The sequence below is a fragment of the Amblyomma americanum genome, chromosome 2, assembly GCF_052857255.1.
Source record: "Amblyomma americanum isolate KBUSLIRL-KWMA chromosome 2, ASM5285725v1, whole genome shotgun sequence".
Taxonomy (NCBI): Eukaryota; Metazoa; Arthropoda; class Arachnida; order Ixodida; family Ixodidae; genus Amblyomma; species Amblyomma americanum.
This window is the reverse complement of record NC_135498.1, coordinates 43,954,827-44,026,915: the sequence shown is the minus strand read 5'-3', so window position 1 is coordinate 44,026,915 and position 72,089 is coordinate 43,954,827. Positions and strand designations below refer to the sequence as shown.

General features: G+C 48.2%; 1 protein-coding gene across 1 annotated transcript; it reads left to right on the top strand.

Moving 5' to 3' along the window:
• Positions 1-17,203: 17,203 nt before the first annotated feature.
• LOC144119661 (uncharacterized) lies at positions 17,204-54,034 on the top strand. Its single transcript, XM_077652228.1, has 8 exons — positions 17,204-17,273; positions 18,406-18,463; positions 19,179-19,270; positions 21,149-21,175; positions 46,631-46,735; positions 47,340-47,387; positions 49,972-50,025; positions 53,882-54,034. The coding sequence occupies exons 1-8, from the start codon at positions 17,226-17,228 to the stop codon at positions 54,032-54,034; spliced, it is 585 nt and encodes a 194-aa protein (XP_077508354.1). The 5' UTR covers positions 17,204-17,225.
• The last annotated feature ends 18,055 nt before the right edge of the window (positions 54,035-72,089 follow it).

The window sequence follows — 72,089 nt, the reverse complement described above, 5'->3', positions numbered from 1 at the left end:
GAAATCTGGAGAGAGCGAAAGGAATTTTAACGAGAGGAAAGGTGGAGAGGTCGGCCGGTGGAAACATGACCCTGGCCTGCTACTCCATACTGGGGAAAGGGGAAGGGGAGGAAAGGGAAAGAACGAATGAAGGTTGGTGATGGCACAATACAATGAGTTTCATGGGGCGATGTTTACACACACACACACACACACTGGCTGGCACTCACATCACGATGAGTATACGCCCGTGAAATTCATGTCTTGAACACACACCGACGCATGTCATTAACACGTACTGGAGTAGGGGCTCCATGAAAACACAAATGTGCACACTCACACATGATGTCACAGCTGTCACTGCGTATGCTCTAAAGCGGTACGCTGTGTAAACCGTGTAAGCAGTGCACAGGCGGTCTCAGACGGGTGTCCAGGCATGTTTCACTTAAAAACTTGAGCACGGCCTGTATCAAATCTGGAGTTATAAGGAATGCATCCGTGGTGTTTTATTGCTACAGAGCCTCTGGCACGAAGAAGCTCGTACCAGAGCAAGATTATGAACTCGCTCTTGTGAAGAAGATCTGGAGCGCGTTGCTCCTCATGAACACTTGTGTTGGGCCTAGTTGGTGCATGATTATAATACAGATGATCGATGTGCGCAAAATATTAGAGAGTCTCACATGACTTGAGTTTTTTTGTTCGCTTGCGCAGGTGTGGCAAAAGGTATATATCCGTTGGTTTAAGAAGAATAAACTAGTTGTTAGTTTGCGCCATCCCTTGTGTTTCTTTTGTGTACGTGGTTCGTCTAATGTTTTTCGCACATCGGTCATCTGTATTATCATGTTGCTCCTCATATCCGACCGAGGTCATATGCTCGTATACAGCCTCTCCCTTCGTTTCCTCAGGACCTTGTCTTCCTTCTCACAACGTTGAGCACAACCGAGATACCGCAACTTTTGCCCCATTTTTTCCCCATGGACTGTTCTACGTCGCTCTAACAACTTAGGCTGCAAAATGGTGACACCGTGTTCAATGCTAATTAAGCACGAGAGAGAGAACAACAAAGTCTGTGGACGGGACGGACGCTAAACATTAAAAGGCGTCAAATACTTGAAAAAAATGGCAGGGGTCAAAATTTTATGCAAATATTACAAGCACCAAGTTAATCACCACTGCATTTGACCATCCAAAAATATAATTTCACTATCGCGTAATAAAATGAGACGCGTGCTAACCGACTTCTCGGCATTTCTATGAAAATATGCCTAAAGGACATCGCGCTGTCTTTTACGTTTTGGAGAGCGCGAAGTCACTGAAGCATATTTTAGTCTAAAAGTCGGGAAAAATGTGCGTTAGCACGTCTTCCGTTTTATTACTCCGGAGTAAGTTTGGTTACCTGAATGTTTGAGGCTTGTAAGATCAGCATGCCGCTCTTACGTTGGCAAATGTTTTGGTTCCTCTATTGTTTGTTTCCTTTTTTAGTGGGTAGCGGCCGTCTTGTCTAGCCCTGTGTCTTTGTCCACCTCTTTCTAGCATTGTTTTCCCGTCGAATATGAGCTAAACGAACTTTCTTGTATCGTAGACCAAGCTTTTATTGCATCCGACGAGGCCCGCAGAGCAAACGGAGCCAGGTTGAATAGGCAATTTGCTTCTCTTAAATATTTATTAATTCGCAGTCCGCCATAACACAGCGGTCGGAAACGTTCGCAGTAGCTTGGGAAACAAAGACAATTTTCTTTATATCTCACACTTAATATGCGCAACTTCAAACGTGTTTACCTAGTTGGTTGTGGTTGTGCAATTATTTTTTACAACCGCCACTTCAATAACACATCAATCACTCTAGTCATGTTCCTAGTACCGAAATCTTGTGAAAAAGAAATGTAATGTTGCTTTCTAAGCTGCGGCATCCACATTTTTTGGAAAACCGAGAAAGTAGGTCTAGAAAGAAAAATATGTCTAACGTAGTGTGATCAGATACGCCGAGTGGAAGCCTTCTTTCGCTGTATTCCTCACTGCCTGGATTGCCGTCACCCCTGCGTGACAATATCACTTCCCCCCCCCCCCTCCCCCTCTCCCCGGATTTGAAATTCGTCGTTCGACAATTTGCACCCTAACGAGCAGTCGCTGTGGGTTGCAAACCTTGTCTGCGCACCGTAGTTCACGACTAGATGGAAGTGCGCCTTGTTCAAGAACTGATTCGTGAACGTGGCTTCCACTTTCTGTCTTTGGCTATCCACTGCGATTCCGCCGTTTATACGCTCCACTCAGCGAAAGCAACAAGGTTTTACCACCAGCCGAACGTCGTATATGGCATCGCAGAATGCTGCTCCAGAAAGCCGCCTCGCAGAATGCTGCTCCAGAAAGCCGATGTGCTGCTCCAGAAAGCCGACGTCGTCGGGGGATGCGAGAGTCGGTAAGTGTGAATGAATGAGTGAGAGAAGAGACCCACTTGCGCGATGCCCTCATCACTCCTTGCGCCAAAAGAGAACACCCCCGCCCAAACTGAACAAGCAAAGGGAATAACGACACGTTAAAAAAGCAGCCCTCCGCGTTTCAGAGAGCTCCATGCTTTGACCGGAAGCGCTGATTGATCGTTATGGATAAAAGGCCGCGTCCCCTCTTCAAGAGGCGCTTCTTCCCTTTTAGCCCCTCGGACATTTTGCTACAGGATGTTGTCAGCTGCGCCGCCTCTTGGAAGACGAAGGCACTCAGGGCGCCATTCAGTTTGCTCGAAGCATCAACAAGCGAATAAGTAGAGGTTTTAAGTCAAGGGGGCTTTTGCAGGGGCGTCTTCACGCTTCGTCTTGCTTGGCTTCTTAAATCTCCTCCTTGCCGAGGTTCTTTCTGGCTACTGGAGGAACTGAAATTTTAATTTGGTACAATCCCTCTTCAGCAGCGATAATCGAACCAAGTGTCAGATAGAGACCGTCACCATTCGTCCGTGTGACGAAGGTGCTGCGCCTCTGCTCGGTCAAGAAGCTGGAGGCATTAATGTGTGCATTCTCGGCTATCTTGCACCACTATCCTAATCTGCCATTATCCACAGACCTAACACTATTCTATCTACTATCCTAACTACTATACCAATTGCATCGCCGCTTCAGTTCTTTTAGAGCCTCTCGATCATGACGCTGAATGGGTTCACCCTGATAACAGCTCTCGTCTCTGCAATTTCGTCATAGCAATGAGAGTGAAGCAGGCCAAAAACTGGGCGGAGAATATAAGAAGCACCGAAAACGACAAATAATTTATTGAGAGTGAGGTTTCGCGTCTGGCGGTGTGAGAAGAGCATTTTGAGCATATTTGACCCACATGGGTACAATGAATGAAAGCACTTACTTAGCCATGTCGAAATGAACTTTCTAAGTCCATTAGGTATTTATTTATTTGTGTAAAGTAAATAAGAGGACGCTGGAGGCCCGCAGAAAAAAACGCTATCATACCGTGAGTACAATACGTGTCATACTTAAATTGAACTCGAGAAATGGTTAAACGGGCTCTTAACACGAACTGGAAAAAAAATGGCGCAGGGAGGTCTAGAACAGGAGCTTCACTGAAGCCGCGCTTCTTCTTTTTTTTTTGCGGTGAAACCTACTTTTATTCGCGTTGGGAGCCGTTTTAACCGTTTCTCGTGTTCAATTTAACTATGACACATACTGTACAGACAAAAACAACGATTAAAAATCAAGCGAGAATGTGCTGCGTTATAGACAAGCGCGAAAACATTTGAGGAGAATGCTGCTAAAGACTAATAAAGAGGCTCGTGTAAAGAGTGAAATTCATGAAGGTAAACAACACCGAGCGTGTGCCGCTTTGTCTTTTTGCTCTCGGACATATCTGCTGCTTCCACTCAACCGTGTCTTGAAAGAGCTTCGATTGGCACGGTGTAAGATTACAGGTGTGGGAACGAGGATGAGAGAAACCTGCCTCTCGTATCCCAAAAGGAATCTATACCAAGAACAGGACTTAGCAGCAAGTACTATCACCCCGTATCAGTTGCGTACACATGCAGAAGTTTGATCGAAGGCAGTATCACAATCACATAAGGTTGTTTTTTGCTCTGAGCTGCAACGTCATAATAAAACGCCGAGCTAACAGAAGCTGACTGAAAGGGGAGCCTTTGTTTGAAATTAAACTCACGCAAGACCTTTGACGCTGGTGTTATGTGCCCGGGCCCGCCTTTGTGCTGCTGCTATTAGCATGTAAAGAGCTTAGCAGTTGGAACGGCTGGCATCGCCCCAATGTAAACGTGAAAATAACGGGAGTAATCGAAATAAAGAAGCGCGATCTAACCACTTTGTTCTGCGCCTCTTCTCTTTTCTGTTTTATTTTGTAGTGCAACGTCAGGGACCTTTCCTACGTCTGTTGGCCGTTGGTGTGCGCGTTTTGTCCGCGTGGTGGCCGCAAGCTGTCCGCATGGCTTTCGCGTATTGTCTTTGTGTTGTCTTCTTGATGCCCGCGTGACGTCCATTGTCCGCGCAGTACGTTGTAGTCAGAAACTGCGAGAACTATCCCGTTGGCCAACAAGGATGTGACACAGGTGTCTGATGACGTGGGCGCCGTGGGGTAGAATTGTAACTTTCGCATCTTCCCCCAACCGGAGGGCAAAAGTTTGTTTCTTGCTTAAAATTTGGTAGCGCTCTCTAGTTATATTCCGAACACCAGAACAAGCCTAGTAGCGAAATCAGCAAATGAAAGACTTCTCTTCTAATGCTAGGTCTCTACAAAGTTGATTAATAAGGAAGTGTCAAGAATTCTGTTACTTAGGTCCTCTCAAGCACTCCTGGTGAGGGCTATGGCAAGTAAGTGGCTTTAGCTTAATTAATTCAATCATTGTAATTAATTATGAAATGTTAAGGCGATCTTGTTCTCTACACGAGAGAGATAAAACTTTCGCCGCGCCTTCCGAAGCTTAAAAAAAACATGGGCCAGATTGAGTAACCTACTTGTTTTGATTCGATTTATGTTTGTTCTGTAATGGCCACTGCCTGCTCTGTTGCCGTTGAAGACTGGAAAACACGCAAACGCCAAGATAGCCAACCGTTGGACCGATTCTGTCGACGAACAACTTTCATAACCCATCCCTATACTTTCGTGACGTCTTGTGTGCATCGTTCGTAGACGAAAGACAGATCCGTACAGCCAACAGAAAGGCTAAGCCAATATCCTAATTAATTAGCAAAGGAACGACGAATGCATGGTCACAACGTCGCACTATGAAACGAACTATGGGTAGCTCTCCTCTCAAACAAAAATCCTGCCTTTCGTTTTAGTTTGATTTGGAGAACCGGTCCAACGGTTGGCTACTTTGGATTTTGCGTGTTTTACAGTCTTCAACGGCAACAGTGCAGGCAACGGCCATTACAGAACAAACAAAACAAAAGAACAAAAAAAATTGGCCTACGTTTCTTAGCTTCGGAAAGCGGGGTGAGAGTTTTATCTCTGTCGGGAAGAGAAGCCGATTGCCTCTCACCCGAAGTGGTGGCTCAGTGGTTAGGGCGCTCGGCTACTCATCCGGAGTACCCGGGTTCGAAACCGACCGCGGCGGCCGCGTTTCGATGGAGGCGAAACGCAAAGGCGCCCGTGTGCTGTGCGATGTCAATGCACGTTAAAGGTCCCCAGGTGATCAATATTATTCCGAAGCCCTCCACTACGGCACCTCATTTTTCCTTTCTTCTCTGAGTCCTTCCTTTATTTCTTCTCTTACGGCGCGGTCCCGGTGTCCGCCGAGATGTGTGAGACAGATACTGCGCTGTTTCCTTTTCCCAAAAATCAATTTAATTTTTTTCTCGTAACTATTATAAACAAAAAGAAATTGAGATCACCGCCATTCTTGAACTTCAGGCAGGCACGTTTCCTTGCGGTTTTAAATAACGTTCCGCGAGTTCCAGTAACTTATGCCCAGCTTTCCGGAACATCAACTGCTTGCGCCATCTACCGGCAGTCGCGGTGTCAGGGTGCTCAACTGATTGGGATGGGGTACAAAAAAAAATCGTAAAAGGTGAACAAAAGCACCTACAAAAAATGCTTCCGGGATTTGTATAATATGCACTTAGCTGAGGAATGTGCCGAAGTTTCAGTTCCGTGCTATTGATACAGGAGCTTCCCAGAGCGTTTGAATATTATACTATGCTGCCTACGGGAGGGGGCCAAATTTTGCCACTTTTCCAGACTTTGAAACTGTATAGCGCCGTAACACGGATAGATATCGAAAATGCTTCCCGGTTTTAGGTACCTTAATATATGCTGCTTAAAATGGTGTGCGACGATCTAGCATAGCTTTGATCAAGCAGCTTCCTGAAATATCAAAGATGGCACCTGGTATCGAGCTACGCGGCAGATATGGTTCGGACTGATGAGGTTGCGTCCATTTTGATGCTTACCTTTTTTATCGGGTGACTTTTGCCTTGTAGACAAGAACACATGTCAGATCTCAAACCCAGTGTCTCGACCGGCGTTTTAAATATAGAAGGTTGTTACGATGACCATGCATTAACGCGGCTACGTGAAGTACTCGTGGCTGTTCATAAATATGCTTGTCGTGGAGCAACTTTGAAAATTGTCAGCCCTGTACAATTCTTCAAAAAGTTTATTTGCGCGCGTGATCATGATATATTAGGATATGAGAGCTAGCTCATCTGAATTTTAGCTATTCTTGTCACTTTGAAAGAGCGTAGCGGCATTCAAACGGCCGGCATCAAAAAGTAATCGCGGATACAAGTGTTTCAGTTTATTATATTTAAAACTTATTTAAGAAAATTTGATATAGCTTTGCTCAGAAACATTCTGAAGCTGTTCAGCTGTCGTCGCGCATAACATAGAATTTGGAGTCTAGAAGCAGATAGCGTCTAGATAGACGTTCAGGTTGTTACTGTCACGTTCACCTGTAAGGCTTTCAAATGAGTGACTCTAGCGTTGTCCGAATATGGTGACTGAAGTTTGCACTTAGGGTTCTAACCTGGGTTCAAAACCTTTTTTTTTGTAACCTGATTTTAATAAAAGTGCTCGTTTCAATAGAAAATATATTAGTATGAATGTGCGAATGAAAAGTTTAACGCATGATCACGATTCATACTTTTATTGCTACAGCTATTGTCGACTTTTTTTTGCTGTCCTTTAATTCAGACTTCTGTAATATGCATGCATGATGTATTGCCGGGATCCAATCTGTGGAACACGACTGCAGAAATGAGGCTTCGCTTTTGAGGTACGAAACTTCGCTTTTAAAGATACCACAAGATACCACCAACTTCTTTCTATTTTTGCAAATAATTTGGTGAATTCAATTTTGTCCACTTCTGTCCTACAAAAAGCGTTGTTAAATGCATGTCGTCAAGAATGAATTTCTTAACTATATATATAAATGGTAAATATGGTGGCTGTCGCATTATGCGACGCTGCCAGCCGCTACGCTGCCAGTCGCTGCTACGCTGCTGCGTCGGCCGTCTGTCATGATATCGCAGTTAATTCTCCCGCACCTCCCAGAGTGGCATCGCAAGGGGGCGTCAGGTGCAAGAGGATTAACCACGGATTAACAGGGTTAGCCGCGATGTCATATCAACCGGCTGACGCCACTGGCTTGAGCGCCTCCTTTGAGGAACGTTTGCATCTGTCCTGTGAGGCTGGGCTGTAATCACTTTAGGGAATAAATTTTTCTATTTAACCAGTATAAGAGATGAGTTGCGTTATCGCAAGCAGCTTGCTTTTAAGATTCATCTTATTCTTCAAAATGCTATGAAAACGTGTAAAAAATTAGTCGCCAGAAGCAAGATCAAAGGATGTTAAGTGATAGAAATTTGAGGGGGCAGAAAAATAAAGAGAAACTAAGTGTCGTGCCCACGCCAGTACAAATGCTACATTGATACTGTTAAAAGAATGAAAACTAGAAGTGCTCCCCGTTAGGACGGGAAATAAAAATCAAAGAGAAACTCCCCCACAAATACAGTCAAAGAGAGAGAGGAAGAGGCGGGGGGGGGGGGGGGGGGGCAAAGTCTTGCATAGGGTGCCGAGTGATGTAAGGCCGGCTCAGAATCCAGCCGCTATGCCCACATTCAGCGGACGCGAAATGCAACAACGCCCCGGCTATTTACCCTACGGGGTCGAATTAGTTTGAAGCGCTCCAATGCGTTGTCCCTCATAGCCCGTAATCGAACGAATTGTGTATTTTTTCATTGTAGCCTTTCCCAGTTCTCAGGTTATTCTGCCTGCAGCAGCTTTGATCAATGTGGCCGCGTGAAAAACTAATTATACTGCACTGAACAATACTATCGCTTACTTTGGAAGCAGCAGCGTTTGGTGAATCAAACCAAATACAATTGTAAGAGAGAGGTAGAGCGCAACAAAAATAACCAGACGCTAAAAAGGAATGTATACCAATAAAAACAGTCACGAATGACATTGCATGTTATAAAGTTAATGAGAATATCAAATAGGCAGGGAGGTAATTATAGCACGTAGCGTAAAGCACAATGTCAGCAAATTATCATGATGAAGGGGGAGCCTTCGTAACGATGACACTCATGTGAAGTGACCTGTTACATTTACAGTAATGTTCGAAGCACTGAAGATTATTATTTTTTTCTCGTTTGCCCCTTCTAGGAGGAAATCGAACAAATTTAATAGGTCTATTTTCATAGCGTCGCTGTCAACAAACTTGCACTTGTCACACTATCTGATAGCCGATGCGGAAGGGGTTATAACTTCGCCGCAAAAAGGCAATGACAAGGGCTATAGTGCCGACATAAAATGTTTTATTATACATTTTTATAGAACATTTGGAAAGAAAATCTGTACAGTCCGAATCACATAGCGTCATTACCTTGTGTTCATGTTGCATGTACAACCAGACTCCAAACGTCCGGAATATGAATATAACTAAACACACTTCACAGCAAAATGGCATAGAAAAGAAGCAAAAGTTTGCGAAAAGAAAAAAGAAGAAGCCAATCTTTCAAACGGTTGCCAAACAAAATCAGTCAGCAAAGAAGGACGTACAAATGAACATAAATGGTGGCATGGAATGTAGTACTGCGGTCGTCACTTTTATCGAGCCTGTTTATCAGATGAGTATCAGATGATCTACGCCCGATACGCCAGATCAGTTTTCTTAAATTCGGTGCAATATTTTTTCCTGCTGCACCGCAGAACTTAAACGCCTATGTGCATGTTCATTTTCAACGCCCCCCCCCCCCCCACCCCCCCCCCCCCCCCTTCCCGGGGTATATTTTCTAGCTGTACTGATTGCATTATAAATCGCTTCCCCATGCTTTGATTAGATAAAATAATTTTCTTACGCAAAGACAAGTCAAAAGATCATTTTAATATTGACGATGGCAATACTTACAAAACACACACATCACGTTTATATTACACCAAAAATTGGTCAGCGCATATATGGCGGGTAAAAACTCACATAATACAAATACACTATTTTTAGTACACACCGAACACTCCTTTAAGGTCAGGTTACATAAGAAATCGGGAACAGTACTCTTCATCTTCAAGCAGTGATGAACTTTCTAAACCAAAGGTACAACACAGCACTATAAATGAAGGAGAAAACACGCAAAACTAAAAGGCACCTCTCAAAATATAACTGCTATCTCCTCCTACGGCTACAATCATTGCTGTTCTCTTTCTTTTCTTACAAGATTGCGCAGTTTTTCAATTGATTTGACTTTCGTCGACATTCCCATAGCCCGAAGCTCCGTGCGCAATTCTCCTGCATCCATGTCGTCCACATTTTGTAGACAGTTTCCTTCGCTCACTTTTTCTTCTGCACAGCGTGGCCTCTTCGCCCGTGTCTCTTGAATAAGTCCCTCAAACCAGTGCTCTTGGTCCCGCTTTTTATTCTGGCAATCTCACTCACTTCAAGCCTTTTCGCCAGCTTGAGAGCGTCAGCGGCTGCATTCCACTTGTTCGACTTTCCATGGTGTAGATGCTTTAGCACGTAGTTTTTTTTTCTGTAACCCTTGGCTTAAAAACCAACCAAGGCACTTGAACTTTTCGTGCTTTGCGGAAGCGTGGTGCGTGAGAATATGAATATACAGCGTAACTCTATCGCCACCATAGTCTTTAGAACCTTGCGCTCCTGATTCTAACAACGTGTGAAAGAATTCTGAGGTTTCACTTTCTATGCTACGACCTTCAACATCATTTTCCAGGTGGTGCAAAAGTTTTCGCAGAAGCTTTCAAAGGAGCGAAGTTTTTTTCCTCTGTTTGAGGGGGCAATTTTCCGGCCAATTTTTCAGGCAAAGCCTTTAGCAGGCGCTCACAACCCCCCCCCCCCCCCCCCCCCGATACCGACGTTAATGTTTTTTCCATGTTTCCTTCATTGGCTTCCCAGACTTGAAATTTAATCCCACAGTTATTTATGGCGTCAACGATGTCCTGAACGTGTATGGTCATACAACGGGGGTTGCGGACCTTTTAGCGGTAATCTCTGTCTTCTGCTTCTGAAAGCAATCAGTCTACAAGGCGGTTAGCTGTTCTTAACTTCATGTGCAATACATCAGGAATAATTAAATCAGAGTCGAAGTTGAACAAAGGCACGTTTTTCATCCCGTTCACCTCTGTGCAGCATTCAGCTTTCATGTTCTCAAGAGTACAGATCAAAGGAGGTTCATTAAAGCTCCTGTTACTTGTCAGAACTGAGCACCTCGTCTGTGGGTTCGCTCGACAAAATGGACAAGGATAGAGTGATGCAGCAGACTGCAGACCCTGAACAACAAGCAAACATTTCAAATCTGACCCTAGACAGATGCGAATCAGAATCTCGTGGCCCCCTACAGATATGCTACCCCTTTGTGCGACAAGATTAATTTCTTTTATCAAATCCCGAAAACCTTTTCTTATTAAAAAAAAAAAAACCCTCCGAGATCTCCGCAACACCGAGAAGGCGATTGAGGTTATGGCTTTGTAGCTGCCGCGTTTTGCAAATGATGACGAATGATAATGTTGTCCAGGTCGTGCATCTTCTCACAACACAGCCTCTATTTTTACAAGGAGTGCCTCGGTGGAGATCTGTCATACTCATGCCTACATCTTTAGATAGCTCTTGCGCAGCTAACACCAAGTCTTCCTCAAATGAAACCTGAGCGCCAGGTGAGGTAGCTGGTGTCTTGAATACAGTTATTCTGCTATCTAGGTGCTCTCTGTAAGAATTTATTAGCCTTACGGTAGGAAGATTAGGGACGCTCGCGGAGAGGTGCTCTCAGAAAACGTTACTGACAAAATGTACGTCCAAGATGGCTGCAACATCTCGCAAGCTTTTTTTGTTTGGAGAAGAAAGGACACTGCAGTTAACGTGACCATTGCTGCAGAAATCTCTTTTTACATCGCAATTACAAATAATTTCTCCATTTTTATTGAATGTTACTTTCTGCAGCAGGCCCTTTAGGTCAGTTACGAGAAGCTGGCATACATTTAGGCCGTAGCTCTCCAGTACAACTTCAAGAGCTTGCGTGATGGAATATCCAGCGGCATTAAGCTTCCTTCGGTCTTCCCCCCCGCCCAGAGCAGGCGCTGTGCTTGGCAGGTGGTGTGACGTCAGCTCTCTTCGTTGCTATGACGACGCGTGACGTCAGCTTGCTCCCCGCCGCAGCTAGAAGGGAGCCGCTCGTCGCGGGTGCCGTGGCCCCCGAGCAGGCGCCGCTCCTGGTCTCTCCGTTGATATGACGACCTCCTCGCCTTGCGCTCGCTCCGTGGCGGCTTCACTGGGATGTATAGCGGTGCGCTACGCGTTGGTTGATCAGTCTCGCCGTGGAAGTTACCGACGAAGAGTCTATATCTGAATCTAGTTGCTCTACTGCTTCGGAACAGTTAAATTCTAAGGCGAAAGCTAAGCAAGCTAGGAAGAATGAGAGAAGGAGGTTGCAACGTGCCCAGAAAACAGAGGAACAACGAGAAGAACGATTGCGAAAACGACGAAAAGTCGAAACAGCTTAGCGAGCTTTCGCAATTTAACAAGGTTTTACCAGAGCTAAACCACGGCCATTTTTTTTTTAGCCGAGCAATCCTCTACTCAGCAGCAGAAATTCTGTTTTGTGCCAGAGCGCAGCAAATTCTGACGTAAGGCTTAAAATGCGCTGAAACATGCACCATTACTTGGCCAGCCATCCATGCGTAACGCTATCTCTGTTGCCTCACTTTCCGACTTATTTGACGAGTTCTCGAACTTCCAAACGTATTGTACACAATCCTTTCTATGGAAACCGCCCTGAGTAAAAAGTACGTCGTCTTCTCGCGATATGGGGGTTGCGCTCCGCCTTTAGAAATCGCTTCCTATAAAGCAGCCACCACTCGTAGCGAGAAAAAGCGCATTGTAACCACCGGTATACGGCGATTACAGAATATTTTTCCTCTCAGCGAAGATATAGTGAACTAGAGCGAAGATATAAGTTTTGTTAAACCTCCATATTTGGCATGCCTGAAAGCTAACCTATCATTCTATAGATTTAAGTGCATGGTGCTTTTAAGCAGGGGGCCAAACGCACAAAACCCGCCGCAGATATGGTCGCGGTCGTCGGTGACTGACCGGAACCCCTGATATTGTGTGGTTGGCCTTTGTGATTATCGGCACCAAGGCATCCACTAATTACGAACTGTGTGTGAAAATAAATCTATACATGTACCCAGACTTCGTTTAAAAACTGGTCAGTTCCAGTTTCCACTTAGCCTAAAGTAAAAAGTACGTGTATGGGACCGTTATCTTTGGCTGTCGTCAATGTGGCCTCTCTGCCGTCCACTGCACTTTTCTAACCTAAACAGGCACATAGTCTCCCAGTCTGCGCTGCGAAAATAACGCTGCCAGTTTTATTTCACTGCTGGTTGTGAATGCCGCTTCGAATAATGTGTGAAATAAATGAAGTTGGTGACCTGAATTAACCTCTCTTCCTTTCTCTTTTTTTCTTTTGCTTTAGTACACGGGCACGACGCAGACGGCATTACCCTGAGACAGCAGGTAAGCACAGAGATAAGCTTCTAGCTTAACATCATTTGCGACGCGTCCCTTGCTGTCTCTGCTGCAATGTAAACTTCTCGATCTATACTGGCGAAGGCTATGGGCAAACATACTAAGATCGCATACCTTTCCCATGTGCAGCTGAAGATTGTTGTCTTCTGGGCGCCTTGGATCATCCTATCCGCACACTGGAAGGTAAGCAAATTTCATTCCACATGAAAACTAAAAATGAAGTAAGTCTGCTTATTCAGGCAGCAAAATGAGCGCCATGCAGGTCGGCGGCTTGACGGACCTGGGCCAATTTTTCCTCCTGTGCAGGAGGGTCCAGCCATGCACGCCAAGAGACAGGGGGAGGGTGGAGGTAATGGGCGGATTCGATACAGCGGGACAAAAGAAAAGGCAGTGGTCTACGTCTGCACAGTGGAAGGGCTAGTTGGGCCAAGGTGGTTAGAAACGAATGTGGTAGAGGTAGATTGTGCCCGGGTGGTGAGGGCGTTGGATTAAGCGTCACGAGAGATGTGTGATTGGGAGACGGAAGAGGAGGAATGCGGCGCAGAAATACGGGTGTGGTCATCGAGAAGATCCTTGTAGTAGCCTTTAAAGTTGCGTTTGTATGCATGCCCTTCGTCACTCATCGGTGGGCTGACCTAGGTCATTGCCCGGCCCGATTGTGAAAATCGCGGACAAGTTGATGAACTAGTTCTTTACATGCAACCCCTGAATGTCCACGGTATCCGCTTCAGGGCGACTACGGCTGGACGTAATGAGAAGAGGGCATCTTCGCGCTCATCTTAGAGGTCGAGGGGGGTGGTACGAGTTTGGATGGAATGGAAGGTTGTCTTAAAGTCTGTATTTGGTATAGCTTGCGCGCAGGAGTTGTGTAAAGGTCTGTTTGGCGTGCAAGATGGGGTTGATCTCAAGTGAGGTGGTATTTAGGGAGTTGCGGAAAAGTCTACACATCTGACGAATGGTCGCTGGATATCGCAAAAGGCGGGAATCCCACCCATAGGTCCTATACCCGTCCGCATCCCTTCCCAACCTCATCGCTTGCACCTCTGCATCACACCGACCCCCCGAAAGGACTCCAGAACGGTCCCTGTCAAGCCAAGACTGCTTACCACGAACCTCCCCTCTATACACCCACACAATTGCACGCACTGATGCTTGGTGACTTCACAGTACGAGCACAGGGGCGTGTGTTTTCTGCTGTCCTCATTTCCAGGATCCATGTCCCGAGATGTGAGGATCCTTCCGCAACCCACTAAAGGAATGACTGTCGCGGAGGAAAGAAGAAAAAGTCACATGTCACGAGCAGGAGCAGATGTTTCTGGCGATCGCTCTGTGCGCTCAATCCTCTTGCTGAACAGATATGTCCTTACAGTTTATCGCGCAATTCATTTACTGGCAAAATAGTTTTATGAGACCATTGTAAGCGCCCTGATAGTGAAGTTACGACTGATACTGTATACGGGGACAAAAATGGCCGGCTTAGTTCAGGTGGATCATGTTATCTAACCACATGGGCTGCAAATAAGGCCATATATTTCTGCTTTTTCTACGTATTTTCAACTAAAGCAAGCTCTCGAACACTGGCGAAACACTTATTGAGCTTCATAAAGGTTATGCTGTGACATAATGATATAACCGGTTTATTTAGCTCTCCTCGAACAACGTCGATTAATGCGTCACCCCATTTGCCAGTGGACACTGACACGCCTGTGTGTGCACGCTCAAAATGTTTCCCTAGCTGTACTATATGACCCCCCCGTACGAGTTTTACAAGATCTACGAGGCAACCGATGGCAAGGCATTCGACGAAGAAAACCTCGTCCACCTGATGGTTGGTGATGACGCGATGACCGCTGTTCCACTCTCCTTGCGACCGACTACCTACGCCCTGACGCCCTTCGGACTAAGGCCCGTCATCGCGTCACCGGCCATTGACCCGGCCATCTTCAATGATCCGACGCCCATCTTCGGCCGAACATCAATTAGCGGTATCTCTCCGGACGTGCTGTCACCCGGCAGGCCCTGGCCCCCAGTCTTGACGCCCGTAACACTGGCCCGCACCCCACCGCCACAGCCATCGGGACCGAGCCCCCGGCCAGACAGCAACCTTGCGCCCGTCAGCGCCATGGCCGCCTGTCCGGCTTCGATCAGCACATCACCCGGGCCACGCGGACAAGGCGTCCAACCTCAAGCAGCGCCCCGCCGCCCAGCGTGCAAACGACGCCCGGAGGACTGACGCCCAACACCACGACGACGACCGCCTGCTCGGCGTCCAGCGCGCCATGTGGGTCCAGGCGTCGCGGGCACCGACGCCCGCCTTCGGAAGCGCAGGACGCGGTCAGCATGACGTCTGGAAGCGTGACGTCTCGCCAGACGACCCCCTGCGATCTGACGCCCAGGGAGTAGAGGGCAGTGTCGACCCCGCTTCTGCAAGCAGGGTCAGGCCTGAGCGTATGCAGCGAGCCAGAGGGCCCAGCTTCGCGCGTCCTCAAGGCCAGGCGGCCGAAGCCACCGAAGCCCGGAGGACGCAAGAAGCAGCGATGACCCGCAGTGCGTGAGCAGGCGATGTGACAGCAACGTTCGCGCCTACCACGGCAGCCCGCCAGGCGGCGAGCTGTGGGCGGATGCCTTCTTATGAACTGCCCTGTCGACCTACGGACATCGAACGCCGATTTGCTACGATATGACATCAGGCTAGCGGTGCATGATGAACTGAAATACTTAAAGAGCGACAATTTTTTGCCGTAATAAATATTAAAGAGGAGTGCAGCCGTTCTCGTCCGGAGAGAGCCAATCAATAAGGTAACCGAAGTAGGCACTATTCAGTAGCTTCGAGCACTGTAACTGTCCGAAATTACACCAGAAATAGTTCTTGGACCCAAACAGTGGTCGCAAGGTGCGCAACAGCCTTAGTATCACATGACAAAAAAATATACGATTACGATATTCGGTAATGCTAAACTTGAGCGCACCTCTTCACACGCCACCTGTCAGCGGTGGCAGGTGGCGTGTTATGCTGCTAGCCACGCTTGCCGTGCCAGCCACTTTCCACGGCCTCCTCCTCCTCCTCCTCCTCCTCCTCCTCCTCCTCCTCCTCCTCCTCCTCCTCCTCCTCCTCCTCCCCCCAGGATAACTAAGACGCGAAACCCGCGAACGTGCGCTTAAGAGCTACGTTTTAAAATAATGTGGGCAATTTAGTGGACTGCGTGTCCTTCCGAAACAGCTCCTTGCGCAGGAAGAAGCGAGATATTGAGGTCGGTTTTCAAGAGCTCGTGATCGACGACTAGAGGAAGCTGTACCTGCGAGTGACAGGTGTGCCAGACGGTAACCGCCTGTTTGATTTCGTACCAGCACGGGGAACCACGACGTAAGCCTATGAGCACCGCAAATTAGACACCTATCCCACCGATCTCACTGAAGCAAGCCGAAGCCAGCCTTTTAGTAGAAGTTTCGACTAATTCACGCGCGAGTGTGTCCTTGCTCCTGCCTAAAATTCTTATTGGTGTCAATTTTGGTTGGGTTCGGCTGGGCTAGGATGGGTTCGGCTGGGTTCGGCTTGCATCAGTGACTTCTCGGTCGAAAGTTGCCTGCTAAGTTAGATTAGATAGGGCTGTCCTAAAATATGGGTCAGATGCTTGCCGGCTGTGTGAAGGTGTTCGACAATTTTGACGCATGCACAGAAACTCTCGTTCTTTCCTGTTTCAAAGAAATGAAACCAGTTGGATATCAGCGCCCGTCCTGTCCTTGACTTCTCTGTGCTCGTCTTTTTCAGCGCTGTGGAACTTCCCCTTTATTCAGTATACAGCAACTAGCACAGCAGTTTGTTTTACTTGGCGAACGTAAGCTGCGTTCAGACCAATTAAGTGTAAGCAAGCGTTATCACGTCTGCAAAACCAACGCGGCACGAAAAAGCCGTAGTTAGGATCACGACTGATAAGAGACACATCTTTTCGCTGCATTTTACGCTGCAAACGTAACGCAACAGCAACACATCCTTGATCCATTGGAGCCCATTATTGTTGTAGTAGTTGCTTCTGAAGCAATGGCACACAACCACAACGCCGGCATCGAGAGGCGTGGATGACTTTCTTCCTCTTCGAGCGCGTGCCACGTTAGCAGCCGAAGTAGAAGAAGCTCCACGACCGGAGGCTATGGGGTGAAGAAGAAGAAGAAGAAGAAGAAGAAGAAGAAGAAGAAGAAGAAGAAGAAGAAGAAGAAGAAGAAGAAGAAGAAGAAGAAGAATAAGAAGAAGAAGAGGAGGCTGAGGGATGCCATGGGCTTCTCCAGAGAGACCGTTGTCTGCATCCTCATTTTCTGCACGGTACGTGCTCTTGCACAGCGAGGGCTGCTTGCGAAGCGAAACCAGCCAGCGAGCGTATATTTAACAAAGCAACTGATGCAACGCTTTGTCGACCTCGTTTAACATGGCTACCTGACTGAACCGCCAGGACTATATATACCCGGGAGCTCCTACGATGTTTATCGCAGAAAAAGAAACTGGAAGAGAGTATTTCCAAGAAAGAGGCATCTGAAAGGCACGTGTCGAGCGTATGCAGCTTGAGATTATACACGTCTCGGACATCCCGCGCATGAGTAAGTCATCAATATGTTCAAGGGGCATCCACGTTTGAGAACAGGTAACGAAGCCCCTGAGAAGTATAATACAGTGTTTACGCCAAACGCATAGATTTCGTGCTATGAAAGACAATGTGCGCAGCATGTGATACTCCAATTTTGACTTTCTGCCGTGCTGCAACGTTAACTCCCACGACGTCGCGCAAGCGGTTTTCCATACCACATCAGTACTGAATGTTTAAGAATTGGCTTCATCAGTCACATAGTGCGTTCTTAAGAGTTAGTGCAAGCTATGAACAAATGTTCAGTCAGGCCGGAATGAAACGCGAATAGAGCCTGCGCACAAAATTAAGTATTTTATCTCTGTACTATCAGTTCCTATGTACAACTAGACCAATTTATATTAATGGGTAAATGGTCTACCAAAGTATATACATGCGTCAAACGGTTGTGAAGGAGTATATCTCTGCAGAGTAGAAATGTACAGTGTGTGAGGAGGAGGAGGAGGAGGAGGAGGAGGAGGAGGAGGAGGAAAGGCAGGGAGGTTAACCGAAAGAATAAACCCATGTTCCAGTTTCATTCCAGCCTGACTGTACATCCTTTGTGACAACTAAAGTGCCCAGAAGGGTGGCTTCTAAGTCGTGTAGCGTGGCTCTTGTATCATCCGTATATAAGTCCTAAACTTCGGAGGGCTGAAGGGGTGTTTTTCTCTTTCCTTCAAGAGGTTTGGAACGATGGCGTTGCATGTCAAGCCACAGAGCATGGCCCATAGGGAGGACCATGTTGTAGGAGGCTCTAGATTTTTGAATAAGGCTGCTGTAATTCCTTCGCGCTAAACGCATTTATTTAATTCTTGCTTTCTTTCAACGTCTTTACAGGCCTCCAACTTCTTCTCCATCACCACGTACGTGATTGGCAACTACAGACAACTGGGGAGTGAGTTTTTCCTTGCGGCGCAGAAAATGACGTGCTTTCTTTTCCTCATAGTATTTTTCCATGTTTTACAGGCTTTGTTGTTATCTTTTTTTAATGTCGCTAAGCCCAAGTACAGAAGGCTAAATGAAAAGAAAGACATGTACACATTTCTATACCGAAATAAATAACTCCCTATGGTCTACCAAGCATATAGTAGCTCTGGTCATTCTTGTTCGCGTGCGCTTTTTTTTATCACGCATTTGTACGTCAGCTGACTCTCATTGACCACATTGGAAACATGATGGTGTGTAGCTCTTAGCGCAGCGTCAGTTTTGTGCGTTCCGAACATTACAATTTTTTAGAATTTCCGGTTTTACAGCTCATAGAATCGCATCTTGCGGTATCGTAATAAGTTCAGCGAACGGAAAGAGAAGGGGGTGATCTCTTATGCAAAGCTTATAAAATTGTAGAAGAACCGGGTCAATTGGAGATATGTGTGAGAGGCCTTTGCCCTGCAGTGGACGTAGTCAGGCTGCTGCTCATGATGTTTGTTTTTCAATATAAATTTTAAAGGACGTTAAGCGGCGGTGTCCAAAAAGCACTGCTTAGATTCATGACGATACCTCCCTACATTCGCGCGTCGGCGGAAACTGCTGAATTTGTTAATTATTCCTCGCCCCGTTGTTGCCCTATATTGACTCGTCTTGCACTCCTTGCCACTCGCGAATCAACGCAGGCGATGGCCTCATCTACGACATACTGCTCGGCATGGAGACGGGCGTCAACGTGGTTTCCGACCTGGCGCTGCTCAACGTGCTCCATGTTTCGGTAGAGCATTCAACCATTTGAACCCGAACATTAGACTTAAACGATCGCCTGTCAGGAGGAAGATATCTTGTGCACGTCTTGAAGTCTTATACTAACCTATAGCGGATGAAAAACCCAACTCAAAGGTTACGTAAATAAAAAACAACGCGTGTCGCTGAATGATGTCGGCGTGAGCTTCCATTAATCATTGCACCTTGATAACGCGCATGTCCCATCGATAACAATAACGTGTCTATGGTGATATCGATGTATAAACGATAGCTTAACTTCCGGATAATGCACGTGAGTGCCTTGTTAGCGACAGTCTCTCCATTCTCGCTGACAAAAGAAGTTTGGGCTGACCCATGTTTGCTTTGGAGGAGATGTTTTATTCTTTAAGAATTTAACATTTTATTTCTCCTTTAAAATTTCTCTCTTCCTCCCAGCACACTTGTTGTCTTAAGGAATGCTCCAGCACGTTTCTTTTAGCACAGGTACATTTTCTATTTGATTATGAAACCGACAAGAAATCTTGTCAGACAACTTCGCGAATTGTCATCACCAATAAAAAAAAGATCACGTTTTTGATACGCTGTGTTGCGACAAACCTGCGTTAGCACTATTAGTTGTGCCTTTCTATTTTGGGTGAGAGGGTGTGTGGGTGGAGGCTCGGGGGCGTTATTAGGCACCTTTAGCATACCGTGTACCACGTTACCGTTACCGCTACCGGAGTACCGGGCGCCCGCCCACCGCTACTGAGCACGCGCTGATTGGCCCCGATTCTGCAGGCGCACGCGCAGCAGCCCGGTACCTGGGGCCATCTGGCGCCGGCAAGGCAATTTGCGCATGCGCATTGGCTGTGCGCGAGCTCCCGGTACTCTGGTAACGGTAACGATATACACATTTAGCATACCGTGTACCGTGTTACCGTTGCCGTGACCGGAGTACTGGAATCCCGCTCACCGACAGCAAGCATGCACTGAATGGCCCCGATACGGGAAGCTTGCGCGTGGCTTCCGGGTACCTGGCGCCATCTGGCGGCCTCTAGGCGATCTCCGCATGCGCAGTGACGGCGCGCGGGCTCCTGGTATTCCGGTCACGGTAACGGTAACACAGTACACGGTATGCAAAAGGTGTCTGATAACACGGTACACAGTATGCTAACGATGTCTATTTGCATTTTTATCGATGGAGTGGGCTTCCCCACGAAGGTGCTTGAGACAATGTAGGCTCCACGCGTACACACACAGACGACGTATTTTAGAGAGAAAGAGGACTTTACTGGTAACGCAGTAAAAAAAAAAAAGCCACTAAGGTGGTGCTCTGGACTGTCTGGCGTGACACAGCGAAGTGGTGCAATGCGGGAGCGTTGGGACACAGGTCTCCCACGAAGTCCTGTTTATCCCACTCTGTAATCACTGCGCTAAAAGCAAGTCCTAACTCTAGAGCGACGAGCAAATGGGCTAGCTGCTTGCCACTAGATCATGGGCCTTTGCAATAAATTGAAAACTCGGGGTGTGACACAGATGGCGACAAGACAACCGATCGACCCTCCCCGTGGCTTTTGTGAAAATCTTTGCCACACGCACCCAAACTTTTTTTCGTAGGCGCATCAACCACCTGTCGCAAGTCGGCAAATCTGCTAATTAATTACGACAATCCGCTAATGACGTTTTCTCTTGCTTACTTCGCGCGAGTGTTTGATGTCAGTCGTCATCTCGCTTCCATGAAGTGCTGGGCAAAATATTTTTTGTATCTGATGAAAAACTACCGCTTGAGCCAGATACGCAAATTCAGCGGAGTTCGTAGTTTTGGCGAGGCCAGATAGAAATGCCTTGCGTGCGCTGAGTGGCAGAATTTGATTTCAGCATCGATCCATATATGTTCTGAATTTCGCAGGGCAACCCACTTACGGCATATCCACATGTAAGTACAGATAACGCCGTCATGTAGTACGTGGTACTATGATTCTTATTGAGTGTTCTAGCACAGCAGAACCTAGAACCAGCTGCTGCAGTAAATTTTTGATTTTTGGGGAAAGGAAATGGCGCAGTATCTGTCTCATATCGTTGGACACCTGAACCGCGTAGTAAGAGGTGTGTTAAAGAAGGGAATGAAAGAAGAAAATAAGAAAGAGGTGCCGTAGTGGAGGGCTCCGGAATAGTTTCGACCACCTGAGGAGCTTTAACGTACACTGACATCGCACAGCACACGGACGCCTTTTTCGTTTCGCCTCCATCGAACCGCGGCCGCCGCGGTCGGGTTCGAGCCCGGGTACCCCGGATCAGTAGCCGAGCGCCCTAACTACTTAGCCACAGCGGCAGGCGTGCTGCAGTGCAAGTCTAGGCTAGAATGTGTCCACTCTAAGCCTCTATATTTTGTGTGTGGGTGTGTGTGTGTGGGGGGCCTTTTCGGAGCGCATATATAGGAGACACCAACCTTAGACTGAAGAATTTATTTGAGGACTTCTTAATAACGTCAGCCTTGGAGCAGGCGTCTTCAAAAAGTCCCGTATTCATCACCTGGTCAATCATAATATTATTGTTTTATTGTAGGCACACCTTTTTGATAACACCGCTTTAAACCCCCCATACATCCCGTATGTATTGAAACCAGGAGGTCTGACTGGGCCAAAACTTGCAGAGTCGAAGGCAGTAACGCCACTTGCGGCGCCTAGACGAACTTCTCAGTGCTGCTCTTAACAGTAACACATCAGAGAAATAGGATTTGCTGGACGCCACCGAACCCGCCGCGTTGGCTCAGTGGTTAAGGCGCTGGGCTACTGATCCGGAGTACCCGGGTTCGAACCCGACCGCGGCGACCATGTTTCGATGGAGGCAAAACGCTAGGGCGCCCGTGTGCCTGCGATGTCAGTGCACCTTAAAGGTCCCCAGGGGGTTCCAAGTTATTCCAGGGTCCTCCACTACGGCACCTCTTTCTTCTCTTAGTCCCTCCTTTACCCCTTCCCTTACGGCGCGGTTCAGGTGTCCGCCGACATGTGAGACAGATACTGCACCATTTACATTGCCCAAAGAACAATTTAATATTATTATTTACGCCACCGGTGACAGAAATCTCAGCTCGTAGGCTCCCCCACCAGCTTCTAACCGTCGCCTAAGTAATCGTGACAACGTTGCCCGCCGCAAAGCGACCACAGGTGTTAGCAGTGTTTCGAAGCGGAATTTTGTAACTCGTATGATTAATAGGTAGTGCCGAGGTTTAGCGATTACTTTTGCTTGCGCACCTTAGCGCGGGATGTAATACCAAGGAGTTCGAATTCAACGAAAAGTGCTATGGATGCACTGGAGACACCCCACTCTTCGGACTGAATCCAACACACGCCGAGGTGTCGAATCACCTCACGGTAATCCTAAAAAGCAGCGATTCCGTGCATATGCCTTCAGTCAGTCAAAAATCGACAGGTAGCGGGCTGTCTTGCTCGTATGCGGCGGCTCGGCCCGAAGGCAAGTGGTGTATTTGTAGCGCTCTCTGAAGCTGTAGCCTCCGGTGATGGGCTACGTGTGTAGCACATACGGGACAGAGAGGACACGCCATGCGGTAACAAAAGATGGATACGAACCGCGCTTGAACACAGCTACCGTAATAGCAGCAGCACCGCGATGGTTCAGGTAGCACTGAAAAGTCATGGTTTGGTTTGGTTCGTGGGGGGTTTAACGCCCCACTGCGATCGACTCAGGCTATGAGGGACGCCCTAGTGAAGGGTTCCGGAAATGTAGAGCACCTGGGGTTCTTTAACGTGCACTGATATCGCACAGTAGACGTGCCTCTAGAATTTTGTCTCCACCAAAATTAGACCGCCGCGGTCGCGATCCAACTCGTGTCATTCGTGTCAGCAGCCGAGCGCCCTTCGAGCTACCTTCGCGGCTGAAAAATCATATTATTGTTCGGGTTTGGTTAAATGCTGCTTATATATGTTCTCATCATGACTTTTGAAGCATTTCGCAATCGGTAGTAATGAACGCTGCAGTAATAATTTTCTCATCGTAATTAAACACGTGAACAAAATTAGTGCAACATTCGCAAAACGATGAAGTGAATTGTGGGGTTTAACGTCCTGGAACGACACATCGGCTATAAAGGACGCCGTAGTGGAGGGCTCTGGATGTAGTCCGCTTGAGAATATTCGCAGAACACGAGAGAGAGAGAGAGAGAGAAAAATATTGATAAGACCACTGCAGCACCCGCATTGGAGGAATGCGTAAGCATTTTCTGAAACTCGCACATTTTCGCTTCTTTTCCACTTAATTAGCTCTAATTAATTAATTGTCATACTATATGACGTCACGCCACATTTTTTTCTTTCCAGACGTCGATGTAACCCGTCCACACTCTTGACGTCCACTGTGACCCCGGACACCATTTTGTAGCATTTTCCCCACCTAATTGACTCTAACTAATTAACTAATGACCACACATTGCACCTCATGATTTCCAATGAGAGATTTTTTGATGCTATATCTAATGCAACCATCTTTTTTCTTATAACTCATTCCGTTCGAACGTTATCGTGATGACAAGAAACCGCAAACATAGCCATACAACAATACTTACGCATTAATAACGTTTATTAGCACCCGTCAAAAGCTTGAAGGGTATCCGAGGCGCAGCTCGGTCCCAGCTGCGCCTCGGTCCCAAGAAATGGCGCGTAATTCTCACATATCTCGGTGGACCCCCGAACCGCGCCGTAAGGGAAGGGATAAAGGAGGGAGTGAAAGGAGAAAGGAAGAAAGAGGTGCCGTAGTGGAGGGCTCCGGAGTAATTTCTATCACCTGGGGATCTTTAACGTGTACTGATATCGACGGGCGTATTTCACGCGACAGCGTATATAGCTCGTTCGGTCAAAAAAATGGCCAGGCTTAGCTTGGTTAAGCCAAGAATGCGTTGCATATCTCGATGGAGTTCCGTGCTGCTCCGTTGACTCGATAGGCTATTGACTCGATCGCCATTGAAACTGCCCGTGTGGCAGCGCTCGATCACCTTTGAGTCGATAGACTATCGGTTCGAGGGCCCTCGAAATGCCCGTGTGACAGGGGTATAAGACTGTCCCGGCGAAGGAGCGCAGCTCTTTTATACATATGCCGTGACGTCAATCATAGCGCAGCGCCCCTAGCGGGAGTCAGGTGGTGGCTGCGGCCGCGCGCGACCGCGCCAGTTGGGGCCCAGCTTTTCCTCCGTGACGTCACGCGCCGGCGCAGCGCCCCTAGCGGGAGGAGCGGGAGTCAGGTGGTGGCTGCGGCCGCGCGCGACCGCGCGAGTTGGGGCCCAGCTTTTCCTCCGGCTGTCGTGACGTCACGTCACGTGGTTGCGCTAAAGGTCAATGGTGGCTGCCCGGCCGCGCCCAAGGGCTGAACTGAGTGATTGCAATATGCAACGCATAAAAGCCGTGTCGGCTTCGTAGTAGTAGTAGTATTAATAGTAGTAGTAGTAGTAGTAGTAGTAGTAGTAGTTGTAGTAGTAGTAGTAGTTGTTGTTGTTGCAGTTGTCCGCACAGCGCGTCGGAAAAAATAGGAGGACGCTTAAGCTTCGCCAGGGAGTCCACGGAACGCCATCGCGGTTCGGCGCGACGCCTTGCCCGTTAGACAAATCGCTCGGTTACATACGGTGAAACAGACGCGCGGAGCGGAAACCACGTAGAACCGCTGCCAGGCGCCTCGCGGAAACGAGCAGGACTCAAGTTGCAGTCGTAGTTCGTCGGCACATCGTCCTCGACAAACCCGATGCCACGAACGCCAGCATAGCTTCCGCGTCGAACGAACGGGCAGCAACTCGCAAGCTTCGTGGTGAACGCGCTTTGGATGTGCGCTGCGTTGTTTCCTGCTCAACACGTGATTCATGCGTTCCCGCAAGGCCCCACTGCGCCCGAACGAGACGAGCGGGAGGCGCTGCCGTCGCACGCTATCTGTTAGGGCAGTGGCGTGCATTGCGAGCAGGAGGGATTTTTCGCTCCTCTCTGTTCCCGAACGAGACGAGGGGGAGGCGCTGCCGTCGCGCGCTATCTGTTGGGGCAATGGGGTACATTGCGAGGAGATTTTTGTAGCGGGAGCTGCATTGGGCTACCAGTCGAGCATTTCGCGGTACACGGTAGAGGAAAGTTGTGTGCATGCGCCATTACCATGCCAACCGAAGAGGAGCAAATAGCGGCGTGCGCTTCGCCGCGCCCGCGCGCCCGCTCCACCGTCAAAGCCGAGCGTGACGTCACGCGGATGAGCAGTTATGCGCATGCGTATGGTAACCAATAATAATAATAATAATAATAATAATAATAATAATAATAATAATAATAATAATAATAATAATAATAATAATAATAATAATAATAATAATAATAATAATAATAATAATAATGTTTTTGGGGAAGGAAATGGCGCAGTATCTGTCTCATATATCGTTGGGCACCCGAACCACGCTGTAAGGAAAGGGATAAAGGAGGGAGTGAAAGGAGAAAGGAAGAAAGAGCTAGGTGCCCTAGTGGAGTACTCCGGAATTATTTCGTCCACCTGGGTGTGATAAAGATGAAGGTGGCAAGTGCGCTGCACGCACTCGCGCGCATGGGGGGAGAGAAGACGGCGAAGTAGGAGAATACAGATCGGCTCGACCGTATGCTACGTGTACTGTTTCATTGCTAATTATCATTACAACGATACAACATATTTTGGCGACGAGGATGCTGTTTTGATTCGGGACCTTCACGTGGCCAGCTCACCATCCGTCATGAGCTTTTCTGGGCTTCAGCCACCACCACCCTTCCTGCCGACTCCTTGTCGTCCTGCCCTTCCATGGGAACAATGGGAGCTGGCGTTCCGGAATTACATGCTGGCCTCTGGTGCCTCTACTCTGGGCGCGGACAGGCGGAAGGTCATCCTGCTGAATTGCCTCGGACTGGAAGGTCAGCACATTTTTTATATATTGGCGCCGCCGTCGTCCACTCCAGCGCCTACTGCTGCGGCTTCGCACTCCGGTGACGAGGCGCCCCGCCTTGACGAATTTGATGCGGCGATATCCATCCTGTCGGAGCATTACAAATCGTCCGTGAATGTAATCGCCGCACGTCATCGCTTTCGCCGTCGAGTTCAGGCTCCAGGAGAGACAACCGATGAGTACGTGGCTGTCCTTCGCAGCCTTGTCGGCGACTGCGGGTTTGGGACCATGGCGGACGATATAATCAGGGACCAGCTGGTGGAGAAGACCTCGAGTTGCCATCTGCGTGAGCGCCTACTCATGGAAGGCTCCTCCTTGACTCTGTCGCGCGCCATGCTCCTTGCTCGACAGTGTGAGCAAGCTTCCCGGGAAGCCAGGGAATTGGCTGAGGAGGACGCTCCAGTACATCGTGTGAGATGCGAGCGCGGATCGAGACAAACACCACCTCAGGCCCATTGCTGCAAGTGCCAAAGTCAACCATCACAACCTGCTGCTGCAATACCAGAGCGCATGTGCTACCGCTGCGGTTCTACAACTCACCTAGCGAACAACCCTGCATGCCGAGCCCGCAACCGCAAGTGTCGTCGGTGCGGCAAGGTGGGCCATTTCGACTCTCTCTGCAAGTCGTCCGACCGTCCTGTTCAAGTTCAGCAAGTTGCAGATACTGCTGACACATCGTCGATGCCGGATGGCTCCAGCAGTGCGTCTATTCTCAATGTTGAAAGTCAAAAAAACGAAATTTTTGCCTCAGTCCTGATTGAAGGCAAGTTCATCCGCTTCCTGATTGACACCGGCTCATCTGTGTCAATTATTTTTGAAGATCTATACCACCGATTCTTCGCTAAATGTTTCCCGCTTAAATCAACTGCAGTTCAACTATTGGACTATTCTAAGTCTCGGATTATAGTCCAAGGGTGTTTTGTTGCCACAGCAAAGTTCCACGACCGTACCGCCTGCATCCTGTTGTACGTTGTCTCGGGAGGCACAACGCTGCTGGGCCTGGATTCCATTGCCGCTCTACAAATGAAGATCAAAGGTGCATCGTTGGAATGTCTTTCCATGACACCTGATACGCCTCTGTTACCTCCTGAGCTACGTCCACACTTCGAACATCTCTTCTCCAAGGAACTCGGAGTTGCTCGTGGCTACGTGCAAAAAGTCAGAGTGCAGGATTCCGTTTCTCCTGTTGCTTGCAAGCTCCGACGGCTGCCGTTTGCCATTTGTCAGCAGGTGTCCGAGGAACTCCAGAAGCTTGAAGCTCAAGACATCATTGAACGGGTCGACGCTTCCAAGTGGATTTCACCCATAGTCGTGGCTCGGAAAAAAGATGGCTCCATCCGAATGTGCGTCGATTTGCGTGAGCCGAACAAGGCTATTGTGGTCGACAGTTTTCCTTTGCCTCAAACGGAAGAACTTCTACATAGCTTGGCCGGGTCACAGCGTTTTTCGAAGTTGGACCTTGCCTCGGCTTACCATCAAGTACCACTTAGCCCTGAGAGTCGGGAATTGACCACATTCATTACCCATGATGGCCTCTTCCGCTTCAAACGAGTGTGTTTCGGCCTTGCTTCGGCGCCTTCGGCTTTTCAGAAGATGATGCACTTAATTTTAAAAGGGTGCAAAGGTGTCCTCTTCTACATCGACGACATCATAGTCCATGGTACCTCCCGACAGGGGCACCTGACCAACCTTCGTGCTGTTCTCGAGCGCCTGTCCCAAGCCGGACTCAAGCTCAACCACAAATGTGTCTTCGATGTTCCGAAGCTCACTTTCTTGGGGCATGTTGTCAGCGGTGAAGGACTGTTTCCGCTTTCTTCTGCCATCGAGGCGATTACGAAGGCTCCGACTCCATCTAACATCAGCGAGCTTCGCTCCCTCCTTGGACTTGCGGGTTTCTACTCCAAGTTTATCCCGCATTACTCCGACGTCGTTGAGCCTATGCGCGCCCTACTTCGAGGCAGCGACTCCGCCTTCACTTGGACTGCTGCTGCGGATTCAAGCTTCAAACTACTGAAGTCCATGTTGACGTCATGTGACGTGTTGCATTTTTTTTGATCCTGCCCTTCCCGTGGTCGTAACGACTGACGCTTCCGGATATGGCCTTGGGGCAGTGCTTCAGCAAGACAACGGCCATTCCCTGCAAACTGTTGCGTTTGCCTCCCGTACCTTGACACCCCAAGAAAGAAAGTACTCTGTTGGTGAACGTGAGGCACTAGCTTGCGTTTGGGCGTGCGAACGGTGGCACGTGTATTTGTGGGGCCGGCCTTTTGTTCTACGCACCGACCACAGTGCACTTGTCATTTTGCTGTCGACGAAAGGAACGGGCCATCGGCCGTTGCGAATTTCACGTTGGTCGGCTCGCCTCTTGTGCTACAACTACACTGTAGAGTACCGCAAAGGCAATGACAACTCTGTTGCGGATGCTCTGTCTCGCCTTCCTTTACCGACCACATCGTGCAGTGAGCCCAGTGAGTTCGACGCCAGTGACGACGACTTCGTCTGCCTGCTATCGCCAGCCGTGACTCTACAAGAGCTGCAAGAGGCAACCATCAGCGACGCGGCAGTTGCTCAAGCCATTCAGTTTACATCGGCGACATGGCCGGACAAGAAATCCCTACCGGAGAACCTTAGGCCATACTATCTCCTGCGCTCGGAGCTGTCCGTCGTGCAAGGCGTCTTGTACCGAGGTGACAGGCTCGTCGTTCCCGAAAGTTTGCGACGACGCCTCATGGACATCGCGCACGAGTCACACCCCGGGATCAGCCGCACGAAAAGTCGACTGCGAGAGCTCTACTGGTGGCCGCGAATGGACGAGCACGTCGAAGAAATGGTACGGACATGCGTCGTGTGCCAGTCCTGTGACAAATCGGCTCGTCCGGTGGCAGCTCCTCTGCAACCTGTCGCCTTCCCAGAGAAACTTTGGGATAAGGTTGCCATTGATATCGTGGGGCCTTTCGACCAAGCTCCCAGTGGCTGCCGCTTCGCGATTACTCTCATGGATTATTACAGTAAGTGGCCACAAGTTGTCTTCGCGGATGCCATCACAACTCAAACCGTTCAAGAATTCCTGCTTGGCCTCTTCGCTCGTGAGGGTTACCCTCAAGAGATTGTCTCTGACCACGGACCTCAATTTTCATCGATGGCCATGCAAACTTTCCTCCGCGAACGGGGGATACGCCATTGCTACACTTCAGTGTACCATCCCCAAGCTAATGGACTCGAACGATTCAATCGAGTGCTTAAGTCCTACATTCAGCTAGCTCTGTGCGAGCGACGCGACCTACGTACAGCGATTGTGGACTACCTCGGTGTCTACCGCTGTACGCCCCATGCCACGACAGGACTTGCACCAGCTGTCCTACTTCATGGCCGGTTGCCCCGCACAAGACTTAACGTCGTAGGACTGCCGGATCAGTCCTTCTCAATGGATCCGACAAAAGCGCTTAAGCTTTTGCGGCAGAGGCTTGACGAGAAACAAGCGCAATACAAGCTTTATGCGGACCAGCGGAGTGGCGCCCAGTGCCGTGACTTTCAGATTGGCCAGTACGTGCGTGTCCGCAAACCAAATGTGCGAGGTAAACTTTCAGCTCGGTTTTCAGAGCCTCGGAAGGTTGTGGAGCAGCGTGGACCTGCATCTTATCTGCTGGATGATGGGCGAGTGTGGCACTCGTCCAAGTTTTCTGCGGTTCGCCCAGAAGTAGTTCAGCAGCAACTGTCCTCCTCAGCTCCAGCGGCCCTTTTCGCTGATATTTCGCCGCCTATCGACGGCAACCGAATGCCGCCGCCCAGTCCACAGTCCGGAACCGTGGTCCAGGGTCCTTCTTCTGATGCGCCTTCAATCCATATGATGCCAGCCGTTCCGCCCGCTCCGGAATCGGCAGCCGCTCCTCAACCCTCGTGTAGTAAATCCACAGCGGCAACTGCGGCTTCACCTCCTGCGGCGCCGCGCCGAAGTACTCGCAAAAAGAAGCGGCCCGCATGGTTCAAAGACTATGACATCCGCTAGACATTTTGTTTTTTTTTTAAGTGCGGCGGAAATGTGATAAAGATGAAGGTGGCAAGTGCGCTGCACGCACTCGCGCGCATGGGGGGAGAGAAGACGACGAATTAGGAGAATACAGATCGGCTCGACCGTATGCTACGTGTACTGTTTCATTGCTAATTATCATTACTACGATACAACACTGGGGATCTTTAAGTGCAATGACATCGCACAGCACACGGGCGCCTTAGCGTTTTTCTCCATAAAAACGGAGCCGCCGCGGCCGAGAGACCTCACAGCTGCGCCGCGTTCTTCGTCGCGGCCCTGCCGCACGCCGCTCTATCACCCGAAGCCCGCGTCGCATGCGCAGGATTGTGTAAAAACGTTTGACATGCATGCAGAGAAGGAGAGTCCAGACACTGCTAAAGAGCGATATAGGCAAGAGAAGATTAACTCTTCCAATCCTGAGGTTGTCGCCTTGAACTAAATAAGAACGCTGGAGTCCGTGTGTACGTGAAACAAGGTATCACCGCTGTCTGATATCTCCCTTCGATTGCGGTGAATAATGGTGAAGCCTGCTGTGTTCGGCTTCTGAAAAGCGGCATTATCACCCAAGGAGTCTACGTGGCACCGAGAACAACTGACAAGCCGACGATTGATGTGGTTGCGACGTGTATACTAGCCTAAGGCACGGTTTCACAGTTGTGTCTGACTTTGGGTGATTTCAACAAGGACTCCCTTAGTGTATGAAATAAAAGTTTGACTTTTGTCAAATTTAGCTTTTGACCCTCACGTCCAGACTACAGAATGGGGAACTACAATAAAGCTTGTATACTAAAGATGCTCTACCAAATCGAAACTCTGTATCGACAAAATTGAGATCGCTGGATGCTACTTCACAGATCATCGGGTAGTCTTCGTCTCTGTAAAGCAAAATGAATAAAAGATGTGTAGAACCAATGTCTCTCATTTCTAAACATACAGTGACCACAACAAGCTCAGCCAGGGAAACGTACCTCTCGCTACCTATATCCTCGCATAGCAGAGCTAAGCCACGGCCAATTTTTAAAGCTTTACTGGGTGCAGGTTGAGCAGTTTCGCGTGATTCCTGGAGAGCCATAATTATCGACAACGTTAGCCACGCGGCTATAATGGAAGGCATCAACAATACCAACTGCGGAAGGAGAATCCACGACTATGTAAGACCTTTCCTGACAGAAAGAACGGCCACGGTAGGATTAGGAGATATAAGAAGCGGTACCATAGACACACCAAATAAAGGCACACCGCAGGGATTGGTTATATCGCCAATCCTTTTTAACCTAAGCATGATCGGTCTGGCAAGGAAACTTGAAAACATCCCGGGCATAGGACACGCCATATATGCGGGCGATATAACTATGGTCGAACCAGGGATCACTGGGGCAGAAGGAACAGCAACTGCAAGAGGCAGCAACCTGCACCGAGCAATACACCAAAACGAGAGATTTAACCTGCTCAATCGAAAAATCGGAAATCCTTAGGATAGGAAAGAAACCAACGGATGCAAGACTAGAAATAAAGCTCGAGGACAACACCATCCCGGAAAAGGAGACTATTCGAATTTTAGGCATGTGGCTACAGATAAACGGCAAATGCAACCACATGATAAACCTCCTTAAAAAAATCAACGGAACAAGTTTGCCGCATGATAACCAGAGTATCATCCAGAAGATACGGCATGAAGGAGTGCGACACGCTGAAACTAGTGAACAGCCTAGTCATCAGCAGAATAATCTACTCACTACCATACCACAACATGCTCAAAAGCGAGGAAAATCAGACGGAGGTTCTAATCAAAGCAGCCTACAAAACAGCTCTGAACTTACCAAGAAACACGTCAATCGACAAGCTGGAAGAACTGGGGCTGCACAACACTTTTGATGAGCTTAGTAAGGCACAATTCATGTCGCAAATACAAAGGCTAAGGAACTCGACAACAGGAAGGACCCTCTTAAGAAGGCTGAACTATAAAGAAGCCTTGGACATCGAGGACAGGTCGGAAAACATCCCAGATGAAATACGTCGAACCTTCCATGTTAGTCCCATACCCAGGAATATGGATCCAAACCTCCACGCAGCAAGAAGACAGGCAAGGGCTAAATATGTAGAAACGAAGATAGCCACACAAGATCGAGTAGTGTACACTGACGCCATACTGTATCCATGGAATCGCAGCCAAAGCATCAAGAAAACAGTTTCGGTTGTAACAACGAAGGAAGGTGACCTTATCAGCGGTGCATCCACGAGAGATGGAACGATAGCTGAGGCAGAGGAGATAGCTGTAGCCCTAGCGGCAGCCGAGGGCTATCGCACCAACAAATCTCTCACAATCTTAACTGACTCCCAGGAAGCGTGCAGACGCTACATGGCAGGAAGAATCAATAAGAAAGCACTAAAGATACTCTTGAAAACGAAGCGAACCAATGAAAATATCCAACATAGGATCTACTGGGTACCAGGACACGCCGGAATCAAAGGCAACCTGAAGGCAGACAAGCTAGCTCGCGAGCTCACTACCCGAGCTGGTGCGTCAAATGCCTCGGACGGCCCGGGGATGAAGGTGGAGCTCACGTACGCAGCTATCCTCAACCTCATTAAAGGCAGAAGGCGCAAATACCTCCAGCCACACCCTCAGCTAACACAATACGAGGCGACATGCTGGAGAAGACTCCAAACAGGGACCTTCTACAACCTTCATGTCCTACATAAGATGTATCCAGAGCAGTATAGGGATACATGTCCGTGGTGCGGGGCAACCCCCACGTTATATCATATCACATGGGAATGTACACACAATGTAGCGTTCCGAAATAATAAAGACCCAAATGCGGAGCAGTGGGAGGACCGGCTAACCAGCAGCCAGCTTAAGGTCCAAAGGGACCTAGTGAGCCACGCATGCCGGATGGCCAGGGACAGTGGTGCCTTGTACTAGGGGCGCCAACCACGCTCAGCCTGGAAGACATCGGCAGTCTCCGGGCACGCAACCAAACCTCTCAATTGGAACAATAAAGTTTACTCTCTCTCTCTCTCTCCTGGAGAGCCGTGCTGCACATGCGCGAGGAGCAGTGATGACACACGGCGCATTCCTCCTTCTCGCTTCCTAGTCACAACTGCGCATGCGCCACTAGTATCACCGAGCCACAGGTGTTCCGCCGCTGCGCAGCGCCGCGCCTTTCCTCAAAATGCAACTTTCAATTTTCCGTTTCCTCTTCTTTCCCTCCCTCCTTTATCCCTTCCATTACGGCGCGGTTCGTGTGTCCACCGAGATATGTGAGACAATTACTGTGCTTTGCGCGCTCGCCGCGCCGTATGGTATGACATCACACCGCGCAGCTCGCCGCCGCCGCCGTTCGGTATGGCGTACGTCACAACGTGTTCCTCGTCGTTGCGCTCGCCTCCGCTCGCTTCGCCAGCTGCGTCGCATGCCTGATAACATGTCGGAGGATTGAAAAGGAGAGCTCGCGTGCGCCGCAACCTCAGTTGTCTCGTCTCTAATGCGACAACAACATAGCTAGACAACCAGACTAACCTGGACTTGCAATCAATATTGACCAAGGCTAACCATGCTATGCCTTACCTTTCGCTACGTATATCCTGGCATAGCCGATCAGGCCAATAATCCGCAGCGTTCATTAGGTGACCAACCTCTCGCGATGAACCATTAATTTAACCACCACCGGCCAGGGTAGGCGCGTTGCCTATCCAGTGTGCGGAACGCACTCAATGTTACAGGCTAAGCCGCGTCTACTTACCCGATACACTGCAGCTTCCACTCTCTGGATTCAGACACCTCTAGGAAGGCATCCTCAGACATGTCGAAAGGATTGTCAAGCACGCGCGACCGCCGATGCCGCCGATAACATTCACTGAACACCGCGAACAACGGCGGGGCGACGGGAGGTACCGGCATGTTTCTTCTCGCGCCGAAGCGAACGCCACTTCCCGACACACACCTCTTTCATTTAAATTCTCCATTCTGCCTGCTATCCATTATTTCCGCTGCCCCAGATCAGGAGCTTCAGTATCGGTGGCAGATGCCGGGGCTAGCAAAAATCTTTTCCTTCCTTTTTACTATTATTTTAATAAAAAAAACCACTACCACCACCACCAACACACACAGCAACCAAACGCGTTCGGTTTCTCTTGATTGACATGTCTCGTGACGTAAACAAAATTCGTGGTCCCGCCTCTATGAAGTGATGTCACCGCCAGTGGTGACGACACACGGCCAATGGAGCGAGGTGGCGAGAGAGAAAGCGAACGCGTTCCAAAGCAAACTGCTTCGTGGATTCGGCCTCATTTCATTCCTCCTCCCCGTCAGTAACACCCACTGCAAGCAGTTGTGCAAGTGTGAAGGAAGTGATCTTGCTGTAGGGACACAGAACACGCGGCACTTTCCTACAACGCGGACCGATGGAACGCCACAGGCCTCGGCCGAGATCCATGTCCCTGGACAGCGGAATCAAGCGCAAGCGGCCGTCACACGTCGACGAGTGCGAGCAGTTTCAAGGCGATAGCATGACCTCGACCTCGGACGAGTTTCTGCGTTACTGCAGCTCCACCAGCGACGAAAGCGGCTGGAGAGATGACTGCGTCGACGGCAGTGACCTCTTCGAGGCAGGCCATGGATATAGCGCCTATGAGAACTCCGGTCCGTCACCGACCCCTGATATATTTCGGGGGCGTCCGTTCCAAGGTGACTGGCATCCGTCCCTCGGTCCTGCCTGGTCGCCGAACCTAAAACCAATGCAACCATCGGAAACTGGCAGGGGCCCACAGTGGAGATCTGCTTTCATGGATGGAACCTGCGTGGTGCAACCAGAGAACCCATTTATTCTCGAGCAGGGAGGTAACTACAGGACGGACTTCCCTGGTCAGTCGCCGTACAGTCAGACGGGATGGACGCCGCACTCTGGCGGTGCGCCGTACAACCGACGCGTTCCTCTGCGAGGATCGAACGATTCCTCCACGAATTCGCAGTTTTGGCGCCCCTGGTGTTCGAACGAGCGCAGCGAACGCTCCATCACTGGGCCGCACGTGAACGAGTCTGAGCATGGTTTGTGCGATGCCTCGGAGAGTTTTGAGGAGCGGTGGTACCAGCGACGCGAAGGCTGCATCACTCCACGGCACGTCCAAAGGGCTGTATCATCGAAAAAGGAGAGAGACGACAGTGGGAGACGCAGAAAACACCAGACGCACAACTCGTCGTGGCTCGACGCTGCTGGCTATGAGCCTCGGTATTCGCAGCACCGGCCACACCGAAGAGAAATGGACGCGAGCTCTCAGCAGTGTTGCGAGTGCGGGACAAGACGACGCAGTCGATCTGGGACCAGGCGACGCTCTGAACCGTCTTCCAGACGGCGCAGTGACTCCGGGTCTAGATGGCGCATTGAATCTAGTGCCAGACCACACAATGGATCCGGATACAGGCTACACACATCTACGGATTTTGCAAAGTGGGACAGGCGAGTCGTGGATGCGTCAGCTCCTAGTGGCACCTTCAGGCAAGTCGGATCGAGAGCTGGAACTCAGCTTCATGCTGGTTCCAGAAGCTGGGCGCACTGGCCGGAGCCTGAAAATCCAGGGACTACTCAACTTTTTGCATCCGCTCAGTTAAGAATGCGAGACCAATGTCACCGTACGCTTGCTCCAGTCAGGGCCGAGCGCTCAGCACGAGTGGTGAAGGGGGACTTATTCTGTGGCGCTCTTTCAAAACAAGCCTCACAGAGGAAACAAATCAAGCATGTCCGGTTCCAGGAGAAGTGGGAAGAACAAGTCATCCTTTACCATAAGCCTTCACGGCATTCAGCATGGGTGGCCACCAGAACAGTTCAACGCGTGATATCAGATCGTGAGATTGCACAGGCAGAAGTTAACGGCGAACCTGAGTTGACCTGTGGCGGAACGCAAATCTTGGAGGACGCCAGCCTCTCCAGTCAGAATCGACTTCAAGTTCACTCACTTGGTTCCGGTGCTCTTGGTACACTGGTTGCTAGCCCCGATACCGACCTTTTGTTCCATGGGGGTACCACATCTCGTCTTTCTAAGGAAGAAAGCTCTCCTCCAATAAGGCAGCCTGATACTGCCGTCCTCGTGGAAGTTGTGAACGCTGGGAATAACTTTGCTCCGGAGGATTTTGGGGAATGCCGCAGTGGTCCTCTTGTCCAGCCCTTCTCCTGTGACCATGACGCTTGTGTAGAGGTGCACCATGCTTCTGGAGACAGTCAACACAAAGAAATGATCGCTAGCTTCTCTGTCAATGATCAGAGGCCAAACGGAACAGAAGGCAAGGTCGTCGCTACCATTGCTGATACAGACGCTGAAGGGACCAGTAATTCGGGACGAGCGGTCCCTTTTCCAGACCCACTGGCCACAATCATTGGACCGGCAAAAGACGTTTACGCCATGGCTAGCAATTGGCTACAGTCTTCATTTCCTGCTGAAGGCAGTGTGAGCAGCATGCTGGTAGGTGACGAACGGCAAACCACACAAGCACCCGACCGCTTCGCCGAGACAACTGAAGAGCCCTGCAGTTCTGCTGATGCTGCTCCCACCAAGGAATTAAGCTTCTGGGAACGCGAAACCGAGTGTATGGCGTCCACAGATGCTCCCGCCATGGAACTGAGTTTCTCGCAGCCAGAGACCATGCCTGTGGCATCCACAGAGGCTCCTGCCGCGGAATACAATTTGTGGGAACGCGAAACCGAGTCCATGGAGTCCACAGATGCTCCCGCCGTGGAACTGAGTTTCTCGCAGCCAGTGACCACGCTTGTGACATCCACAGATGCTCCTGCCGCGGAATCCAATTTGTGGGAACGCGAAACCGAGTCTATGGCGTCCACAGATGCTCCCGCCGTGGAACTGAGTTTATCGCAGCCAGAGACCACGCCTGTGGCATCCACAGATGCTCCTGCCGTGGAATCCAATTTGTGGGAACGCGAAACCAAGTCTATGGCGTCCACAGATGCTCCCGCCATGGAACTGAGTTTCTCGCAGCCAGAGACCATGCCTGTGGCATCCACAGAGGCTCCTGCCGCGGAATACAATTTGTGGGAACGCGAAACCGAGTCCATGGAGTCCACAGATGCTCCCGCCGTGGAACTGAGTTTCTCGCAGCCAGTGACCACGCTTGTGACATCCACAGATGCTCCTGCCGCGGAATCCAATTTGTGGGAACGCGAAACCGAGTCTATGGCGTCCACAGATGCTCCCGCCGTGGAACTGAGTTTATCGCAGCCAGAGACCACGCCTGTGGCATCCACAGATGCTCCTGCCGTGGAATCCAATTTGTGGGAACGCGAAACCAAGTCTATGGCGTCCACAGATGCTCCCGCCATGGAACTGAGTTTCTCGCAGCCAGAGACCACGCCTGTGGCATCCAAAGATGCTGCTGCCGCGGAATCTAATTTGTGGGAACGCGAAACCGAGTCCATGGAGTCCACAGATGCTCCCGCCGTAGAACTGAGTTTATCGCAGCCAGAGACCACGCCTGTGGCATCCACAGATGCTCCTGCCGCGGAATCCAATTTGTGGGAACGCGAAACCGAGTCTGTGGCGTCCACAGATGCTCCCGCCATGGAACTGAGCTTCTCGCAGCCAGAGACCACGCCTGTGGCATCCACAGATCCTCCTGCCGCGGAATCCAATTTGTGGGAACGCGAAACCGAGTCTATGGCGTCCACAGATGCTCCCGCCGTGGAACTGAGTTTCTCGCAGCCAGAAACCACGCCTGTGGCATCTACAGATGCTCCTGCCGCGGCATCCAATTTGTGGGAACGAGAGACTGTCTATGGCACCCATAGCTTCTGGAGACCATGGTGACGTGGTCGTTGTGTCCGAGCACTTCCCTTCCTGACACATAACGCCTCAGAAATGCGACTCCGCATGTGTGTCTGCTTTTACCGGATGAAATCGGTGTGCAGTCATGGAGCAGTGACAGGACGTGGGGATAGTGCCAATCACCAGACCATCCGCGCTCCAAAAGATACGCTCACTGTATTCCCCACAGATGACTGCGTCCAAAGGCGGTTCCTTCACACCCGGTGGACACTTGAAAGCGGCATGTAGCTGGCAAGCGCTGACAAGCAGCCTGCACCGCTGGTGAACGAATGAGTGTCATGTTGAAAGCCATCACCCACATTCCTCAACCGGTGTGTTTTACAGTCTAGTGAGAATTTATTTCATGTGTACATTTTTTATTATTCTTCTGTATTTCCCTTCTGTTTGTTAATGCTTTCGTATTTGTACTGCAGCAATTTCCGTGCAAAGTTTTGAGAGTGTTATTATGACGCAATAAATATTCTGTCGTGAATTTGCTCTCATGTATCTCCTTTCAGTAGCTAAAGCCAGCAAGTTTTTTTGAAGGGGCAAGGACGCAAGACGCTTTGACGATACTGTCACGCGTGTTATGCGACGGTTGAAATATACTGTCACGCGTGTTATGCGACGGTTGAAAGGTGACGGGCTATAAGCTAAACGAAACGTTTCTCTTCGTCATTATTTTATTTTAGCGTCTGCGGAGAGCTCTTACGCTGAGATCCGAGTATATAGGACCTGGTTTAAAATTTTTTTAATACAGATAAGCGTTCACATGACGTCCATGCGTAATAGCTTCAACATTTGGTGTCGGCTCGCTCAGTTCAGTTAAGGTATTCTGTAATCGAGAGTATCTAACACAATTGCACCTCGAAAGCTCCACTGGGGTCTTCCTGGGGGCATCGTTCTGCATTTCAGCGAGCGCCTTCCGTCCGGTTAGTTCCGTGCACTACTACTGCAACTGCATGTCGCCGCGGCTGCTGCATTAATAATAATAATTGGTTTTTGGGGAAGGTAGTGGCACAGTATCTGTCTCATATATCTTTGGACACCTGAACCGCGCCGTATGGGAATGGATAAGGGAGGGAGTGAAAGAAGAAAGGAAGAAATAGGTGCCGTAGTGGAGGGCTCCGGAATAATTTCGACCACCTGGGGATCTTTAACGTGCACTGACATCGCACAGCACACGGGCGCCTTAGCGTTTTTCCTCCATAAAAACGCAGCCGCCACGGTCGGGTTCGAACCCGGGAACTCCGGCTCAGTAGTCGAGCGCCCTAACCACTGAGCCACCGCGGTGGGTTGCTGCTGCATTGCCAGGGCGAAAAAAATTATTCGATCTAAGCTTACTGGCTTTGCGCATTAATGAACGAAAGCTGATTGGCATTAGTGGCCGAGGTCTGGAGTGGCAGGCCCATTTTGACGTTTCACAGGCGACTGCCCGGTTGGGCGCCTCAAAGGCCCGTTTTGGCGCCTATGCGCTGACGAGCATACTTGGCCTTCTTGTGGTCTTCGGCTCGTTCGCGTTCCCGGTGCACTTGACGAACTCCAGGACCGCTTGCGGGAAGCAAATGTCTAGTCCCCAACGTGTTCTTATTCGCAGTCTAAACCCTCCATTGGTTTTGAGGAAAGGAATAATAATAATAATAATAATAATAATAATAATAATAATAATAATAATAATAATAATAATAATAATAATAATAATAATAATAATAATAATAATAATAATAATAATAATAATAATTGGTTTTTGGGGCAGTAAATGACGCAGTGTCTGTCCCATATATCGTTGGACACCTGAAGCGCGCCGTAAGGTAAGGAATAAAGGAGAGAGTGAAAGGAAGAAAGAAGTGCCGTAGTGGAGGGCTCCGGAAGAATTTCGACCACCTGGGGATCTTTAACGTGCACTGACATCGCACAGCACACGGGCGCGTTAGCGTTTCGCCACCATCGAAAAGCAGCCCCCGCGGGGGGCGGGGGTGCAGCAGGCGAGTATAGTATGCAGAAACGCAAGGACGTGAACTGCGTCGACCCGCCGCGGTGGCTCAGTGGTTAGGGCGCTCGAATACTGATCCGGAGTTCCTGGGTTCGAACCCGACCGCGGCGGCTGTGTTTTTATGGAGGAAAAACGCCAAGGCGCCCGTGTGCTGTGCGATGTCAGTGCACGTTAAAGATCCCCAGGTGGTCGAAATTATTCCGGAGCCCTCCACTACGGCACCTCCTTCTTCCTTTCTTCTTTCACTCCCTTCTTTATCCCTTCCCTTACGGCGCGGTTCAGGTGTCTAACGATGTATGAGACAGATACTGCGCCATTTCCTTTCCCCAAAAACCAATTTAAAAAAAAAAACTGCGTCGCGCGAAATTTCGGATTAATAATAATTGGATTTTGGGGAAAGGAAATGGCGCAGTATCTCTCTCACATCGTTGGACACCTGCACCACGCCGTAAGGGAAGGGATTAAGGAGGGAGTGAAAGAAGAAATTAAGAAAGAGGTACCATGGTGGAGGCCTCCGGAATAATATCGACCACCTGGGGATCTTTAACGTACACTGACATCGCACAGCACACGGGCGCCTTAGCGTTTTGCCTCCATAAAAACGCAGCCGCCGCGGTCGGGTTCGAACCCGGGAACTCCGGATCAGTAGCCGAGCGCCCTAACCACTGAGCCACCGCGGCGGGTAAATTTCGGATTGCAGTTTTTGAATCTGATCAAACACATATCTGGCTTCTGTTTTGACAATAGCGAGAGAAACGGCGACTTATTCTGCATCTTCGGGGTCGGTTGCGCAGGCTGCGTCTACCCTTACAGCATCGTTAGGCGGAAACGCGACTTCCGCGTCCGTGACTGAAATAGCGTTGCTTGCGGGGTGGAAGGCAGGGCGGTAATAGAAAGCGTTGTGCTCGACCAGAGACGCACGCCTGATTCAGAGCGTTGTTCTGCATCATGGACAGCCGCTTTCAGTCCTTCCCGTCACAGTCCATGGTTCCGCATGCTTGAAGCAAATAATCTATTTCCCAGTCCAGACTTAGCAGTTTTCCCCACGTTGTTGGGCTATGCCCTTCGCTGGATTTGAGGACGGGAAAGGCGCATAAGCGGTTCATTTTGCTGGTGGACACGCCAGACGCGCCGTGAGGAAAAAACGCGGACGCTAGCTGTAAACAAGTTTTTAGTCAGCGTTCGTTGGTAATGCTTGACTGAGGGTCTTGTTTGAAATCTAAACATTTTCTTTGTTTTGAGGAAATGAAAACAGCTTTGCTGGCTTACTTCGTAGGTGGACACTTGAACCGCGCGGTGAGATGCAAAAGCAGCTGCGTAAGGTTACGCGTTACGGCTGCCTTTGTACCCCCTAAATGGTTTATAACCGAGCTATTAGAGCTATCGTTGTAAAACGCGTTCCGCGTTGCCGTTGTAGCTCATAATTTCTTCTACTAAGTGGCTTGTACGGCTTTTGCTTTAAAACGGATCGTATACTTATGTCTGTTGATATTTCATTTGTAGAAATGTATTTATAATTCCGTCATCCATCTTGTGCAGGTTAGCCACCGTTCGTCTCCTTTGTTTGCTCCTCTCGGGACCGCTTAAGCTGGTGTAGTCTGATTTGGTTTATGGGGTTTAACGTCCAAAAGCGAATCAGGCTATGACGTCGTAGTGGAGAGTTCCGGATAGTTTCGACCACCGTCTGTAGTTCGAAACTGTTCGAAATTTTTTTGAACCTGTTCGTTCAGAAACAGTTTCGAAACTATTTGTGATTTACTATTCACTCTGCGCATTGGTGTTTTCTTAACTACTATTCCCGTAGGCCACTTTCACAGCAAAAAAATCCAAAAAACATTGTCTCTATACCACTTTGTTTTAATGCCATTTGTGTGGTGCCACAGGATCAAATGTAGTGGAATTAGTCTTTTCTGCCACTCACAGCACCGACTTAGCCGTATCTGCAGCACATTCGCTCGAGAAAAGCGTAACCTCGTCCTCATTGCACACGCAGAAAAACATGCAATTTTGTACAGCGAAAGACTGTTTAGGGAACTCTTTTTTTCTTGATAAGTATGCCATGAGGCATAAGGTGAAAAAAGGGAAGGAATGAGGAAGATTGAAAGGTAAAAGAAGGAGTGAAGACCCGTTGCGCTGAGGTAGTAGCAGAGGTTGCTGATGAAACGATTGTTCAAAGTCCACCGCACATTGTCACGTTCGCGGTTCCACCGCAGGCCCACCTCCCTAAGGAGTCGTTTTCTGATAGCAGCTGTCGCTGGGCACGTCCACAACAAGTGCCGCACATCACAAACGTCCGGTTCAGCGCCTCAGTGAGGGCACCTGTCAGTTGCTGGCAGGTCTTTTGCACGCCACCGATGACGGACAGATGGTGTCAGAGCCGCCCCTGCCCGATTCCGGCGCACGGATACCTCCTCCTGTCGAGTAAGACTACGGGGGGTGGGGGTGCGAACACGGAGGAATTAGAGCGCGTGTTCGCTGGCGCAGAACTTCGGAATCGGAAACATGGGACAGGAACGGATCTGGGGGAAGAGGGGAAGGTGGCGGATCGTCTGATGTATGAAGATGAGTCGTAGAATCCGCTTGAATATTATGTGGGTGCTGAGCATGGCCGCGAATCCAGCGTATGCGCACAGGACATGGATACTTTGAGCAGAACACGTGAATTGATTGTGAAATCTGGAATCTGCGTTGAACAGCCTTAAGCTGTTTAAGGGCGGCTCGGGAGTCGGTGTTAATATGAACTGTATTGAATGTTGGAACGAGAGGAAGGGAAGCAATGACATTATAAATGGCTTGAAGTTCCAATGCCAGGGGTATGCACGTATCCGCAGTATACGTCGCGCGAGAGTTGAGATGCGGATGAGATGGACTATACACAGCAGTAACTCCCCTCTCTGCAGTATATGATGCATCCGTGTATAATATGCGCCCTTAAGGCAGATACGCGGCTGATACCGACGGGAAAACAGTGGGGCGATTGCCTGTGAGCTGGCAATAGGACCACGGTGGAAGTGTCTTTAAACGATGAAGTTTGAGAGACTGTTTTCGAGCTCTGTTTGCCACCCGTTGGTCGATGTGTTCACTGAGTGTATTAAGTTGGGCGAACTCTTGTAGCACAGGTGTGGGTGTCAAACGAGGCAGATATGTTATGGCGCGCATAGCCTCACGATTGATAGCTTCAAGGGAGTCCCACTGTCTGTGGGGAGACGTTGAAATTGTGCCTGATTTATTATCCTTGGCTGAAGGATAGAGCGCACAAGCTGGCGGGCCGTATGAGCACGTGCGCCACCAGAGCGCACAGCTATGCAACGAATCAGACCTATAGCAGCGTGAGCCGATTTACGGGTGGCTGTCAGCCACGGGGTGCCAGTCCCAGATGAATGGAGGAGAAGACAAAGAATAAGAACAGTTTCTACCTGAGGAATCGGAGAATTATATATCGTAACATTTAAAGTGGGAGCTTTCCATAAGCCGGCTTTATTTCCACTGCGAATGAAACATGATTTAGTAGGAGAGAATGTTAGACCAAGAGGTGGGAGGCGAGATGTCAATACATCCAGCGCGTGCTGAAGGACCGACTGATGGATAGACGCATCTGGATGACAGCACCACAGGGTTATATCATCAGCATACCCAAGCACACGGATAGAAGAGATGGTCTCTAGGGCTCGGACAAGAGGAATAAAAGCCACATTAAATAATGTGGGGGCGAGAACGGAGCCCTGCGGCACTCCTGTATTGGAAGTGAAGTAACCAAAGGGCGCTCCGTGAACACGCACACTGAAGGTTCGATTTGCTAAAAAGGTGCGAATGGAGAGGAGGAACCGGTGAGGGAGACCAAGAGTTTGAAGGGAGGCAAAAATGGCAGAGTGAAAGATGTTATCATATGCCTTTGTTATGTCTGTAGCGATTACGGTTCGTACAAAGTGACTCTGCGGAGAGTGGTCAGGCACGTCAGCAGCCAAAGTAGCAAGGCCGTCCTCCGTTCCAATTTGTGGGCGGAAACCTATTTGGGAATCGGGGCAACAATCATGGGATTCGAGCCACCACGACAGGCGTGCGGCGAGAATGTTTTCATAAAGATTGCAGATGGTAGGCGTAAGGGAAATAGGACTACGGGCCGAGAGAGATACTGGAGGCTGACCTGACTTGGGTATTGGAACCACAATAGAATGCTCCCAGTTTCCCGGCATGACGCCAGAATGCCACACTTCGTTAAAAGTATCAAGTACGGTTTGCAAAGCCGTCCCTTCCAAGCTACGGAATAAGGAGTTAGGTATGCCGTCGTGCCCGGGAGTAGTAGTAGTTTTTAAACGTTCAATGGAGGCCAGCAGCTCTGCCATGGTGAGGTCAGAAGTAATCGCATCGGGGGGCTCTGTTACCGATAAGTCAATTGGAGACGTAGCGGTGCAGTCATGGTTTAGAAAAAATTGACGGGCCGCTTGTTGTGCAAATATGTTCTCATCCACATTTAGCGCGAGGCGAATGCTCTCTGTGTAATCTGCGACCTGAGAAGGGCGCTCCATGGCGTGAAACACTCTCCAAAGATGTCATTTGCCCTGCGTAGAGGACAGGCGGGCACACCATGCAGCCCAGCGTTGTCTGCCTAGCCACTTTGCATAGCGCCGCGCCCGTGCGGTAGCGCGGTGAAGAGTAGGAAGAGCCGATGGGTCATCGGGGTGACCAGTAGCGTAAAGATCCGCCTGGCGACGAAGAGCCCACAGATTCAAGAGATGTATGTCTGGGTTTGGGTCGTCTTCATTTACAGTAGTGGTAATAGTGTGAGTCGCGAGAATAGCAGAGGGAGTAGACAGTGCTGAAGACGGGTTGAATGTAGATAAATGTCTGCGCGTACAGAGTCCCATGATGTTATGCGTACGCTGCGGCGTATTTTCGGTAGACGCGTAGGCGTGAGGGAGGTAAAAATAGGGTTGTGATCACTACCCCAAGTATCTGAATCAACAGCCCAACGAGGGTTACCGGGGCCTAACCACCAAGTCAAATCAGGTGAATATAGGCCACCTCGTGGGCGGGTAGAAGTATTTGGATGGTTGAAAAGTTGAAAGGAATGATCCGATAAGCTCCGTTGGATGCGTGCGCCCGTTGAGAAATCCGATGGGTAACCCCACGAAGTGTGTGTGCCGTTGAAGTCACCAGCAACTAGGATAGGGATACCCTAGTTGGTAGAACGTAGAAAACTAACCCATCCCAGATTAAGAGATGCGGATCGAGGACGGCCATAAAATGAAGCTAAAATAAAATGTGTGTGTGCAGGTTTAACGAGAAGGGTGACAACCTCTTGACGTGTGTTGCAGCACCGTGAAATGTCGAGCGGTGTATGCGGAACTGAACTGTGAATATAAATTGCAGATTTACCTAGGCTGAGGCAGGAGGCGATGCAACGGCGATCAGGGATAGAGGGTGAATGGTATGCGCAGAAACCTGAAAGGCATTGGGAGTGCATTATGCTCTTGCAGTAGGAACGCCCATGCCTTCAGCTTTCCGTCGCGAAGGCGGATGTTCACTTCAGAGGCCTTATTAGCGAACCCTCGACAGTTCCACTGCACCACCATAGATTATGCGCTATCCATGACGAGGCCGGAGAGCTTCTACGATGAGGGATGTCACCTGCTTCATGAGCGCTAATATGTTATCCACTGTCGGGGTAGTCACGGCTAACGGGTGGTCGGCACCTGATTGTGGCCCAGTGCTTACTCGAGGTGATTCCTCTGATGATTCCTCCCTAGTTATTCGAATTCTTCGAGAGGATTGAGAACGACGCTGTTCCCGGCGCTTGGGGAGTTCGTCTAGTCGGCGGCGAGCCTCCGCGATTGCATTGTCTAAAGCTGTGTCTTCATCTGTGGTATCCACATGCGATGGATGCACTGGACGTTTTGGCGTACCATTTGATCCGGGAAGGTGAGCCGCTTGTGCATATGTACGCTGGTGAGGAGACGTATGTTGAGCAGCGGGCTCAGATAAGGAAAGTTCGGGGAAGTCGTTGTCGTCATATGCGAGAGCTGCAAAGCGATTGCTTGTAGGAACATCCATTTTTCCAGGCGACTTGTGAAACTTTTTCGCTTGCTTCTTCTTTGGACAAGCGGGGGAGCGAACGTCATGGTCCGGCAATTTGCATAGGGCACAAGGAAATGTTGGTTCTTTTGTTGGTTCATTCATGTCGGCCACAGCTGCACGATTAGGGCAGGTATTTTGCATATGTCCTTCTTTGTGGCAGTCATAACAAAAAATACGACGAGGTCGGAAGGGCTGTGGTTTGACGATCGCACCGTAGTAGGTAAGGTACTTCTGGAGAGTCAACGGGCCTTGCAAGATGAGCATGTATGCAAGCAGGTATGCAAGCAGGTTTGCAAGCAGGGAACTCACCAACACCGGAAGTTTGGTCCCGTCCCCGGTGCTCTCTCGCCCTGTCGTCCCGCGTGTCTTATTTCCGGTTTAATGACATTAAATCTGGACGTGTAGCACCAACTTAAGCGTTTATACTCACTTGTTGAGCGCGTGCGGCGCCGTTGTTAGTTGTGAAAAGAGTTGTAAACCGAGCATCTGTGTTTCTGCGGTAATGGAGCACCGCTTATTGGGTATTCTGCAGGCGAAAGTGGTGGAGGTGTTCCGCCAGTTCCTGACGGTGAACAGCGGTACCATCGTGTTCTGTGGCATAGTCCACATAGGTGCCTCCCACTACCTATCTCGCAAGGTAAGTGTATTTGTGTTGCATAATACATTGCGTCGCATGCTGTCCGTATTCAGATCACGTCTTCCTCGAAGGCTGTGCGAAAATTTGGCTCCGTATAGTCACTTGCCGCATGTGCATGTTTTTACTGGCGCAGTTGTGCTCAAAGCCACCGGAAAACATCCAGAGGCGCGTTTCCTTAATAGTACTTGCACGGAATGGAGGATATGGAGGCAGGATGTATTAGCGGGCAATCATTGGACCAGATATTTATAGCATTGAACGGCAAAAAAAAAAAAAACTACTGCACGCCTCTCCTGTAATCCGGCAGTGATCAAGGCTAAAAGCTGCACCCTACAATAAGCGAAAATGCGTCGATAATCGGCGTTAGCTAGAGCGTGAAATCTAAAGCCTTAATTTCCGTGAAGGCCCACCTAAAGGTGCTCTCCTCAGGCTGTGGCCTAGGCCTAATTTACGGTGTAGCGTTGCCTGTATACGAGTGCCCACCATCTCATTATACATTCGACTGGTGCAGCGTCTTTTCTGTTTCTCATCGAGCACTCCCCTAACACACTGTAAATACGTTCACAGCCGTCTTCTCATGCAATTGACAACTGCTTCCTCACAGGTTCGCGTGGAAAATGCCAGAGACGCAGCGGAAGTCGAAGCCGTGCGTGTAAGTAAAAGCGGTCGGCCTCTAACTGGACAGCGGCTGTAGTGGTTCCCTCGCAAAAACTTGCCAATGGATTCTTTGTGCAGTTATTGAAGTGAAAAGCTTCACTACGCTAGGTAAAGGATTCGTCTCTTAGGCCGGAGAATCACCTTGAACGACCTTCAGCCCAACCACGTAAGCTGAGTGTGACCATATGTGGTACAGTTATGGTATCGAATCCTTGAACCCTGACCTTGACCCATGACCGTTGGTTGACCTTCGACCTCTGACCTTCGAGCTTTCACCTTTGACATTGGGTGACTTTTGGGTTGACCTTTGACCTTCAAAACATCCGATGGGTTGATGTGAAGCCACGTGATGACATCCGGTGGGGGTGTCGTAAGACCATGTGTTACGACGTCATAGCCACGTGGTCGTGTGGGTATATATCGAACAGCTGTTGCGAACGTGTAGCTGAGCTGCCATGGACCAGCCTCAGACGCTTAGCAAGCGTCCTTGCTTTTCGCTGAATTCCAGGATTAGCCAACTTAAGCCATTGTCAATTTTTTTCTTGCAGTTTCGGACGCTGAACTGAGTCGAACAGTGCTCGGACGTAGACTTTTTAACTGAGGCATACCATACTAGAAAACTCATTCTTAGCCCCACAAATTTATCATGAAAATTTGAGATTGCACGAGCCTGGATAATGAACTCCGCAAGTATACGTCATGGATGCGATACCAAAAACTACCCAATACTAAACTTGGTCAAGAAATCGGAAGCACTTTAAGCAACGTAAAGTGGCTTAGGGACCACTCATGTGAATTTTGTTACAGATTATGTGCTCTGACTGCGGCATTATGTTTCCAAAATTTTGAATAAGGGACCACCAAGGCATTTGCCTCTCTTTTTGCCCCCCCTCCTCCCCCCTTTCTGAAAGCTAGCAACAGGGCGTCGAATGAGAATAAGGTCCGTGTTCCAATAAACCCGGCTAGATGCCGTTTTTGCTGCGGAGAGACGAGCAGGGGTGGAAGGAGAGGGTACGTCGTTGAGAATGTTGGCGGTATTCAGCCGCTCCAAGGCTGCCGTCTCGGCGGAACCGTGGCTATCAGTGATGCAGGATGGCAGTCCAGGACATGCAATGACCCGAAGTAGTGCTTGAGGATGCTGCGGTGGGAGTCTTGCCGGACAAAGACTCGGGTAGCAGTCCTGAGGTCCGTGGAGACATAAACTTGTCGAGGTGGCCCGAACACGTGGCGAAGAAGCTCTATATTTTCGGTGGAATGGGATGGTGATGATGAAACCTCGAAGAAGTCAGCAGGGAGGCGTAGGGATTTACCATAAACAAGGTCAGCCGTGGAACATCAGATATCTTGCTTTGAAGGCACAGCGCATACCCAAAAGGGTTGAGGCAGGTGCTGCACCCACTTCGTGTTCGATGCGTGGCCGTTCAGTGCATCCTTGAGATGGCGGTGCAAGCGTTCTATGGCCCTATAAGTTTATATTGTAGACAGGAAGCCCTCTACAAGATAAACAGCTTATGTTTTCATGAATGAGCAGCTCCAAGCTTATTTTCTCTCGACAGTCTAATTAACTACACAACAACGAGCGCTTTGAGAAATTTAAGATGGACGAAGAATTTCAACCTGAACGTTTGAGGCAGTAAATGAGACATCTGGATGAATAAATGGTTGAATGAGTGCGTAAATTGTAGTAAAGAGATTTAGCGCTCGTAGCAGAAGCGGCCACTGACGGAAGGGGAACAGCAGAACGGAGACGAAGCTTACAAACCTCGGCCTTGCGCTTACAAACGTTTCCCTACAGCGCAGCAATGTTTTGGCAAAGCTTGTGGCCGTCGACATTAATTGTGGGAATTGCCTCTTCACAGAATGAATGAATGAAGAGGGCAAAATGTTGTTTAGCGAACAGCTCGACAGAGCACCAGCCTCCCATTAATTTAATTGTACCTGGCGATACAATTCCTTTAAAGTACGTCTGTGTGAAGTTTCTAGGCGAAATATGAACAGGCCGATGGAGAGGGCGATCGAAGTGGATAATCTCACAAGCGGCCATGACAAACGTCTCTGCCTCAACAAGTACAAATTTTCTCTTGAACACAGACAACAAGCCTGAATACCACTACGGCCTTGAAAAAAATTAAATGTGCTCCTGTCTCTTTTCTGTTTTCCACTTATGGCGGTCGCTGTAGATGTGCTCCAATTCTCGGTGCGCCCACAGGAACAAGGCCTGCATTTTGCAGCGATTATTTTTTATTCATTAATTCGCGTTCGTGGCATCATTAATCATGGCTCTCATTTCCGAGGTAGCTACATATATCGCTGCTGTCTATCACCCTGTTATGGGCTAGAGTTAGTAGGGGTATATACAGGGAGGCCACTGCATCACGAGAAGGCTAAGGAGAGGCTGTGGCACGTAACGAGACTGATGATTATGACAGTGATGATTACGACTGATTTCACTGGCGTTAGGTACCATTTTTACAGTGACAAAAATTTGAATCAGAAAAGTAATCGTTACAAGTCATGGCCTACTACTTGATGTAAAGAAGTCTGTGCCTCAGCTCACGCCTTTATTTCTGCGTTTACAGAATATTATATTCCAACAGCTCTCCATCTTCTACGTACTCCTGGCTGCAGTGAAGGTGAGGACATGTTTTTATGACTAGCACACGACCAATAGCTTTGTGCAACCTTCGTACCACCTGTGCGATGATGGTATAGTTATGGGCATATGTGCGATTCAGGGGAGAAAATTGTCCTCGGTTCTTGTCATTCCAGAAAGCTCACCTGAGACCTGTCTGTAGGTCTTGAGGCTTGTCGCGATACCCACCTCACGAGACTTACTACTCAGGGTTTAAAGCGAAAGCTTTACTGTCCGCGAACTTGCGGTTTCGCCGTGGCGGTGCTTCGAGGAGGCACATGACGTCACAACGCGCGCCTCGTCCCGCGAATATTTCTCTCTCCGTCGCTCTCTAGTCAGTACTGCTAACACCCTCTAAAGAATTCTCTAGAGGGTGTTGGTACTGCGCATGGGCCACTAGTAGCACCGAGCCACAGGTGTTCCGCCGCTGCGCAGCGCCGCACCTTTCCTCAAAATGCAACTTTCAATTTTCAGTTTTCTCTTCTTTCCCTCCCTCCTTTATCCTTTCCTTTACGGCGCGGTTTTGGTGTCCACTGAGGTATGTGAGACGGTTACTGTACCATTTCCTTTCCTAAAAAATGAAACAAAACAAGTGAGCCGACGGCGTTCATAGAGTTCATTGGTGGTTGACAACTTCGCGAAGGCCTTTCATTTTCACGAAAGGAAATGCGCACAACCGGCTCCGTGGGTCAGTGGAGACCTCAATCTCGCTTTCATGTACGTGGCGCTGGTGTCCACCTGCAAAAGCCTGCTCTTATTGCGTTCCGCATACTGGATAGGCAGCGCACCCTCCCTGCCACCCTGGGAGGTTGTATGCAGTTAATGGTGTATCGCGACAGATAGATCACCAATTGAACGCTGCGGCCTACCTATTGCTGCAGTGCCGCATGTCAGCCACAACGCTGTCAGCGCTAATGCATTCGGGCCACATCTCTCTCTCACCACCGCCACATGTATCAAAGCACGAATGAGGCGTCCACATATCCAGGGAGCCAGTTATGCGCCTTTCCTTTCTTGAAAGCCATCGCCGTCTAGAACATTGTCAACGCCAATGAACACAGTGAACGCCGAAATCTTTCACTTTATATATCCTGGGTTAGCTGAGCTAATCCACATTAATTTTTCAAAACAGGTTCCAGACAAGCCTTGCCGCCACTGCATCCTGTTCACTCTCTTGAAGATATGATGAGATATGTTATAAGACTGCATGCTCATTTAAAGACCTATAAACAGTGCACACGTATCCATAGTCTCCAAAGCTCGTAGCTTTCATGATGGTTAGTGGACTAGTAGGCTTTTCTACTTACACCATGGATCTGGCATGGTACAATATGTATTAAATTAATAATGGCGCAGTATCTGTCTCATATATCGTTGGACACCTGAACCGCGCCGTTAGGGAAGGGATAAGAGAGGGAGTGAAAGAAGAAAGGAAGAAGGAGGTGCCGTAGTGGAGGGCTCTGGAATAATTTAGACCACCTGGGGATCTTTAACGTGCACTGACATCGCACAGCACACGGGCGCCTTAGCGTTTTTCCTCCATAAAAACGCAGCCGCCGCGGTCGGGTTTGAACCCGGGAACTCCGGATCAGTAGTCGAGCGCCCTAACCACTGAGCCACCGCGGCAGGTGTATTAAATTGCAGATCTTGGATTGTATGACGATGATTCGATGCAGGAGCCAGTTACTAGCAGGTAGGAGGGTGTCCAGGCATTGTTTTATTCTCTGCTCCCGCTAAACTGCCAACGTCAATACGGAAAACTAGAAACTGATATTACCTCACACGGCGAGCCCTATTAAGCCAACCACCGCAGTCATCGTTCCCTTCAATACCTTTTTTCTTCCGCCGTCAAAATCGCTCAAAGAAGCCGCCATTGGAATTCAGGACGTGTGTTCTCCATCAATCAAAATTCACCAGACGAGTTCCCATTCCTCATCTCGGCGCCTTGCGCTACGGCCTCCCAGCTGACATTGCCTAATTGCGAAGAATGTTTTCCTCTCCAATTCCTCTTTCACTTGCCAGATTGTTCTCGCCCCTGATGCAGTACATTTTAAACTAAGCAGAACAGGAGCGCCATCTCATCAAACTGTACGCATTACTTCTGTAGCATTTCTTTCTGCTGGTTTCGCTTGCGAATGTGTCTTCTGGAATATTGACGAGCGCCCAAGGCACAAAGTTTCGTGTCCGTTTTATCGTCAGGTTTCTCGGTCTAATAGAATCCCGAATATCCATGCTTAGTTTGACCTATCGTATCTACCGGTAATTTTATACGTAATAGCTGTTGAATCAAATGCGAACAAACTTGCTTGCGACCAAACAAAAAAGATCTTATAGAGCCTACTCTTTCTGCATCAATGTCCTTCTAATTGTACTACTGGAGACAAAAGTTTCGGGGCGCAAGTTCCAGGAAAAATGTTTATTGTAGCTCTACCTCGCCAGCCAGTCTCCTGATTTCAAGGTGAAAGCTTTACTGGCCGCGAACTTGCGATTTCGCCATGGCGGTGCTCCGAGGAGGCACATGACGTCACAACGCGCGCCTCGCCGCGGAGCCGAACTGGTCTGGCCGGACCAGCGGCGGCTGGCGCACTCGGCGCGAAATAGAGGCGTGCTCCAAGTTTCCGCCAGTGCGGTCAGAGTGCGCCGAAGCCGCCGAACGCGTCGGCGGTCGAGCGCAGTAGGAGTTTAGAGGGTCTCGTATTCGCCGAAGTGACGTCCCCGTGCAGTGCGCGCGCGCGCGTTACGCAGTAGTATAAACGCGCCTTAAATAGCCTGCGCTTAACCGCTAAGCAACGTATTCGTTGGCGGCATCTATGGGAGCCACTAAAACGCCGCGCACGCTAAGGCGCCCGTGTGCTGTGCGATGTCAGTGCACGTTAAAGATCCCCAGGTGGTCGAAATTATTCCGGAGCCCTCCACTACGGCACCTCTCTCTTACTTTCTTTCACTCCATCCTTTATCCCATCCCTTACGGCGTGGTTCAGGTGTCCAACGATATATGAGACAGATACTGCGCCATTTACTTTGCCCCAAAAACCAATTATCACTCATTGAACAAAAGAAGAACATGTGCCGAGGCTCGGAATCGAACCAGGGAATTCGGCGTTTGAGGCGGAGACGCTACCACTCCGCCACGACGGCTCAAGCGTTAACCATGAATAAAGGCGCAACTAGTGAATACACTCCCGATGCATAAGTCTCCGCGGTTTCGCTACGTATATCCTGGCCTAAAAGAGCTAGGTCATCAGCATTTTTTTTGTGAAAAGAGGAAGGAGCATTTAGGCCTTTAATGCCTTGGTACAATATCAGGCGCGACTGGACAGCAAGGTGGAGCTACAATAAACGTTTTTCTTAGAACTCGCGTCCCGGCAACTTTTGTCTCCACTAGTACTTCTTGCTCAAGCACTATAGAGAGGTTTGATTCCATCCTCAATGGTAGGTACTCAAAAGATCTATACCAGTGAAGGTTTTTCAAATTGCGAGACTGTTCACTTCGAGAGACGAAAAGGCATACTTAGCTTTGGATGACGCGGATCACCGTGCTGTGCGATCATTTGCTTGGTGCTGCAGTGCCAATGTAATGGTCTGAGAGAACTTTGCCGAAAGTACGAATCAATTAATCTTCGCTTCATGCGCGGCAGCAACTACCTAAACATGCATCTTTTCCTAACAAGACTTTTTCATCACACCAATACGTTGTCTTGCTCTGCACGTCTTGCGTACGTTAAAGGCTGTTTTCAGTTCTCAGCACACATCACCAAAATCCGGACGTTATCCGGTTGCTGCTGTTGTAATGGTATTGATGATACATATTTTCGAGAAACTGCAATGCCTCTGTTGGCTGTTTGTTCACCTCGCAGGGGCTTATCCTGTACAACATGTACGGCTTCTACATGGAATTCAAGGACAACCCGCCTACCCAAGGCATCCTCCTTGTGCTAAACCCACTAGCTGCCCTGAAACAACCCATCGTTTTCGTCGGCTTGAGATCACCGACGACACAAACTCGCTAGCAACCCCTGGTTTTAATGAATTGTTTGAATATTTGTTAACGAGAGTAAAATGAATATTAAATGTATTTATCGTACCATGCTGTGTTGCGCATTACTTTAGAGCGATTATCATTGATAGCCTTGATGTTGCAAGCTGTGGTGCCCACTTAGAGTGTAATGAAATAATGAACAGAACAACAACCGCTAACGTAATATAACCCTACACGGGGAACATGAGGGCACAATGGCTCTCATGTCCTTGATTACATCGTGGTTCACCGTGCAGTTAAGTTGGTTTTTGGGGAAAGGAAATAACGCAGCATCTGTCTCATATATCGTTGGACACCTGAACCGCGCCGTAAGGGAAGGGATAAACGAGGAAGTGAAAGAAGAAAGGAAGAAAGAGGTGCCGTAGTGGAGGGCTCCGGAATAATTTCGAATACCTGGAGATCTTTAACGTGCACTGACAACGCACAGGACACGGGCGCCTGCAGGGAAAAAAGGCCTCTCCCTTACCTCTTCAATTAAACCTGCCCTTGTTCATGTAGGTGGTTGTTGCCAAGTACTATATACCAGGATGGCCAAACACTCTTTTGGTTGATTCTGATGACCAAGATCAGGCCGCACCTGAGGCCTGAATCTGCAATTCCATCGACACACGGAGTTTTTTTTCTTCAAATCGTGGTGAAGATTTGCGTGGCACCGGGATTCGATCCCCTGTCTTCCCGTATACCTGGCGGATGCTCTACCTCTAAGCCATCGCAATCCCTCTAGGCCAACGCTGCGCTGCCCCCGAATCCTGATCCTCGAACCCGACCGCGGCTGCTGCGTTTTTATGGAGGCAAAACGCTAAGGCGCCCGTGTGCTGTGCGATGTAAGTGCTCGTTAAAGATCCCCAGGTGGTCGAAATTATTCTGGAGCCCTCCAATACGGCACCTCTTTCTTGCTTTCTTCTTTCAATTCTACCTTTATCCCTCCCCTTACGGCGCGGTTCAGTTGTCCAACGATATATGAGACAGATACTGCGCCATTTTCTTCCCCCAAAACCAATTATTATTATTATTATTATTATTATTATTATTATTATTATTATTATTATTATTATTATTATTATTATTATTATTATTAATATTATTATTATTATTAACAGCTCTTAAGCAGCGACCCCTATCTCCCGCTTCCTTTTGTATGAGGAGCTGTTTCGTAAGGACACGCAGTTGACAAAACGGCGGGCATTTTTTTCTTTGATTTGCTACGGAGGCTGACGCGTACCCACCGACCAGTATTGAGCTACTAACATTATATTCATGCAATGATTTTGAAGAGTCACATGAACCCAAAGACAGTTGCATAAATTCCACACTCCATATCGCATTGACTTTTGATCACTTCATAATGCTGATGCACCTTATTGAATGACGTATTCACAGGAGTGGCTCTACTACTTGATAAGTGCTGTACACTACTAAATGGGATAAGATAAAAGAAGAAATTTCCACCGTCGACAACGCGCCCCTGTGAGTCAATAAAATTTTTAAGGGAAAGGTACTTATGGGCGGGTTTACAGCCACTCCTATTTCTCGGGTAACAGGACTTTGGCACTGCTTCACAAATGTGCGCACATGTAGTCAATCCCGGTCACTTGCTATCACACATTACACTGTTCCCAACAGAGTTAGTGTGGCATAACGGGCCGCTTGTATTCGATGCTACTCCATTCTTATCATGAGCTTAGCCAAGTGGCAGATCCCTGCGATAGCGTTGCCGAGTTGTCACTTCGAGCAGTGAAGAAAGCGAAATAACTTGAGAATGAATAAGAAATCAATGCAATGTCGTTTATTATCCCTGATTGTGCAGTACTCCTGGAAATTCGATAGACCATGTAGTGACCAGGTGTTCAGTATTGTCGAAGGTGACTACGACGGCGGGGACGAGGAGAAGAGGAGGAAGATGATGTCACAGTTGAAGCGACGATAGGATATATAGTGTTCAGAGCAAGGTAGCTCCCTGGGTCTAGAAGACAAAGCGCAGTCATCATCGTTAGCCTAACTACGCCCACTGTACCACAAAGGCCACTCCTTAATATCTCCAACTTGCCCTCTCCCGTGTCAGCTGCGGCCTCCTTATCACTGACAACTTTCTAATCCCATCCGCCAACCTTACTCTATGCTTGCCCCTTGTTAGGTTTTTCCTGCAAGCGCAGTATTCAGTGGCGATTTTTTTTGCTGTTCCCCTCTTTAATACCTAGGGTTGGCTAATGACTTTTCTTGTTTGCTTTCAGCCCGGACGTCACAGGCGGCTGATTACAATTACGACAGTACAAACTAATAAAACGAACAAAGATTCGCTTTGAAAAGCAGCTCTATCAGTCGAAAATAACAAGACGGTTAAGTTATTGTTTTTTCTATTTTGCTGACCTATAGTTACTATCCGTTACAAATGACTACTAATCTAAAAAAGAAAATGAGATAAAAGCAGCCTCCAAAACTGCCTTCTTAAAACGTGTGGAGAACGACATGATGCCCTTTCATTTTATACTCCTTCTTTACCCTTTTTTCTCTTCTTGTCTGTTTCTTTTATGTTTTGGCTTGGCTTCTCTCTTATTGACTCGAATGGCTTGCCTTGGTTCTTATATTGGCTTGCCTTGACTTGCGAATTTTTACTAGCACAACTACAACTGCAACTGGCTTCAGATGCAAGGCGACTCGGGTTCGGCCCTCATTAACGGCTTTCGCTGCAAAAACTGCCATCTGGTTTCGTTCCCCATCTTCCTTGCCATATTTAGGAATTCTTTCCAAACTACACCGCCGTACGAAACCAAAAGTGCGCAGCGGTCTTTTCATGCGAGCTGTTCCGCAGTGCATCGCGTTTATTTTATTTCCGCCTCTTACTCATTCTTTTCTTATTTTCTGTAGGCGCTCTTGCAGCAGAGATGCATTCGATGTCGGCTCAACCGTCGGTGTGCGCTGGTGCTCTTACCCCGCCTGTATGCCAGACTAAAAGCTCCGGATACCTGGGCCACTCTCGTACAGTCGAGCTTCTTAGATGCTCCGTACTGAATAAACCACAGCACAAACTTCTTCCGACGTCTGGCGTAAGTGACCCCAGAGTGGAGGTTGCAGACGCCTTTTCGCTTCGGGCAATGTACTTGCCTTTTACCATGACGTTATCCTTCAGACCGTTTCGCTGATTTTACTTTCTATGTTTCGGCTAGCTCTCGGACGAAATCTGCTTGGTCAGAGGCTGGCAGCAAATCCCATTAGCCTACGCAACTCATTCCAAGAGCAATATTATATTTTTTTTCAGGAAGATGTAGGTACCTTTCCAGTCCTTCTAAGCCATGGCTAGTGGGGATAGGCGGGCCAGTACTAAGAAAAGCTACGAGAGTAACGACTTGAGCACGTTAACCAAGGTTCTGACTTAACCTTCCGAAGCTGAAGCGTAAGCAGGAAACAAATATACGAATGAGGAAGGCTGTTTTAATTTCAGAGCGGAAGGTCACAGGGGCCATCCGAGCTACCCATTAGTCCCTCACATACACTGTATACGCTGCCGAGCTCGTTCCTTTAGCACGTTAGTTCTTCGAAAACTTTGCTTGCGAAAATGCTGCAGAAAAACTACATTCACTCGCGTAAGACCTGGTTGCTCAACTTGGCAGCAAATAATTAAAATTAAAAATTAAATTGCGATTACAGCGGTGACGATGCAGATGCGAAGCGTTATTTTTGGTGGTTCTTTTGCGATTTTGGCATTTGCCGCGCGTGATTTGAGACGATGACGTATTTGCTTTTGGAGGCTTAGCGCGAGGTGCACGGGGTTGGCCGCGTGATCGCGCCCCCGTTAGGTTGCGCCTCATGTGGGGTGCCCATGCGGGGTGCGTCCCACTTGATGGCCATGGTCGGAGGTACGGGCAGTTGATGGCCAGGGCAACTACTACTACGTTTACGCCGGGAACATTCGCCTTAACAGCTAACTCTGTAAACAAAAAGTATGCCAATAGGAATTGCAGTTCATTTGCGTAGGTTTTTTTTTCGCCTGGGCCATTCCACGGGGAGCTACCTGACTTCGTAAGATTCTTATTATAGGCAAGGTGTACTTGATCTGGTCTCTGTTTTCGTCGGAAAATTGAGAAAAAAAATGCCGCTTTCGTGTAAGGGCCGCACCCTGTTATAACTCCGAAAAAAGAAGCGCGACCTTTAAACGAGTCTATACGGTATTACTTAGTCAGAGAATGTGTGGCCGTTTCACACCTAAAGAAAGCGTATGTGGGAAGCGTCGTACACGACACCGGTCGCTGTAATGAGAGGTATGGCAAAAAAATAAATAAAAATAAACAGAACCACAAAATTCCATGGAAGCCAGATAATAGTTTTACTGCACTGCAGAACGCAGAATCTACACCACCGATACTTTTTCTAAGGCGTTTTTATATTCTTTTTTTCTTTTGCTGATCGGCCTGAATTCTTCTTCGCAGTTTGTTTATTCATGCTTTTCCAGCACCTCAAGTACCTCATTAGGGCGGGGTTCTACATGAGGGGTGAGCTAGACATGATTAACAGAACAGTCGTTCGATGGCAGTTTTGAAGTGGCTGGTGTTAGAGAGACGAAAGACGTCTGCGGGAAGTCTCACTTCTTGGAGGTAACCTAACTTTTGCCTCCAACAATGTTCGTACCTCAGTGTGTACACCGCATTCCTTGCATTTCCCTGGCGAGTCGTTCCTATAGTGCTGTTCTCCGAATAAAGTACTTTCCTCCTCTCTCTCATACCGGAAATTGAATGCTTGAGCGCAAACCGAGTTTTCTTGAGCGCGGTCAACGACCCATGCGATGACAGTGAAAGCAGAGAGAGACAGAGAGAAAAAAAAATGCAGCATCTAATTCTCCTTTAATGCCCGTCGCTCCTGCGTTCCCCAAACTTCCCTCTACGCGTAGGTATCCACTCAAGCAATGTCGCCAGTGCAGCAGTGCAATAGGGGCTCGTAAAACATTGCGCCTATGCACATCTACATAGCTTTCCGCAGTCTGGGAGTTTCTAGGCCGCGTATTCCAGCGGTTTCACGCTTCTCCGAGCAAAACGCCTAAGCCTAGCGCCCGAGCCGCCCAGACAGACATGTGGGAGCATTCGCGCCAGATTTATGGTCGGCACACGTCGTTTGGCGCCAAGACGACGGCGCCGAGGGGCGACAAACGTCGCGCCACCGCGCGCCGCTTGCGAGAGGTTCTCGGAGGTGCGAATTCGCATTAGTTAATTACGCGAGGCGCGAACCATGTCGTCGCTACTGTGAGTCTCTTGTCGTCTCTTTCACGCGTACGTGTGTGATGCCACTATTCCTGTCGTACAGTTTTAACCAGTGTTCTGCAGAGATCATGAATCCTTCCGCTTCGCTAAAAAAATTATGAGAACAATTGCCATTTAATATTCATAAATAATCAATTATAGCTCGACAAGACTACTTCGTGTCCGAGTAATGTTGGAACAGTCAACTTTTAATGCCTTAAATACAGGCGTCGTTGGCGCGTTTTTTGAAGTAGGAGATAACGACGCGGTTCTTTTGATGACACTATAGAGGCAGCATAGCCGAGCGTTGGCGAGCACGTCAAGCAATTCGTCCTTATTTCGCTGTAGGCCAGAGACAGCGTTTGTTGATCATTGCACTACGTAGGTTTAAAATGGAGAATTTCAAAAATGGTCTACCAGCGGTCCGGACATTCAGAGCGTCAAAAATTATAAAAGTGAAAAAAAGGACACAGTGAAAGAGACAACAGCTGAAACATCTTAATTATTGTACAAGACTAGCGTCTGCAAACGTGCGCCATTGACCAAATAGACAAGAAAACGACAACTACAACACAATAAAACTACGCAGAGCGGTTTTTCTTGGAAATTTGCATGCATATTTTTACTTTAGTCATTTGAATCCATCCTTAATAAGAAACGGAGGCTGATGATATCACCACGTGCTTTCACGCTGATATAGGGAATGAAGCGAATGCTTCGATTTAAATACGCTAGCACGACTATTTCTCTCGTGATTTGGACCTACGGTAATTACCTGCCCTAAATAGATGTATTTTCTTACCACTTCCAGCACCTAGCTGTAAATTGCTGTTCCTTTCCAAAATTGTTGAACATTACCTTGGTTTTCTGCATATTAATTTTTAGACCCACCATTCTGCTCTGCCTGTCTAGCTCATTCAGCATGCTTAGCAGTTAATCTCCTGCGTGACATGACAAGGCAATGTCATCAGCGAATCGCAGATTACTAAAGATTCTGCATTAGCTCTTATCCCTAACTGGTCCAAATCCAGGCCTCTGAATACATCCTGTAAACAGGCGATGAACAGCATTGACGAGATCGTGTCTCCCTGCCTCACACCTTTCCTTATTGGAATTTTATTGCTGAATTTAGGAAGGGCTGTTGTAGCTGTGCAGGTGTTATAGAAATAACTAGAACAAGAATGGGGTAGTGCACATTTGGCAGGTTCTGGCAGGTCATGAATGCAGTTTACCAATATCCCTCAACAGAAAAGTATATAACAGTTGAATATCACCGGCACACACCTATGGGGCAGGAACGTGAAGAATAAAGATTGAGGACCACGCAGCGAGCGATGGAAAGAAAAATGATAGTTGTAACGTTAAGAGGCCGGAAGTGGGCACAGTGTGTGAGGGATCAAACGCGTGTTAATGACATCCTAGCCGATATCAAGAGGGAGAAATGGGCTTGGGCAGGGCATGTAATGCGAAGGCAAGATAACCGCTGGTCCTTAAGGGTAACGGAGTGGATTCCAAGAGAAGGCAAGCGTAGCAGTGGGCGGCAGAAAGTTAGGTGGGCGGATGAGACCAACAAGTTTGCGGGCAAAGGATAGGGTTAATTGGAGAGACATGAGATAAGCATTTGCCCTGCAGCGGGCGTAATCAGGCTGATGATTATAATGAGTACGAATATCTTGGCTTCAAATAAAAGTCTTCTGTGCTCGTGACTCTCACGCTGAGCGAACGGCTGTGTCAATATGAGCATAAAGAATCGCAAGGCGCTTATGAGTGTACAACGCAAATGTTTGAGCGTTAGCTGTGATTTAACAGCAGATAAATTTCGCGGACGTTGTTTTTTTTTCTCGCAAAGTCAAACAGCAGAGATAGGCTGCAGTGGGCTTCGGTGGCAAGTTTCGGCAGGCTTCTGTGGGTTTCTAATCAACTCCCTCCCGCAAGCGAGGCGGGCGCTCAATCCACTTCAATAACACTTCTGTTGGACCTAGTTGGTGCATGGTGATACAGGTGAACGATGTGCGCAAACTATTCGACGAACCACATATACGGGCCAGTCCTTGCGCCAGTCCTTGTGTTTCTCACGTATATGTGGTTCGTCGAATGGTTTGCGCACATCGTTCATCAGCTCAATCCACTAGGCCACCCGTCACCTTCCAATATCTCTCGCACTCCCCCTCTTCTCTCGCTCCTCTCCCCTAAAAGCATGAGAGAATTTACTCTCTCCTGTTTGGTGGCGCCGCGTACGAAGGAGAAGACGAGGCCGCGAAACTGATCAACGAGGTAATAAGAGCAGACGCTCTAAAAGTGTTTGATTGGTTGATTGAAAAATAATTGCAATTCCATGATAATCAAGAGACACCAGAGGATGCCTTCGCGATTCTATTCTAGTTTATTCGACGCCCAAGAAGGTGCAGAATAACGTCCGGCATTCAATGCTGGAACCACCAGGCAGCTATAATGAAGCCGGGTACTGGGCACGCAAAAACGAACGAGGGTAATGTGTAGCCGAAGATTTTCCACTCACTCGCCAACCTTTTCCATTTCACGCCACTGTGATTTTTCGCGCAGGCTTTTTTTTTTTGTGTGGGATAGAGGAAGTACGAAAGTGTGAGAAAGTAGATGAAGATAGAAAGGAAGAGGCGTTCGACAGTCCCCTTAGCGATTGTGGCATCCGTATATCATTTCTTTTTTAGGGGCGAAGTTCGTTTTCCCTAGCGGTTCATATTCGTTATGCTCTCGATTCAGGAAAAGAAAAATTTGTTATTATAACTGATCTAACGCGACCACTTCCCTCTTTACATCGTCGCTGTCAACGGTTCTTAACCATGACGTATTTTTAATAACCGCCTTCAGCAAATTTCCCGCATACCACTTACAGATACCTTATAGTGGTTGGCTTGCCCAGCAACACGACCTACCGTGCACTACTATCGTTTACAATTGAAATTGTATTTTGATGAGAAAAAAAAATAGATTGTGTCCTGAAACCTCGAACAGGTCATCATATTTTGCCTGCTGATTAATACTCCGGTTAAAGGTTTGTAGTATTCTTTTTAAAGGTTTGCAGTATAAGCCCGTGTTGTCATAGCATGCTGGCTTATCTTTCGGCATAAACTGTTAGCGTCATTGCACTGCCAGACACTATGACGAAAAAGTTTGTGGAATAAGGTGATGCAAAGCCGGATTAGGTCGGCCCTACTTATCACCCTCCAAAAGCACCTACCTAATTCAAGCGCTAAAAGAGGCCACTTTTTCAACACGGCACCTCTCGACATCGCGGATCCCTGCGCCTTTGAATTACTTCGGTGGGACTGCCGCCATTTTGGACCGGTCGCAAATTTGGAACTTCTTATCGTGGACATCAGTTGCCACCCAAACTGCGACCGCTTTGGTAGTGGCGGAGACGGAGCGCGCAAGCGGAATAACTGGGCTGTTCTACCTATTTTAGATTCGTGAAACTGCCTTTACATTTACGTCCGGATATAATTGTCGCTCCGTCGCTGTTGCTGCCAAGGGTTAGTCGTTCGGTGTTTCTGTGCTGGAGGCCTAGCTTCAGTAAAGGTGGTAACTTTTATCTTGTGCACACTTCTGAAGGAATGGGTTGGAGGCAGACTGTAAGCTTAGGCGAAATAGCCTCAACCCTTTACGAAAAACAGCCTAGCAGTGTTAAGGAAGTTGTGAAAGTACTCTCGGAGCTTGTAAGTCAGCTGGACTCTTTTGCGGCATACATGCGAAATGATGTTGCCTTATTGTGCGGCTCGAGTGCATAAATTCGCGCGGAGCTCAATGAAATACGCACCTGTCTTGATTTTTTCAATCAAGGTTTCGTAGTGAACTGGGTGATGTGAAAAATCAGAGCGATAAGTGTCGAAAAGCATGCCACGAACTAAAGAAGGAACCTCAAGGAGTCAGGAGAGAGGTGGTTGAACTACAACAGTATGGAAGGAACATAAATGTTGGAATTCATGGTATCCCCGTCTCTCCAAAAGAGAACCTGCGAGAGTCTGTGAAGAGGATAGCAGACTCGGTTGGTGCTTGTGTGACCGATGATGAAATTGACGTAGTGCACAATGCGCAATAAAAAAACAAAAATAAATACAACTTGATTGTGAAGTTTGCTACTTGCGCTGCAAGACATAAGTTTCTTGCCGCGTCCAGAAAGAAAAGTTTGGACACTGGTCTTCTCGGTTTTGAAGACAAATATCCCCTGTATATAAATGAACATCTGTGTGTCGAAAATAACGGGCTGTTGTGCAAACTTCGCCGGGTGCTCCGTGAAAAGGATTGCAAGTTCGCATGGGTTACGCAGCGCAAAATCATGTTGCAGCAAAACGTGACGTCCCCGGTGCTACGCGTCACATGTGAGGAAGACCTGGAAAGGTTGGTGCGGCCGACCGACAAATCTCGTTTTCTTTGCTGTCTCGTGTTTTCTGTGCAGAAAGTTTTAGATGCATACATAGGGACTTATTTTCTTTGGAGAAAATTTCAGAGGTAGTATTCTCGCACCTCAGTCAATTTCACAACAATGCATTCCGACTTGTGATAGATGCGGTGTGGTCCATCCTGTTTTGAATTTCAATTACTTTTCTTTTTGTCACATTTCACAACTTGCGCACCAAACTCCGAAGGTCGCTTACACGCTGCCGTGTCAGCGTTCGTTGACCTCGATCTGCATCTGTTCTCGAAGGTTCTGATACAAACTGACCTGAGCGCGAGACTGCACGCCGAGCACATACTAGCGATGCAAACCAGAAAGGCGGTGAGGCCAGCGACCTCGGGAGCTTGCGAGCAGTGAGAAGAGGCACATTGGACACGAATCGACTTGCAGCGGCAGTCGTCCTTGTTAGCCGCCCTTCAAGGAACAGTTTTCGAACACTGCTTTGTTCTTTATCTTCATTCTCTCCGACTTTCCTCGGATGCACGGCTTCTCTTCTGCTCGCTGTTTTCTTTGCCTTATTTATTCCGTCTCTTGGCGCCGGTTCCACCCCTCTCTCCGTGGCTCTTGCCTTAGCCGTACGGGTTGGCTGTTTATTCCTCTTTTTTTTTGTGATTGTCACACTTTGTAGCTGCGCTGAAAGCCCTGGTGGTTGAATGGTTTGATTTGGTTTGGTTTATGGGGTTTAGTGTCCCAGAGCGACTCAGGCTATGGGAGACGTCATAGAGGAGGGCTGAGGGTAATTTCGGCCACCTGGTGTTTTCTAACGTGCGCTGACAAAGCGCAGTACACGAGCCACTAACATTTCGCCTCCATAGGAATTCAGCCACCGCGGCCGGGATCGAACCCGCGTATTTTGAGTAAACAGCTGAACACCATAAACACTGAGTCATCGAGGTGACTGGTGGTTGAATGCTTGCCCAATTTACACCACCTTTGTGTCCACAACTTCTACTGGAGATGTTCCCCTCTGTCGTAATCATTTCCACTAAGTTTGGCAGCTGTGCAGCAATTGATTCCTGTGCGACTCGATTTTAAAGCTTGCCATGTCCGTGTTCAGCTGATTCCGTGTTTAGCTTCAGTTCAGCTGATTTCTGAGGGAAATACTACATCTGCGACGTCACAAAACACCGTTAATCAAAAGTTATTGCCCGCTCTTCGCGTGAAGAACAAATTTTGAAGCTTGTATCAGGTCGTATAAGAAACACACGAGCGGTTTGATTTTTTTCCTGTCGCAATTTCTGCCACTCAACGCGCATATAAATGTTTTTCTAGTAATATATCTGATGCCATTGCTGCGTAACCAGAGCATTGTCCCGGCCACGAAATGAGTTTCAGGTTGGTATTTTTGTTGTTTTAATATAGTTTTACTCGGTATTTTGAAAACAGTTTCCTAGGCCGGAGACAGGGGACTCCGAGGAACATTAACTCAGAATGTTGGAAATACCCCCGGAGGTGGCCTCTAAGTTTCCCCGGAATTTCTTTCGTGGACACTCATCGGACTAAGTGAACGTCACGCCAGAAAAAAAAAATCCTTTGTCCGTTTCAGGAAGAACGAATGTGACAACCTTAAAATTTAGGTTTGGTTTATGAGGGTTTAACGTCTCAAAGCGACTCAGGCTATGAGAATTGCCGTAGTGAAGGGCTCCGGAAATTTCGACCCCCCGGGGTTCTTTAACGTGCACTGACATCGCACAATACACGGACCTCTAGAATTTCGCCTGCATCAAAATTCGACCACTGCGGCCGGGACCGAACCCACGTCTTTCGGGCCAGTAGCCGGGCGCCATAACCACTATGCCACCGGGACGGCTTAACCTTCAAGTTGCTCTAGGCTGTACACGTACACATGCACCGGAAAGACCAGCAGATAAACATTTTTACGTTCCTGAGAATTCTGCTGTTGCTCAAATTCAGCTGTTTCGCTTCAATTTCTTCGTCATTGCCATTCAGCGCTTCTCCGCGGCCTTCAAACTATCCAGCGTAAGTACAAAAATTACCTGGCTCACCCAATATTCCAGGAACAGTAATATATAAAATAGCCCAAAATGTCAAGGTTATGACCTTTTTCCTGGGTCGTTGAAGCTATATAGAGCCACAAGCTCCTGAATTAATCGACTGGTCAGTCGTGCCTAGTAATCCTTGTTGTCATCGTTAGCACCTGTTTTTGCAAACTAGGCACGAGCTTTTCGAGCATAGATGTGTATACGTACGTCTCTACATGCGTCCTCGGAGCATCAAGCAAAGCACGTGCTTGGCCTTCGCCCAGCTCATCCGCCCTGTTTTCGAGCACACGTCATTACGCGGTTTTCGCAAATTACGCCCCCAGAAGATGCTCGCATCTGCGCACTTCGCTCGGACTCGACTTGGTCAAGGATTCCAGCTTACACCGGCCTTCTGATGCACCGCCGAGACGAAAGCAAGAAGTGTCGAAAGCTAGAGAGGCGCCGCCAACGCCACCGTCGGGATTAGCTCTTCGCAAAGCTCAGGACCCCCCGTGGAAAAGGTTGCGGCCAGCCACCGGGAATTGGGAGACCCGCCACTTTCTTTCCCTCTCACTCGCGTTCGTTCCTTCTTCTATTCGGGATTATGACCGCCTCTTAGTTTCTCAGCGCGTGTATATAACGAGTGGCGCTGACTTGGCGCGCGGGGAACTTCATTTTGGTCTGCTTAGCCTCGCCAAGCTGCCGCCGTCAAGATTCAGGTGGGAATACATGTTCTGCTCCCGGGTCGCACGAGTGGAGCTGAGTAAGAAGTTGCGGACTTATCGCTACTAAGTTCCCTTTGCTGACCTGAGAAGGAGACAGAAACAGCCCCGCATCTTCTTCCATACACTCTCTTTCTACTTCAGCCACGTTTTGGTAGCGGTCATCTTATGACAACGGCTGCCTTTTGACGGGGTTCACCTAACGACAGCGGTCACCTTGTGACATCGTCCACCTTGCGGCAGCTGACAGTTTGCAGAAATGGGTACATTATAATAGCGGTCACCTTGTGACAGAGGGAACGTTGTGAAAGTCGTTCCGAATTATGCGACTTCACGAGACTTGATCTCGAGAGCTTGCCCCTCTCGGTCAAGTTGGATGATGTTCTTATTTGGCCTATAGGTGAAGTTGTAGCTTTCAATTATGACATACTACGAGAGAGGATACAGTTGCGCCCTTTACCTCGCACAGAGTTTCTGATGTAGCTATTGTTCCAAAATAAAGTTCACCGCTTTGCGCAAAACATAATGAAATTCTGGTGCTGTATTGCACATTAGGTTGGGTGGTAAGGTTTCCCAATTTTTTTTGCGTTAAAAGTAATAATTGCGGCGCGCACTAGAGTAAAGAAAGCTATATATCTAACATGTCGACCAGATAACTCCACTTAAAGTGTCTAAAGAACTTTAAAGAGCTATTCTTTCTTCATCCAGCGGAGGAAAACTCCTTTTCGCAACTTGGAAGTAATGAACGTTGTCTCACTAAACGTAATAAAGATGCTTTCCTTTCCAGAAGCGCAAAGATGTAATGGCAGAAAAACAGAAAAATGTCCCTGGAAAATGGTTTCGCTTATGGCTTCCAATTTTCTCAAGTTCAGTAACAACCTACAGTTCACTAACATTTTCATTGAAGTTTTTTGTTAACATGCAAATAGCTGCAGTTGAAGACGGTTTCAGAACCTTTTCCATTTGCTATCAGAAACGTTCATTTCCATGTCTGCAAGAGAAACGTGAGTGAGCAGCCGCCTCATGCTTAAGCAGAATCGTAAAAGTAAATTTTCTTCTTTGAGGCTTGAATGGGATTGAAATGCGTTGTTCTGGGTTCCCTGGTTTCTATGCTTTAACGGCAGTTTATTTTTTGTGTGTAAATTTTCGCAACGGCAGTATGCCTGGGGTTTCTATTGACAGGTGACACCGTTTTTCTTGTGTATTTTTAGTTACGGTCCTTTTTGTTAATTTGTTGTTTAAAGTACGTACGTGAAAGAGCAATTTATTTAGCCTGATATTGGCGTTCCCTAAAATAATTCCCGAATTAATAAATTTTCCAAACCCAACCCCAAAAACCCAATTCCCTATAAACAATCCCTAAATCTTGAAATTTACAAAGTTGTAGTTTTATGCAGAGGTGCGGATAAAAACAAGCCTTCAGATTGCGGACCCATTTCCCTCCTCTCATGAGATGCTGATAAACAGTCGTATGTATTTTTAGTTCACTATAAAATGATTACTTTTATGAAATTTGTTTTCATAAAAGGCATGTCAGCAGAGAAGGCTTTACCAACACAAAAGGAGGCATATTGTAATCATTTGAATGCAAAATCTTTACGTTAGGCAAATTCACTGACTGTTCAAAAGCGTTCAATCGCACCAACCACTTCACGGTCACAGAAAAGCCCTGTTACTGCAAATTTCATGGCCCGTTCCTTGCACTACTGGAATCTTATTTTGAGCACCGTTAGCAACAAGTGGTTGTACGTGATTTTATACGTGCTTTATATGAAATGCTTTATATAGAATCATGTACGGTATTAAGTACGTGATTTTATACGGTAGGACATGGTCGAACGGTGAGGGCGGAAGCTGTGCGAGAACCCACTTATGCTATCTATGGCATCAAGGCTGCCGGATTCGAGAGCCTCGTTAAGCTATTCAGCATGAAAGTGAAGGGAAAAGAGGCGCTCGTTATGGCATACACGACGGAAGCCAACAGCTAAAGAAACCAAGGAGCATAGGGGATGCACTTTTTTATTTTGCAGTTCCTCATGAACTCTTTTCTCTTCACTTGTATGCTTAATAGTCTAACGAGGGCCTCGAATATGGCAGTCTTGATGCCATAGGTAGCATAAGAAGACTCTCGCACAGCTTCCGCCTTCACCGTTTGACCATGTTCCCACGTGGCACTCGCGGTAATACAGGACGTGCCACGTCCGCCGCTATGGACGAGGGTGGCGGTGGTGAACACTCTTAAGGTTTCGGTTACACGCAATAAACATTAATACCTGCGAGAGGAGCAGATTGAACAGCCGTCGCCGTAGCTCAGTTGGTAGAGCACCGGACGCGAAATCAGGAGGTCTTGGGTTCGGATCCCACAGGCGGCATGGTTGTTTTTTCTGCTGCTTTATAATTTTTTTTAAGCAACATATTAATTGATCTATTATTCTCTCATTGTTCAGCATTACAAATAAAAAATAGAAACATTCCTTTTTGCACCTTGGCTTCGGTGACTAATGTCTTCCTTCATAGGTTTGTCAAACGAGCCCCTCATTTCGCTTCCCTTGTTTGCTATATATATATATATATATATATATATATATATATATATATATATATATATATATATATATATATATATATATATATATAGTGTTTATTGTGCCACCGTGAAAACGGCCCAGGGTGAATTAATTAATGGTCGCGAGAGGTCACTCGGGAAGAATGACTAGAGTCTCACAAGCTTCACCGGTGATAGCACCTGCCATCACAGGGCAGTGCCGCATCGCCTAACCACTGCAGCACTGCGCCAGGAATGGTACGAGGACTCTTAGCGATTTATGAATGTAAAGTAGAGTGTAATGTGATAACGAGGTTATCACGTTTGTTCCGGTGAATACGGACCAATAATTTTTTCCTGGCGTGCCGGTCACATAGACCGCAACAAACATGGCTGTGCGGGATAGGGGAATCCTTTGGCTACCTTCATGCATGGATTCACTACCAGAGGAGCTTAATTCGAGTAAGTTAAGCTTGATGTCACCACCTTCAAATCGCGTTAGACTGCACATAATGACGAATTCTGCATATACGGACATTAACCCATTATTGCTATTCCAACCTCTTCCATCCGTGAAGAGTGGATCCGAACACCAAACCGAAGTGCTTGCGCGCCAAATTCACACTGCGCCTAACTACGCCAATCGACCGTAATTTTATTTCTTCATGGTCATGGACTTTCTTTCTTAACTGATATTTTATCGTTCTGAGCTAGATGTTTTTTTTTGAGGAACCCTTTCTTTAAATTTTTATCGATGGCATTTCATGTCCCTGAAGATGATGAAATTGCAGAGCCAACGCTAATCCCCACTTATTCGGTCTTTGCCATACCTACTCCTGATTCCCTGTCCAGGTACTTTCCCCTCGACTTTATAAGCGCTGCGCTGTACATTAAGAGTGGATATTAATTCACGTACGATAAGAGACCTTCAGCTCCATGGTAAAGACATGTGTCGATGCGTCTCTTTTTCTGTGAACAATTCTTTGCGCTGCAGATATGTCAGAAAAGTAAAAACAATTTGCCCAGAATAAGCTCGTCTTAGGAAAAACAAAAACAAAACACGGAGGGTCTAACAACGCAATGAAGCCCAAGGGAAATGCAATACAAGCTCTAACTTCCAATAGATTATTTGAAAAAGTACACAAAAATATCGAATACTACGTCGCTAGCCAGAGTCTATGTGGCGTTGCGAAAGAAAGAGAAAGCCGGCAGCAGACATAACTCGACCGGATTTTATAGGAAGTCTTTTTATACGTTTATTCCTTTCATATTTCATCACGTGCGAGTGGTTCTGGCTTTCTTAGTAGAGCCGTGATCACTTCGGCAGACGAGCTACATTTGTTCTTGTAGAAGAGCCTGGAGTCTTTATTTTCCACTTGCTGCGTTTTCAAAGGCTGCTTAGGGTGATCTCTCTCTAGGAGGATTTATCCGCTCAGCCTCCTGAGTTTCCTTTCAGTTAGTGTCCGATTGTTCTCTTCTTGGAGTGCACTTGGAAGGTCAAGTTAGGCTCCTACTATAATGGTCCGTCTCCGTCCTTGTACCCTCCTCCTTTCCCATCTTACTGTCACGTGCACTGCTTCTTGAACGTGGAGGGAAGAGGACGCCAATGAACTGTTTCTCATCCGAGTTGAAACTAAGTCTCCTCGACGTTCTTAAAGCCTTTATTCGGCTGGCTTTCTTTTTTGAAATTGATGTTCGAACACGCACGTCACCGTGGCGCTTTTACTGAACATTCTGAACATCTCTAACTGCGCTGAACACATATAAACATGTGATAGTGAATAGTCGACAGATTTTTAAAGCTAGCCAATCGGTGACTGAGGACGTGGAAAATTACTTTTTGAAGCGGTGAAACGCGCTGTAACTTCCTCACTTCTCGGTGGACACTTCAACCGTACCGTGAAAGAGGGGAGGAAGGGGAAAGAAAGAGGAAAGAGAGAAATAGCTGCAGTAGTGGAGGGCTTTAGAATTTTTTCGACCACATGGGGATCTTTACTGCGGTGGACATTGGGGTCCTGAAATAAGGACTCCACCCAAAATCTGTATTTTCGCCTCTCTATCCTACCTTTTTGGAATAAATGTTTTCTACTACTACCGCGCACTGAAATCACATAGCACACGGGCGCCTTTTGCGTTTCGCCTCCATTGAGTAAGAGAATTGGAGGTGTGCCCTTGACAGAGGCGTGAATGAGTTTAATGAGTGAGTGAGGGGGTCGAGTGAAATTGTGGGTGAGTGGAATAAATTAGCGAGTGAGAGAGGCCCTGTGTGGGAGAGTAGAGTACGTTTTAAATGGAGATTTTGGGTAGCGGGCGGATTCCATATACTTTAAGGTGTCGACATCAATAAAAGAATACGCAGGAGGATAGGAACAGTTAGCGCCTATGCCTCACCAGCGCAATGCGACGAAACGCAAAGAGCAGTGAGAAAGTGTTCCTAGCAACTACCCATAAAAATAAAGCACTAAATACCTATGAGAAAGAAAGGCAGTCGACTATGTTCAGATGTCCATTAAATGTTTTGCCATGCTTAGACGTTTACACACGAGCATGTTTCTGAAGAATGCACACTTTACTGTTCAAACTGGATTCACATGTGGACGAATATACACGAACTTTTATTCATAACGACAACTTTATTCGACATGCTGTATATTCCTTTAATAAGGTCGCTGGCGGCACTTGTAGGAAAGAACATGATTCACCAGGGCAGTGTACCTATCACACTGAAAGAATAATTCACAGCCAGGCTTCACAAAAGCCACTCTGAAAAAAGAAATTATAGAGAGTAAGAAAACAGCGCATGTCACTGGGGCTACGCCACTTCTGTTTTCTAATGTTCCTACGCCATCTATAATTTACATGGCTACGGGCCACGCTTTTCCCACTGCTTTACCTGGCAACCCTTGCTTTCGTAATGACACTACTACTCTGGTTTGCGGCACCAGACAAGAAGAGAATGGACTACAAATGATAGGTCGTGTCGAATAATAATAATAATAATAATAATAATAATAATAATAATAATAATAATAATAATAATAATAATAATAATAATAATAATAATAATAATAATAATAATAATAATAATAATAATAATAATAATAATAATTGGTTTTT

Bases quoted from the DNA above. Each gene is read 5' to 3' on its own strand.
- LOC144119661 (XM_077652228.1), top strand. From the start codon at position 17,226: ATGGGCTTCTCCAGAGAGACCGTTGTCTGCATCCTCATTTTCTGCACG. The intron at 46,736-47,339 runs GTAAGTGTATTT...GCTTCCTCACAG, and splicing joins CCCACTACCTATCTCGCAAG to GTTCGCGTGGAAAATGCCAG. The intron at 47,388-49,971 runs GTAAGTAAAAGC...CTGCGTTTACAG, and splicing joins CGGAAGTCGAAGCCGTGCGT to AATATTATATTCCAACAGCT.